General features: G+C 38.0%; 3 protein-coding genes across 3 annotated transcripts in view; all 3 read right to left on the bottom strand.

Moving 5' to 3' along the window:
* LOC104425462 (probable LRR receptor-like serine/threonine-protein kinase At1g53420) overlaps positions 1 to 2,579 on the bottom strand; it is a 5,509-nt gene extending 2,930 nt beyond the window's left edge. The window contains exons 1-7 of the mRNA XM_039315572.1: positions 2,490 to 2,579; positions 2,323 to 2,394; positions 2,092 to 2,162; positions 1,930 to 2,001; positions 1,774 to 1,845; positions 1,622 to 1,690; positions 1,456 to 1,527 (exon numbers count right to left, since the gene is read on the bottom strand). Of these exons, the coding sequence (XP_039171506.1) occupies positions 1,456 to 1,527; positions 1,622 to 1,690; positions 1,774 to 1,845; positions 1,930 to 1,934 (218 nt within the window). The 5' untranslated portion in view covers positions 1,935 to 2,001; positions 2,092 to 2,162; positions 2,323 to 2,394; positions 2,490 to 2,579. The remainder of the gene's footprint in view (positions 1 to 1,455; positions 1,528 to 1,621; positions 1,691 to 1,773; positions 1,846 to 1,929; positions 2,002 to 2,091; positions 2,163 to 2,322; positions 2,395 to 2,489) is intronic.
* An 18,961-nt stretch (positions 2,580 to 21,540) lies between these two features.
* On the bottom strand, positions 21,541 to 34,339 carry LOC104448579 (probable leucine-rich repeat receptor-like serine/threonine-protein kinase At3g14840). The gene is made up of 19 exons (XM_039315576.1): positions 34,203 to 34,339; positions 33,971 to 34,042; positions 33,809 to 33,880; positions 33,654 to 33,725; positions 33,501 to 33,569; positions 33,335 to 33,406; positions 31,044 to 31,115; positions 29,889 to 29,954; positions 28,860 to 28,916; positions 28,699 to 28,731; positions 28,501 to 28,541; positions 27,573 to 27,946; positions 27,173 to 27,368; positions 26,369 to 26,503; positions 25,456 to 25,574; positions 25,124 to 25,334; positions 24,800 to 25,037; positions 23,258 to 23,408; positions 21,541 to 22,272 (listed from the first exon to the last, which is right to left on the bottom strand). The coding sequence occupies exons 1-19, from the start codon at positions 34,214 to 34,216 to the stop codon at positions 21,862 to 21,864; spliced, it is 2,475 nt and encodes an 824-aa protein (XP_039171510.1). The 5' UTR covers positions 34,217 to 34,339; the 3' UTR covers positions 21,541 to 21,861.
* Positions 34,340 to 67,121: 32,782 nt separating this feature from the next.
* LOC104451556 (probable leucine-rich repeat receptor-like serine/threonine-protein kinase At3g14840) overlaps positions 67,122 to 72,089 on the bottom strand; it is a 106,191-nt gene continuing 101,223 nt past the window's right edge. Inside the window, 6 exon segments of the mRNA XM_039315571.1 lie at positions 67,122 to 67,637; positions 68,710 to 68,860; positions 70,188 to 70,425; positions 70,511 to 70,721; positions 70,843 to 70,961; positions 71,871 to 72,032. Coding sequence (XP_039171505.1) covers positions 67,245 to 67,637; positions 68,710 to 68,860; positions 70,188 to 70,425; positions 70,511 to 70,721; positions 70,843 to 70,961; positions 71,871 to 72,032 — 1,274 coding nt within the window. The 3' untranslated portion in view covers positions 67,122 to 67,244.

The following is a 72,089-nucleotide window of genomic DNA, read 5'->3' as shown; positions in this document are numbered from 1 at the left end:
AAGGCATTTGGCCTGGGCACCAAGGCCTCGAGCCCACCTCGATGGACCAGGCCCAGGCGTTGATGACCTGGTCCTGAAAGCTGAGGACCAAGAACCAGGCATTGGGGTTCCTGTGTCCAAGCGAAGAGTTGCGGGTTAAAACGCTGATATCTAGTCATGTTTTGGAAAATGCGTTTCGACTTTTTCAAAAAAGGGAAATCATTTCTTGAATTTAGATGCAGATTTTTGGTTGACTACGAAAACATTTTTCATTGACTCATTTTCCTAAGCAAACCAAACGTTGGAAAATGTTTTCTACAAAACAAACGGAGCCATAACAGAATGGCAACAAGTTGCTTTTAAAAGTAGCATTTATAAAATCTTACAGAGTTGACCAGATGAACAAGAAGAATTGTCTTGTATAATTTGCATTTAAAGCCATGCTTTCGTTTCAACTATGAATGTTATGGCTGACAAATGTACAACAGTCAAGCATAAAACTCCAGTTAGATATATTGTAGGGCTCAGATTCGAGAATGTAAAACCACTGAAAGGAAAGTTTCCAGACAATCAACCACCAGAAGCCTCCATTTTGCATTAATGCTCTTAAAAAGTTAAGATAACAGATCAAAGCAAAAGTAAATTAGATGAAATGGGCACCACAACCAAGGTAAGAATTCTTTAGTTTCTATTCCTGGAAAAGTAAAAACAAAGAGAGTGTTAAAATATTTAAATAATAAATCATGCTTTCATCTAATAGCTTGAGCTTTTAGAACTGTTGACAATAGTTCCACAAATTCTCAGAGAGAGTAAAGGTCCATATACTTCCGCCCGAAACTGTATATTCTACAGCGGAGGCCACAATCACCAAGAATTTAAATGCCGCATCATTCACGATTCAGCAATATCAACAGAAAATATCAAAACACCATTGAAGCAGTAAGGGACCTTCAAGCCATCTTAAATTGGTTCTTTAACTACAACCAATAGTCAACCAAAACTAGTAGAAATTTCACTCCTTAATGGTAAAATTATTTGTTCAGCTTGGAATAGCAAAGGGAAAAGCCGTTTTCAACTCACAATGTTTTTAGGTTTGTCATTTTTGCTAGATAAGCAGGTAGCTCGCCCATGAGATTGCAGCTCCTCAGAATCCTATAAGAAAATAGCACTGATATTTATCACATTGCTAAGACGATTTGGCTCTTTTGCATTAAGTAAACTATCTGTGAAGGAACAGCGCTCTCACAGCGGAGGCCACAATCACCAAGAATTTAAATGCCGCATCATTCACGATTCAGCAATATCAACAGAAAATATCAAAACACCATTGAAGCAGTAAGGGACCTTCAAGCCATCTTAAATTGGTTCTTTAACTACAACCAATAGTCAACCAAAACTAGTAGAAATTTCACTCCTTAATGGTAAAATTATTTGTTCAGCTTGGAATAGCAAAAGGGAAAAGCCGTTTCAACTCACAATGTTTTTAGGTTTGTCATTTTTGCTAGATAAGCAGGTAGCTCGCCCATGAGATTGCAGCTCCTCAGAATCCTATAAGAAAATAGCACTGATATTTATCACATTGCTAAGACGATTTGGCTCTTTTGCATTAAGTAAACTATCTGTGAAGGAACAGCGCTCTCACAGTTTCACAATATTTCTACACCCAAGTTTTGGAACTGGGGACTCGGGTCCATCGAGGTCACTTAATCTCCTGCACATCAAAATCAAATAGGAGCTTTATTTGATTGATAACATCTCAAAGAAAGAGAGATCAGATCGAAATGCCAAACTTACAAGACGGACAATCTCTCTAAATCTGCGATCTCAGAGGGAATCGGCCCTTGCAATCCACTTCCCTCAATAACTCTGATGATAAAATTCATAGATGGAATTATCCTGGGGGATATCTTTATAGACCGACTTAAAAGGTGAAGAAGCATTAAGCCTTACAGCATTTCAAGACTTGTCAAGTTCTTAATAAATTTGGGTATCTTTCCTGTGAACTGATTATCACCAAGTTGCCTACAATGCATTAAACAACAAAATTCATATGAAGAAGAAAGAACAGAAATGTGTAAATACTAGCTGAGTTTGTGGATACTGGAAACTAACAGGTACTCCAAATCCGTTAAGTTAAAAATTGTTTGAGGCAGCTCCCCGTGAAATTATTTGATGTAAGGCACCTGAAACAAGAAAAACCCATGACAACACGTTGGTTAATAGAACCCGAATGCTGATCTCTCAACAGATCACGCCAATGGATAAAATTCACTCGCCAGAAACAAAATCATCAGCGAATAAAAACTCGATGCCTAACACAGAAATTTGCAACAAGAGACTCACAATCGATATAACATGGACAAGTTCCCGAGCTCTGGAGGAAGAGGTCCATAAAGCCAATTGCTCTCGACGTCTCTGAGCAGAATGAGAAAGTTAAAATCTTGAAACTATCAATCAAATTTAAAACAGCGAAGAGGCCAAACGCGAGCGTCGGGATGAGGGTCACTTACAAAACTTCTAGTGTGGATATGTTTCCCAGCTCCTTCGGGATTGGACCAGTCAATCGGTTTCCAAATATAGAACTGCACCCCGCGTTTCCCCAATCAATAGAAGATACACTCGAGAGAGAGAGGAGAGAGAGAGCATAGATGTAGTACATACATGTCGCAAATAGCCCCATTCTTTAGGAATTGTGCCGTTCAGGTAGTTCCGGGAGACATCACTGTTTATAGAGAGAGAGGATGAAGAAGAAGAAAAAGATCGAAAATGGAGAAAGGGGAAATGGAGAGAGAGAGAGTGCTTACAAGTAGTCGAGGTAAGGCAATCTGAACAGTTGGGGCGGGAGAGTGCCGTCTAGAGACTGCTCCTGAAAATATCTGTTTTTGCAACGACACGAAGGCTTTATTCTAGCTTTACTTAAAAACTCGGCATCAAAATGATGTTACCAAATGGGTATATTACATCTATTGATATAAATCTCAGCTGATTCTAAATGAAAAAAATTCTTCAAAAATTGCCTCAAAAAAAGAAGGTTTCTTTTAAAGCAAATGAATATATAATTAATGTGAAAAGCACGCATCACTCAAAGTACAGCCCTACCATGTATTATTAGTATGAATGACATACGTAATAAGGAAAGAGTAGCGTTAAAATTCTAAAATTAACCCTACAACTAAGGTCAAAGGGAAAATAACTCTCACTTTGATATTCAATCATGATCTTTGAGTTTAACACTTCCATTTATCATTAAAAATATAATTTATATAATTGAAAACTAAGCACATAACATGTGATTGTATTAATTAAAATTATGAAAAATTGTATAATCATACCGTGAACAATTCATATTATGTTCATAATTACTTCATGAGTAATTTTAATATGATAAATGATTTATGTATTATCACTACATTTCGACCAAACAATCATCTAATTTTTTTCAATGAAATACTAATATAGTGCAAAGAGATTCAATTCGGCAGCCAATTAATCTATAAAGAGATAAAATATTTGTATGTAATCATGTGATTAATATCAAAGTCTAGCTAGGAATCTATAATGGTAAAATTCATGAAATTGGGAGAAAGAGACATGCTAACGATGTGGGGAGCAGTGATGTTGTGGGCGTCGGTGAAATTTTTGCAGGTGATGATGTTGCCCCATTCACTCTCTACATCGCATGGGTCTGCACTGAAATTCCAATTCGATTTCCCTAACGTTTCTGTTATTTCTTTCAGCGCATCCACTGAAAGAGAAAAGAGCCGACAAGTCGTAGGAACAACAATATATCATGCAAAACAAGCACAAACGATGTCAGATTCACGTGTACTTGAGGTTAAATATATGTATGAAAAACAAGCACAAGCAAATAAAAAAAAAACTTGGTGTACATCAAAGCCCGAAAGGTAAAGGAACAGTACGATGAAAGCAATAAAAGATCGGTGGGTCTTTTTTTTTTCACCTTCATCTTTAGGCAAAAGAGGCAGGAGAGTGGCGGCAGCAGCTAAGTTAGTAGCACAGAGAAGGACAAGCACAGAGAAGAGATATCGAGCCAAGAGAATCATCATCATTTCAATCTTGAGCTCAACACGGAGAGAGAGAGAGAGAGAGAGAGAGAGAGAAATCTCCCACTCTTTAACTTGGAGTGTGTGAAAACAATACTTGGCTAAGCGAGGGAGCAAGAGAGAGATAATTGTTAATTAAGTGGTCTAATTTCATGCATTTATGTACGAAAAAAAGGGAGAGGGGACGAAGACTTTTTGCTTTTGTATGTTTGCATGTAAGAACGAGAGTGATGTCTGAGAAAGAGAGACAACCCCAAGTCTTCCTCGGATGTATAAATATTCATCCATAATTGAGTGAGCTCTGGTTCAACTTATCTTGCACAATAACTTTCTTGGACTACAAATTTCCTTCAAGAGAGAGAGAGAGAGAGAGAGAGAAAGAGAGAGAGGGAGAGAGTGGTCTTCACGAAAGAGGGAGAACAAACAAAGACTCTTTGCTCTTGTACGATTGCATGTGAGAGTGAGAGAGTGACGTTTGAAAGTGAGAGAGAGACGACCCCAAGTCTTATGTATGGATATTCATCTAGAATGGAATTGTCAAGCTTTTGTCCAAGTCTTCTATCTATTTATATTCATCCAGAATTGAGTGAGCTTTGGTTCGACTTTTCTTGCACAATACAAATTTTCCACAGAGAGAGAGAGAGAGAGAGAGAGATAAGGACTCTTTGCATTCATACTCTTACGCTAATGAGCTTCTTTGAATTTTTGATGTACCTCTTTTCTTTTTGTGATAGGAAACTTTCCACACGGACGTTTCGTCATGTTCACAAGAAATGTCAATCTTTCACATCTACATGATGCTTCCGTGAATGTCTTTACACATCGTGCTGTGAACGTATCAATACACGTGTTAATGCAGTTGAGTTGATTCGGACGCTAACGAGAGTAAGTGTGGGCTGGGTTGAAGATCTTCATTTAACCGGTGAATGTGTCAAATTTGGGAAAATTATCATTTTAGGTAGGCAGATTATGATTTTCAGCATATAATTAATATCAGTTGAAGCGTCCAATGTGAACCATCTTAAATTTTGAGACCCACGTCCTCCCTTAAGTCTAACCATGGAAACCCATGACCCACACGTATTTAATTTATCTATTCCTTTGCTTTCCAATTTGATTTACATGTTTCGGATCTTGATATTTTCTAACTCTATTTTGATCTTAAATGCACATGTCATCATCTAGTGAGAGGAACATAGATTAAAAGACAATGTGAATAGATAAGATCCACCACTTATTTTGTAAGAAACCATTTTTACGCTTTGCTAATTTCTTGACATTAACTCCTTTCCAATCTCTAAACCTTCCTATGTCCTATAAAAATTTCTGAACCACATTAATGCTTTTCCATAGCGATATTGGTCGTTAGTATTCATTTGAAAAACTATCCTTTCATGAGTCATGGAAAAATTACCTCTATAGCTTGCCACCAATTTTATCTTAAACTAAAATTTAAGTTCATTTTTCTTTTTATAGTGACACGCAATTATTAAATTGAACCCAACCGCAAGCAGCTGCGTTGGTTGAGAGTCTCTCTTTCATTGCTGAGGTCGAGAGTTCGAAACCCGCATTTGCTAATGCGTTGAAAGTGGGGGGCCATGGTGTTGGAGTCTTATGCTAGTCTCCTTCGAGGTATAGTTGTTGCTAAAGTTCGAAGCTGCCGTCAAGTGCAGTGGAGGACTTTGTGACCCCCGATTAGCGTAAGCGAAAAGAGGCTCAAGTGGATCCACAGTTACCAAAAAAAAATTATTAAATTGATGATAGTTATAAAATTGACAAAAAAAAAAAAAAAAAGCTTCCCAAATATCACTATTTAAATAAAATTTCACTAACGATTGCATCTATAGTCATATATCAAACCTAAACCTAAGTGATTTAAGAAATATAGATAGATGGAAAAATAAGTCATCTTACCTTATAGTGATGGCCCGCCCATTGAACGCGGTCCGACTTGCATTCTCTGACCCACCCAAGTTGCAAAAGTTAAAATCAAACACCAACGGTCAATGTCAACTCCACAACGGCATTGACTTCACTTAGTTCCCAAAATTCATTGCTTTGCATTGCACAAAACCGAACCATTTTTACTAAATTTTTAATACAGACTTAAGAGAGAGAAAGAAGGAATGGCATGGCTTTGAATTGTCAGATTCTATTTATTAATTCGATAAGAAAGTGAAAAAGTAACTCCTAGAGGTAATGGTCCACCAAGATACAGGTGCTTGTCGGATTCCACTTAATGCACCCCTTCTTTTTTGTTCTTTTTCGTTTAATTACTTAGGGTGCGCAAGATAAAATTTCTACTTTTCTATTTCTCTGTTTCTCTGTTCTCCGGAATAGATTTGGAACAGAAATCCGTTTGGTAACGCAATTTGATTTTTCTATTTCTGGAACAGATTTCTATTCTAGAAATAGATTTGAAGAAAAAATCAGAAGTTAAAATTTTTAACTTCTCAATTTCTAAAATAGAAATTGAGAAATCAATTGAAATCAATTTTTGTTTTAGAAATTTTGTCATGCGCACCCTTAGGACACATGATTTGGTTTCCAATTTCAATGGAGGTCTACCGGTTAAGAAATCACAATTTACGAAGTTGCAGCAAATCTACTATTTTGCTTTGCTAGGTTGTAGTTGTAGTAGCAGCAACGAATCACCCGCCTTCAACGTGGACACTTCAATTTTTGTCGTGGGATGTTAATATCCACTTCGTCAATATTAACTCAACGGGAAAAGTGTTAAAAAAAAGTCTTAAATCTTTTGTATTTGTACTAATTTAGTCATAAACATTTTTTTGGTACCAATTTAGTCCTAATTTTTTTTTACTTTGTATTAATTCAGTCATTTTTGGCTAATTTTGATCGGATTTTGCTGACTGGGCGCCAACCGGCTAACATGGCACGATCAACGATGACATATACAACTTTTAATAATATTTTAATATTTTTTTTAAAAATTATTTTATTTTTCCTTTTCTTTTTCTTTTTTCCTTCTCATTCTCCTTCCTCCAGTCGATGAGCCTCGCTGGATCTGGCAAGGCCTTGGTCGCGAGGGTAGCCTCGCACTGGGCTGGCGAGGATCGAGCCTTGCTGACCATGGGCGAGCCTTGCCGCCCCATGCGAGGCCACCCTCACAGCCACTGGCTTCGCCGAGGTCTGGCGACCGACTGGAGGAAGGAGGAGGAGAAGGAAAAAATAAATTAAAAAAATCAAAATCAAAAAAATCAAAAAATTTAAATATTAGTAGAAGTTGTCCATGTCGATGCCGATCGTGCCATGTCAACCGATCAATGCCCAATCAGCAAAATTCGGCCAAATTTAGCCGAAAATGACTAAATTGGCACTAAGTAAAAAGATTTAAGACTAAATTGGCACAAAAAAAGGTTTATGACTAAATTAGCATAAATATAAAAGATTTATGACTTTTTTTAACACTTTTCCCTTCACTCGGCACCCACCTCTCGGATCTCAGGTGGAGCAAATTAACCCATTAAGCTTTCGGTTTCGGTTTCAACTTGTTTGATTCTTTTGACATTAACCTAAGATCGTTTTGGGCAATGACTCATAATATAGAACCATGGATAGAATGGAAGTAGTTTGCTGATGAGGTAGTAATCCACCATTTGCAAGAAACAATGATTGGACAAGCAAGTTTCCCTAGATAATTTTTTTTGCGGGTAGAAATACAAGTTTCTCTTCCATCATACCATCATCCACACTAAAGACAGAAAAAATTCGCATTTGCTAAGAGAAATTCTTGAGTAGCAACATGTAATAGGTTGAGCTCCTAAACAAAACACGTCCAGAGCAAGAACGTGCCACTTCGCACGTCTCTCCATTCAAACAAATGAAAAGCTTCCGTAATAGATTCCCTCCCTTACAGTGGCCACCATCCACATCGTTATTGTGTGAAGAGGAAAAACTTGCAACATCGTCTCTCTTTGAATAACAATATGGAAAGAGACAGCCCGAATACAAACACCAAACCACAAGCCATTGTCTTTAGGCTTTCCCCACTAATTAGTTCATAATACACAGTTAATGCACTGCATAACACTTGTTTTCTTTATATTATCTATACATTTAGTTTCAAACGTAAGCAAAAGAGAAACTTCAAAGAAAAATTTAAGAGTTTTGTCGCAGGGATTACCAAATAAAGCCCTAGTTCATTGAAGAACTAATATACTTAGAACACAACAAACCATTTCTTACTCTTTCTTCTGCCAGTAATCAGTATCTAGAAGTATTGGATAGAGATGATTAGCAGATGCAGACGAAGCGGTTCCAATCCATGGCCCATCAATGGACATACTCTTGGTGAGATTCTCAACAACTGAATGATCTTCGTCACCTTTAAAATGCTTCCTCATGGCCTCAATTTTCTCCTCAGTCATGATAATGCCCGCAGAGTCCAGCACTGGAACAGCAACCTTGCCTTCAAGCATGCTAACCACATATGACGTCAACGGCCGGAGTGCTGGAGTCGCATTAGTACACATCAGAGCTACCTTTATCAATGCCAGCACCTCCTCTCTGTCAAAGTGAGAATTGAGCCTCCTATCAACTAGATCTATCAAATTTCCTCTCTCGTTCAAAAAGCGTGCCTAGAAATAGAAATGAAAAGTGAAAATATTTCCCTCTCAAACTTCAGGTACTAATCAGCTACAAAATATGCTCTAAATACTAAAACATGAAGAAGTATATCATGTCCCTTGATTATTACGAGACAAATGCAGCTGATAAGCACCTGCTAGTTTTTCATCTTCGTTACAGGGTATTATAAATGGATAAAAGAATCGAATGACTCAAATACATATCAAACATGATTTCTTTACCGATTTTAAATAAAAGTTAGTAATACTAATGGTTAACCGGTTGCCAAAAAAGTTACCAACACCGCTTTAAAATTGCCAGCTCTTAATGACTTTTATCAGCACGAATTATTTGTGGGTATCATTACATGAAACGGTAGACTCGTCCTTCAATGTTCTTGATTATGCAACTCAGGTGACAATAAGATTTAATGAGGACTAATAATGATTGTTTTTGCTAATGAATGGCTTACTTAAAGCAAAACAAAATCTAACTTAAAGACTCAACTATATGAATGTGAAAAAAAGTTATACCTCAATCGAAAGTATACGGATATTTAGGTCAAGACATGGTCTTGAAAACTTTTGAATTTAACAGAAATTGAAAAGATTCAATTGTAGTGGAAGTACTTGTTTGACCCTAATGAAACTACATGGAGTATGAATGTGAGAGTGAGCTGAGAAGAAAAATTGCCAAAATTCAATTGAGAATGACAAGCATAGAGAAGAGATATCGAGCCGAGAAGAGAATCATCATCATTTCACTCTCAAGCTTGATGCATAGAGAGGGAGGGAGGGAGGGAGTGGTCTTCACGAGAGAGTGAGAACGGACAAAGATTCTTCGCTCTTGTATGTTTGCATGTGAGAGTGAGAGAGTGATGTCTGAAAGTGAGAGAGAGAGATAATCCCAAGTCTTCCTCGAATGTATGGATATTCATCTAGAATAGAATTGTTAAGCTTTTGTCCAAGTCTTCTATGTATTATACTCATTTGGAATTGAATGAGCTTTGGTTTGACTTTTCTTACACAATAACTTTCTTGGACTACAAATTTTCCACACAGAGAGAGAGAGAGAGAGAGAGAGAGAGAGAGAGAGAGAGAGAGAGAGAGAGAGAGAATGGAGAGAGAGAGAGAGAGAGAGAGAGAGAGAGAGAGAGAGAGAAAGTCTCTTTGCTCTTGTATGTTTGCATGTGAGAGTGAGAGAGTGATGTCTGAAAGTGAGAGAGAGACGACCCCAAGTCTTCATCGAATGTATGGATATTAATTGTTCTTGTATGTTTGCATGTGATGGATGATGTCTGAAAGTGAGAGAGTGATGTCTGAATGGAATCTTCCTCGAATGTATGGATATTAATCTAGAATGGAATTGTTAAGCTTTTGTCCAATTCTTCTATATATTTATATTCATCCGAAATTGAGTGAGCTTTGGTTCGACTTTTCTTGCACAATAACTTTCTCAGACTACAAATTTTCCTTCAAGAGAGAGAGAGAGAGAGAGAGAGAGAGAGAGAGAGAGGTCTTCATGAAAAAGGGAGAATGAACAAAGACTCTTTGCTCTTGTACGTTTGCATGTGAGAGTGAGAAAGTGATGTGTGAAAGTGAGAGAGAGACCACCCCAAGTCTTCCTCAATTGTCTCAATTGTAGGGATATTCATCTAGAATGGAGCTATTAAGCTTTTGTCCAACTTTTCTTGCGTAATAACCTTTTTCATATTGTCGGTTTATCCTATAAAAGTCTTTTAATTTATTTTTCCCTCTTTTCATATTGTTCTTCAATGACAATAGTCTTTTCCATTTCTCTAATTTCTGTTGATACTTAAATTTAGCCGTCGACTTAAATTTAAATTGCATAGAAAATTAGAAATTAATTTTTAACCTATAAACAAAGAAATTTTCATTAAATTACATGGAAGGTAGGAATTAAGATCATTTGCATTAATAGTGCTAAATTTTACTAATTTTATAAAAGAAATTTTTTTAAATTATTAATTAAAAAATTAAAAATTTAAAAAGAATTTGGTATAGAAAGGAAGCCGGGCCAGGCCGGCCTACTCCCCTCTCTCTCCTTCCTTGCAGCCCGGGCCGGGCCCATTCTCTTTATTTTTTTCCCCGGCCCAGGCCCCTCCTTACTCCCTCCTCCTTCTCCCTCGCTCACCCGCGCGAGACAGAGCACGCGAGGGACCGCCGTTCGTGCGAGGGACCGGCGACGCCGGAAGGGACCGCCGGCTAAAAGAGAAGAGCAGGCGGCGAAGTGACAAGGCTGCAGATCTGTCCAAAGCAGAGCACAGATCGGCGCCAGAGCAGGGAGGAGGAGAAGGGACCGCCGGTGTAGCCCAAGGACCGGCCGGCGCGCGAGAGACCGGAGGCTAATGGGCCTCCGCCGATTGGGCTCTTCCGCAGGTCGAGGGGGAGGCCTCTGGACGCTGACCGGGGAGTTCGGAGGGGTTCAGGACAGAAGGGACAAAAGAGAGGAAAAAAGGTCCGCGGTGAAAAATCGAGCGAGAAACTGAGAACGAGCGAGTGTCCTCCGGCGACGGACACACTCGAAACCCGGCCGACAACATACCGACGTCAGCCCCCTTCCCGAGCCGAACCCACGGTAGGTCTTGGTTCGAATCTTGTTTGTTCTTCTTTCGGGTGCGTCGAGTTCTGAGGATTTTGGCTCGGAGGCGCGCGGGGCGACCGGACATTGTCCGATCTATCGAGCTCGCCCTCATTCGCCGCCCCCTAGCCGATTAGGGAGCACCACCGACGGCCCCTTTTTTTTCCATCGTCGTTCTGTTTTTGTGCCCTGATTTGGGCTTGCCGGACCGGGCTACCGTTGTCCGGTTCGTGCGAGTTCCGATCCCGACTATGTTATGCTTTGTTGCTGTTAGGCCCTGGTTTGTCCCTTGCGGTTTGTCTGGGTCCCGTTTGAGCTTTCGCTTGTTGCTCAGACTGTGCACGCCACCTGCTTGATGAATGGCCTACGTTAGATGCTCCTTCGTGTTCTTTGTTGATGGCCGAGACTTGCTGATTTTCACGTTTGTACTGAGCGTAAATGAGTCGTCCCCATTGAAGTCGAGTTTTGCTGGTTTATTGCTTGCGGATTTTGGTCTGAGCTTGAGTTTAGGATATGTCGACCTTCTCCTCATTCCATGCCCACCACCTGCTCGACGGAATGCTTGAACCAAGCTTGTGTAAACCTGTCTCTGTGCTATGCATCGGAGCTGACCGCCATGTGTTTGTGATAATGCCTAAACGAAGCTGACTTCCTCGTTTGAGGAATTTTTTTTTTTTCCGAAATGCCTGGATGTTCTCTTTTTAGAAAAATCATAACATTCGCCCTTAGTTCACTCAGTTCGCATTCACTTTCCTGTGATTCGAGTTCACGACTGTACGTTTTTTTAAGTTTGAGGATCCAATATGTTAGCAAGTCCATGAGCGTTCTGGGCTTGTTTAATGTGGGGAGTTTGAGTGTGATTCAGCATTGACAATTTTGCTATGACCACATCTCAGATTTAGGTTATTATACAATTTATCGTTGGTGGAGTCCAAATTCCATTATTCTTAGAAACTTCATTACCTCATTCGGGGGTATGGCCGTGGAGACCCGATAATGTGAAGGCCAATGAAATACCCTTCAAGCCCTACAAATCAGTTAAGTCCAAATCTTCGGCCCTGACCCAATATTATTTGCCCGTTGTTGGTGGTATCATATATGTTAAATATAAATAATGGAAAGAGTTGTCCTATTAAAGTAGTTACAAAACAAAAATATCATATATGTCGAGCTTGGAATCTAATTTAGACAGACGAAATAAAAAAATCTTAGGATTTTTTTGGACAACAATTGAATTGCACGGTCGTGGAAATTGAAACATTTGGCACCATAGTCTATCCCATTAAGTAATGGGTGCTTGTACATTAGGGTATCTAAGTCTCTATTGATGTCGACAAGTGTTTCACCCATGCTCTTTCTTTAGTTGCTTATAAAAGCTCTTTAACCTGGTCCAAAGATAAGAACAATTAATTAATACCAGAACAATTAATATATGTAGATCAGACTTTCTTTGTTTTGGCTTCTAAAAGTCCATTCATTTTTAAACTCAAATATTTGATCATTATAGAAAAATAAATCAAAATTTCAAGTGCTTATAAATTTATTTTAGAAAAAAAAAGCCAAGTTATGTGCGTACCTAGAGATTTGAAGAAACTTTCAACTGTTTACATAGTCATCGTTGAAAAAGGCTGAAATTTTCCAATCACAGTGTGAGTCATGGAATCGTCGATGGAGCATGTTCTAAGTTTGATTGAATTTGGAACCGGAGTGTGAGGTTTTGTACTTTGACGCACTTTAACCAAACATGGCCTCTTTTATCTCCGTTCCATGTTATAAATCTAGACACCAACAGCAGAAAAATCACAGCACCTAAAACAGAAGTTTAGACTTAGACCAAATACTAATGGTTCCACGGGTGAAGTCATGCACGAGACTTAAGCAAAACATCATCTTCAATGCATGTTTAATCAGATTAATCTCGACTCATTGAGATTTATTTTAATATTTCAACCAACTCAATTATATTGGACCCACGATCTGAAACTTTGTTTTGGAGGCATCAAACACATCAACCCCCGGTCAAATAAATTAGCAGAAGTGGGACAGGGGAACTCTCTTCCATGACTTAAAATTTTTGGAGTCGGTCAAACCAACACAAGAAGGACGTGCAATGTGTCCATTCGTACTCCAGCCAGATAAACTAGCAGAAGCGGGAAAATCATTGATCTTCTATAGAAGTCTTGCTCACAGTCTGAAACATTGTTAACTTTTAATAATATTTTATCTTTTAAAATTTTTATTAACTTTTTTTTTAATTTTCATTCTTCCCGATTGGTTGTCACACCAACTAGAGGCTAAAGTCAGCAAGGCATTGACAAGGCCTTGCCATCATGGGCGAGGCCCTCGCTCGTATCTCGCAAGGGTGAGCTCGCCCTCGCTCGTATCCGGCAAGGGTGAGGTCTCGCCTAGCCATGGCGAGGGCAAGCTCGCTCGTGACGGCTAGGCCTCGCCGGTGGCGAGGTTTGGCCGGTTCGGCTAGAATAAGAAGGTTTAGGGCTAGAATAAGAAAAAGAAAGAAAAACAAAGAAAAAAGAAAATAAATTCGAAAAAATATATATTAAAAAATTGTCACATTAGTATCGATCCGAAATGGCTGGTGCTAATCAGCAATCATGTGAGTGCCAAAAACATCCAAATCACCAAATTTGGTCGGATGAATTGAATTTGCACAACTGCAAAAAAAAATTAGAATTGAATTGGCAAAAAATAAAGATTTAGAACTTAATTGGTAAAATTGCAATAGATTTAGAACTGCTTTGGTAATTTTCTGCCAAGATGGACTGTGACAGAATGATTGAAGATTGTTTCATGCAAAGCCACAGTTCAGTGTTGTAATTAATCGCGATTCACAACGACTGGTTGTGCGCTACAAGTGGAGCTCATAGTTCTGAATGCATTGAAGCCATCGCTTGCTTAAACCTAATCTGGTGTTGTTTGGCGGTTCTGCCGCATATTCTGGATATCATTAATTGAATGCTTTGCAAGTCACTGTTATCAGTCGGATGTCTTAACATTCCATCCTTCGTGCGGCCGTCATCAAAGGAAAATATCTCAACACTTTCGCGGGTTTTCCCTGCTTTGGTCGGACGCTTTCCCATCAAATGTGTCGTCGACATTATCCTGTTTCATCTCCCTCACAAAGAACCACAAAGGGGACAAAACTCCCAATATCTCTTTTCATTTACGTATCAAGTGCAACCACTCGGACAAGAGTCGATTTTCTCATATCCAAGCCCCAACTCTTTCACCATCTTCTTTGCCTCCTAATGAGAGGAAGGCAAAGATGTTCCTGTTGGAAAGGCTTCAATCGACATCTTCAGCAATTTCGTAAAAGGGTTTGCAGCAGACCAACCACTCGAAACTTTTAGTTGATACAAGAGCACAAACATGTTTTCAAAATTCCCATTCTTATTGAATTTTTTGGTTTTTCAAATTAAACATGTATTCAAGAAAAAAAAATCGAAAACTATTGAATACATTTGATAATAGTAGTAGATATTTAGTTTCATATTGTCTTAAGCAATAACCAAGTAAATTGAATTAATTACATATTAGCTTAATAAAAATATAAAATGAAAGACGATTAATTAAAGAAGGAATTTCTTATGGATCCATTGAAAAATGAACTTATTTTGTATAAAAAGAAAAAAATTGATAGATTTCCTGCTTTGTTAAATTAATAGTTCATCAACAATATGATCAAGAAAAAAATAATTCTTTAACCGATTAATCTCATTTTACAACAAAATTGAAAATATATTTTATTTTGAATATCATCGAAATGAATAATGTGTTTATTTGAGTAACAATAGATTCTTGTAAATTAATTTTCGGGACTTTTATGCGTTTACTTGAAAATCATTCGTGGTGGAAGAAAAATATTCATACATAATGTGTTTATTTGAGTAAAAGAAATTCCTGTAAATTAATTTTGAGACTTTCATGTGTTTACTTGAAAATCATTCGCGGTGAAAGAAAAATATTCATACATAATATAAGGAAAATGAATTTCTTAATCTAAAAAAGGGAAAACATTTTTTTTTCAAAAACGATTTTCATGGAAATCTTTTTCCCTTATTATGAAATTTTTTTTGAAACAAACATATTCGAAAATTAAAACTTTTTCCCGAACAAAATAGGTCCGAAGGTTGGATCTCCGAGAGTATCTCACATGAGAATCACACAAAACCTTGTGTCCATGTCAACATCATGTGTAAGCTGTTAAGAAAACATTCCCTAAAGTAATTTTGAAGTTTAACAAAACTTATCCATAGTAAAGAATTTTGATTCTGATGATAAGTATTTTTTAGGAGGAAAGTTTGATGGGATATCATCAAATGGTGTAAATCAGAATCAAAGTTGTGGCTTAATTATTTATTTCCTTATATGTTATGTCAAACAGCTAGGAATGAGACAATATACTCATGCCACAACTAGTGGTGATTGGTTGGATTTCCTGCCTTACATATAAGGAGTTCCAAGGGAAATTTTCCAAAATATCTCTTGAAGATTTGGATTTCCTGGAATGTTGTGCATGAGCAAAGCATTTTTTCCAAGTTGAAGCACTCAATTATGGAAACCCAAATTATTGTATGGAAAGCGAAATCTATGGGAAGCTTCATCCTTAGCAACTTGGAAGTAGATCTTCTAAGCAAGATTCATACCAAGTGGTAGATTGGTTGGATAATCCGCCTGAAGATATGTCCAACGGTCAGCTTGTATGGGGAAGAGTATAAAAGGAGGTCTTGAAGTTGAAAGGATAAACGTAACACGAGAGAATCGAAGCTTATAATTTCAAAGTCTAAAAGAGTGTTTTCCAATCAAATACATTTGTCTTTGTGAGCAACATTGTGTAATCATTTAGAGGTTGAGAATTTGTGAGGAGTTATCCACACGAGCTTTAGTGTTCATTGCTCAAATCATATAACCTCCGATTGGTTTTTAATAGTGGAATCCGACCAATAGGTTTATGATGTGGAAGAGTGACGTAAGCTTGCAAAAGTTGAATCATTATAATCTTTTATTGCAATTCTCTATCATTTACTCTCTTTATTTTAATTGTGATAGAAATGCACATCGGTAAGATTTGACCACCACACTCTCTGTCACTAGAAGTTGTATCTTCGTAATATTACTTTAATTTCTTTTAATTTCCGCAATATCACCTATTCATCCCCTTTAGATGATAGATCTAGCTATAACAATTGGTACCAGAGCATGGTTATTCTTTATTGAAGTGATTCATTACTTCTGAGTTAACAATCTTTCTAAGGCTAGCAATATTGCATCTGGACTTATGGAAGGATAGAGTTACACAAGGTCTCCGTACTTTAATGGAAAGGATTACAACATCTAGAAGAACAAGATAAAAGTATTCATCAGATCCAGGGATCCCTTAGAGTGAGACGTAGTTCTGAAAGGTGTAAGACCTCCGGCCTCTTCCTCAAAGGATACGGATAGCAAAAAGCCTGAAGTTGAAGCTATGTTTGAGGCAGAAATAACCAAAAGAGAAGTTTTATATGCTAAAGCAGTTTATTCTTATATTGTACCTTATCTCCCATGAAATATAACCGCATATCCTCGTGTGAGTCTGCTAAAGAAATTTGGGACAGGTTGCATGTGACGTATGAAGGAACTGATTAGGTTAAGAAGACAAAGGTAAACATCCTTTTCTAGCAATATGAAGCCTTCAAGATGAAACCTGAAGAAACTGTAATTGGCATCTTGTGTAGATTTACTGACATTATCAACGGGCTAGCGTATAAAGGGCAACCTATATCAAATCCTATGAAAGTGAACAAGATACCTTGAGGACTATCAAAAGAATGGAACAACATTAAGACGTCCATTCAAGAAAGTCAAAGGATATCATCTCTCTGTGGATGAACTCGTGGGAACTCTCCAATCTCATGAAGAAGAACGTCTGACCAATGAAAACACTAGAGGTAAGAAAGTAATAGCTTTAAAATTTAATCTTGACTTTGATGATTCAAATTTAGAAGATGACGAAGAAGACGATGAGGAAATTGCACTCATCGTGAAGAAGCTTCAAAAGATGGCCAGAAAAGGAAGGAAGTTCAAAGAAAAAAACCATTCAGATCATCTGAGCAAAAAAGAAACTTCAATGGAAGAGATGAAAACAAAAACGTGGTCTGTTTCAAGTGCAAAAAGCAAGGACGCATCAAACTTAATTGTCCCCTTTTGAAGAAAGAAAGAACAAGTACGAGAAAACAAAGAAAGCGTTGAAGGCCGAAACATGAAGTGACATTGAGTGTGAGGAAAGCGGCGAAGATTATGCTAACACTTGTCTGATGGCAAATTATGATTCTGAGGAAGAAATTGAGATACCAAAGAAGAAGAAATACAAGTGGTACTCAAATAGCAGATGCTCGAGACACATGATCGGTGACCCAAGTAAGTTCATTGAACTTACAAATTTTAATGATAGAAGCATATCTTTTGGAGGGAACAACAAAGGAAAGATTATTGGTAAAGGAACAATTGAGATTGGAAACGTGACCAGAAGGAAGAGATGTATCCTTGTCAAAGGACTCAATTATAATTTGATTAACATAAGAAGCAGTCTTTCACTGGAAGGAAACATGGAAATATATACTTACTGGATATACAAACTAATGACATTTACTGTCTTGTATCAATTGAAAATGAAAAAGGTCTTTGGCATAGGAAGCTTGGACACATCACTACAATGCAAATTTCGGAACTTTCTTCAAAGAGACTGGTACGAGGATTACCAGATCTAAATTTTGAAAGATCTGAAGTTTGCTTAGTGGGTGCCCTTGGTAAACAGGTAAGAAACTCCTTCAAACCCATTAATTATGTAACTAATAACTGTGCCTTGCAACTTCTCCATACAGACATCTTTGGACCAACAAAAACACAAACAATAATAGTTGATTATTATACAGGGTACACGTGAGTTTTCTTTCTTGCATACAAGCATGAATCAATTTCTCACTTTTCAAAATTTGTAAAAAGAATTCAAAATGAAAAAGGATATTCAATTCTTGCACCAAAATGGATCATGGAGAAAAATTCAAAAATCAAAATTTCATAAATTCTTGTGAATAAAATGGTTTTGAGCATCAATTTTCAACTCCCTATGCACCTTAACAAAACCATGGAGTAGAGAGGAAAAGTAGGTTCTTGCAAGAAATGGCAAGAACCCTTCTCATTGAAAGAAAAATTGCATCATACTTTTGGGTAAAAGTCGTTTCAACAACATGTTACATAGTCAATCGAGTTTTCCTCAGACCTTCATTAGTAAAAAAATCCCCCATGAGCTTTTCAAAGGTAGAAAACCAAATATTTCATATTTCTGAGTATTTGGTTGTAAATGTTTTATCTTGAGAAATGCTAATGATCGGCCTGACAAGTTAGATGAAAGATCAGACAAAAGAATCTTTTTGGGATACTCAACCACAAGCAAGGCGTTCAAAGTTTACAATAAAAGACCTTGCATAGTAGAAGAATCCATCGATGTAAAGTTTGATGAAAATCTTGAAATACTTGAAGATTCTAATCAAGGAGAACAACCGTCTGAAGTAGCTCAAGAACCAATAGAAAGAAAGGCATCAGATTCAAATAAATAGATTTAGCAATCTGAAAAGACTGAGAAGCCTGACAATGAGAAACCCCCAACATAAATGTAACATGAGAAAATTGAAGCCTGACAGTGAGAAACCCCCAACATAAACGTAAAATGAGAGAATTGTAACTTATAATTCCAAAGTCTGAAAGAGTATTTTCCAAACAAATACATTTGTCTCTAGAAGCAACATTGTGTAATCAGTTAAAGATTGAGAGTGTGTGAGGAGTATCCATATGAGCTTGAGTATTCGTTGCTCAAATCTTATAACCTCTGATTGGTTCTTATTAGTGGAATCCGACCAATAGGTTTTCAGTGGGAGAGTAGATGTAGACCTGCAAAAGCCGAACCACTAAAATCTTTTGTATGCAATTCTTTATCATTTACTCTCTTTATTTTAATTGTGATAGAATTGTATATCGGTAAGATCTAACCACTACACTCTCTGTCACCAAAAGTTGTGTCTTCGCAATTTTAGTTTAATTTCTTTTAATTTTTATAATATCACCTATTTACCCCTCCTCTAGGTGATAGATGTAGCCATAACATAAGACACGACATGAGAAAAATGTCGTCGTATGGCAAGATGTACGTACATTTAAAAAGCATCCCTATGGTGAGTGGTGATCATGATGGCATCCCTAGTATTGAGAAGTGAGGACTCCTTACTCAATTATCCCATAAAATATATCCATATTTACACTTTGCTGTGGTGCTTACTTTTTTATCAATACGTATTTTGATTTTTTTTTTTTAAACAAGGAAAACTTCAATGTTAACTTTCATTTATTTCTTTCCAAATTTTAAAGTACTTAATTTTAGCTAAAGAAATCGACATTTCAACTCTAAAATTGGCTAAAAGGCACGGCCCCTCAAACAAGATTCAAGTCAATCTCCATTGCCTTTTTTCTTTTTCTTTTTTTAATACTTTTGAAATTCGAATTAATGATTAGCAATGTTAAACGAAGAAAAATCAACTCATTAAAAGTAAAACCCAATTAGGTTATGGGTCTTGCCACTCAACACTTCGATGGTCAAAAATGCCTTTTTTTCTTTTTACTTTTTTTTTTAAAATTTGTATGATATAGACGAAAAAGGAACCCTTGCTCCATGATTTGGCAATTTGCTTTTGCTTTTGCACTTAAGGAGGAGAAATTTCTGCTTATTAGCTTTTTAGAAATTTCCATGTCCCATTTTTTCTTGAGATCGGAAACTTCCCCATGGATGGGATGATTCATCGTGTTCAAAGAAGATGTCAATCTTTCATGCCTACACGATACTTCCATGAATGTCTTTTCATATTCCAACTGCAAATATATCACTACATGCATTAACGTGATTAAGAATTGATTCGGACATAGATAAGAATACGTGTGATTCGGGTAGAGTATCTTCATCCAATTGTCGAATGAGTAAGATGTAGGAAAATTTATCACATTAGACAAGAAATATATGATTTTCAGCATATGAATACAAGACCAAGGGTCTAATGACCTGTCTTAAAATTTCAAGTTCACATCAGGCAAACAATAACCACATGTATGTAAAATCTCTACTCCTTTATAATATCCCAATTCAATTTAAATGTTTTTTAATCTTAGTATTTTTTAACTTTATTTGGATTTTGAAGGTACATGTCATCATCCAAAGGGGAGCCATTGAGGCTTGCTTCAATGGCCACCTTTCCTCTTGGGAATGGGGAGGTAGAGAATTCAAAACTCCCCTCCTTTGAATGGGGGTTTATGAGTTTATGGGATTTCCTCAGGCGGGCCCCTTAGGGGCCCGCAAAACTACTTGTAGATGAGCTCCAAAGTTTAGGAATATACATTGTGTACAAAAAGAAAAGAAAAGGGCAATGTGAATAGATGTGGTTTGCCATTTCTTTTGAAGAAAAATCATTCCTATTCCTATGCTTTGCCAATTTCTTGACATTAACTCCTTTCCACTTATATCAAGTCTATGTATTAATTTGATAAGAAAGGGTAAAAAAATAACTCCTAGAGGTCATGGTCCACTAAGATACAGGCACTTATCGGATTCTTCTTAATAAACACCTTCTTTTTTGTTCTTTTTCGGTTAGTTACTTAGGATACAGGATTTGGTTTCCATTTTCTGTGGAGGTCTGCTGGTACAGGAATCAGGATTTACAAAGTTGCAGCAGATCTGCTGTTTTGCTTTGCTCGGTTGTAGTTGTAGTGGCAGCAGCAAATCACCCGCCTCTGATGTGGAACACTTCAATTTTCATCGTGGGATGTCAACTTCATCAATATTCACTAGGTCCCCACCTCTCAAATCTTAGCATGAGCTGCTGAACCCATTGAGGTTTCGATTCCGGTTTCAACTTATTTGATTGTTTTGACATTAATCTAAGAACGTTTTGGGCATTGACTCATAATACAGAATCACTGATGGAATGGAATTAGTAAGCTGATGAGGTAGTCATCCACCGGGAAGAAATAGTAACTGGACATGCAAATTTCTCCAGATAATTTTTTTTGTGTAGACATGCAAGTATCACGTTTCTCTTTCCTCATTTCTCAAAGATGGGAAAGACGAAGTTGGCCGACCATCATCCATACTAAAGACAGAAAAAATTTGCGTTTGCTAAGAAATTTTTTTTGAGTAGCAACATATAACGGGTTTAGCTAGTGAAAAACATGTCCAGAGCAAGAACATGCCACTTCGCACATCTCGCCATTCAAACAAATGAAGAACTTCCATAATAGATTCCTCCCTTGCAGTGGCAACCATCTGCATCGTTATTGTGTGAAGAGAAAAAAAGTCGCAACATCGTCTCTGTTTGAATAACAATATGGAAAGAAACGGCTCAAATACAACCACCAAACCACAAACTATTGTCTTCAGGCTTTCCCTACTAATGAGTTCACAATACACAATTATGGCACTGCATAACAGTTGTTTTCTTTATATTATCTATACCTTCAGTTTCAAATGTAAGCGAAAGAGACTTCGGAGAGAAATTCAAGCGCTAAAGCCCTAGTTCTTTGGGGAACTATTTTACTTAGAACAAAACAAACCTTTCTTCTGTCGGTAATCAGTATCCAGAAATATTGGATAAAGATCATTAGCAGATGCGGACGAAGTGGTTCCGATCCATGGCCCATCAATGGACATACTCTTGGTGATATTCTCTCCAACTGCCTGATGTTTGTCACCTCTAAAATGCTTCCTCATGGCCTCAATTTTCTCCTCAGTCATGACAGCGCCTCCAAAGTCCAGCACCGGAACAGCAACCTTGCCTTCAAGCATTCTAACCACAGATGACATCGGCGGCCTGAGTGCTGGAGTCGCATTAGTACACATCAGAGCTACCTTTGTCAATACTAGCGCCTCCTCTTTGTCAAAGTGACAACCGAGCCTCTGATCAACTAAATCTATCAAATTTCCTCTCTCCTTCAAAACTCGTACCTTGAAACAGAAATGAAAAGTGAAAATATTTCCCTTTCAAGCTTCAGGTACTGATCAGTTGCAAAATATGCTCTAAATACTACAACAGAATGAAGTATATTATGTGTCTTGATTATTACGTGACAAATGCAGTTGATAAGCACCCACTAGTTTTTCATCTCAAATGAGTCAAATATGGATCAAACATGATTTCTTTACCAATTTTGATTAAAAGTCGGTAAACTCCAACATCACTTACTAATGGTTCACTGGTTGCCAAAAACTTACCAATACTGCTTTTAAAATCGCCAGCTTTTATTGAGTTTTATTAGCAAGAATTATTTGTCAGTGTCATTACATGAAATGTTTTACACCATCCATTGCCTTCTACTCTCAATTCTAGTCTAACAAGAAATACTTGATTATGCAACTCAGGTGACAATCAAATTTAACGGGGACTGATAACGATTGCTTACTCAAAGCAAAACAAAATCTAACTGAAGGACTCAAAATTATAAGAATGTGAAAAAAGTTATACCTCAATAGAAAGTATATGGATATTCTGGTCAAGACATGGTCTTGAATTTTTTTTTAATATAATTGTAATTGCCAAAATTGTGTAGTAGTCGAAGGACTTGTTTGGCACCAATGGAACTACAGGGAGTATGAACGTCAAGCATAAAACATAAAGACTAAAACTGAACTACCCCAAACTTCAAGGAATAGAATCTTCTTCAATCCAAAAAAAGAATCTACAGGAAAATTCAGTGTAGACCAACATAATAAGAAGAATTAGATTAATTTGAAATGACAAATTGCACTTAGCAGCACAACAATTCGTTAAGCAGGTTTCAATAGCTGGTAACTGTAACACTCATTTGCAACAATTAAAAGTGCATGTGAGGAATTACATACTATGCTCACGCTTCCTTAATCCATTTTCCACCGGCACAAGCAGAGATTTAAATATGGATACGATCATAATTGAAATGATAGAGTTGATTACCCAGTCAAGTAGATAAAAGCATTCCTCATTTTTTTCGGAACTACTGTTGCTCTGGCCACTAACAACTTCTAAGGCAACAATGCCAAAACTATAGATGTCAGCTTTGTCAGTGAGGTAACCATGCATCGCATACTCTGGTGCCATATATCCACTGCACAACAAGAAAAGAGCTTGTGTTTGCAACAAGGTAACTGCCTTAAATAGTGCATACTTAATATTCCTAAAATTCAGAAGAAAGAGAGATTCCTAAATATGACAATTCTAATAGAATTTACTGAGAATATTTCAAAAAAAGAAAAAAAGACCATTGTTGTTCTATATAATTATCAGGCTTCATATATGATTTCATAACTTGGAAAAGAGGCACTCCGACTGAAAAATGATTTGGAAACACGCTGAGCCAAGGTCTGTGAATACATGGGCAGCGACCATAGGAGGATTCGTAAAGCCAAGCCTAGGGGCAGAAAAGCTTCTTAGTTTTGTTGTCATCGTTGTTGCTGTACCAATAGAAAAACAGCCTTTCACTTCCTCGCTAGCTTTCTAACCCTTGCAACGCACGTGCTTGCTTTGTATATTTTGGTTTTATTTTGTTTGTAACTCACTTGAAAGTTCATCCTTCATGTTAATGTCATGTGAGACATATCTACTAAAATTGTGTTTTTCATACAAAGGAGTATATATAGATAATTCATATTGAAATTTTGACATATAGTAGTTAATGTTCATTAAATTGTTTTGCATTAAGTTGATTGTTATAGGGGAAATATATTAAAACACTTAATAATATGTGTCAATATGTGTTGTTAAAATGTATTGCATCACAATTGTATCATCATAGTTTCACAAACAAGCTTTTTGTCTAAGTGAACTCATTAGGTAGGGCACACTGAATTACTGTACGAAATATTTATCTTGAATTGTTCTTAATGTAGTAAATGGAGCACGTAGGATATTATCAATCAATCTACCGTAAGAGGATATAAACTTTCCAGAAATTGTATCAGATTATCTAAGTTTGTTGAGATAACGGAAATTAGTTAATGTTATAGTTCTTTTTTGTTGAATTAATGTTAGAGTTAGTACAAACTTACAGCTATATCCTTTTCCCTAATTAATCACATTCTTTTCATAAACAAGTTGACTTTTCACACATGTTAATGCAAAATTTTGAAACATGTGAACATGCTTATTTATGTTTTTCCGTGGGCATAAAATAGAAACGTGGGTGAATTAGCTCTATTGCCTATAATACTCAGTTATATTCAAATTAAAGATTACATGAGTCAATATCAGAGTAACATTATTAATGGTAGGTTATGTGACATACTTAACATTTTTTTGACATGAAGAGTGGTGGGACAGGCATAAAGTTTTGTAGTTAAGCCACATTTGTTGAGCTCCATTCTTTGGGATGATGTGAATCGATCACAAAGCTCCATTCAACTCACTTTTCTTAAATCAGACTATATGTTCCAACTCCATGGTTTTATGTTGTAACTGACTCCTAATTAGGTTAACAGGAACATAAAGCAAGAAACTTACTAAGTTCCAGCAATCTTGGTGCTAATATGTGTGTTGTCTTCCTCATCAAGCTTTGCCAAACCAAAATCCGATATTTTAGGGTTGAGATCCTTATCTAGTAAAATATTAGTAGCTTTAATGTCTCTATGCACAATCTTCAGCCTTGATTCTTCATGAAGATATGCCAAGCCCCTAGCAATACCCACACATATCTTGTGTCTTGTCCACCAATCCAACTTTAACTGAAATTCTTCAGGACCTTCAATTGTATCAAAAGACATCAAAACCACTTTATAGCCATGTCATCAACTGAAGTCAGTGAAGCACAATGTGATATCAAATTACCAAATAAAGCGCGAGCAAGACTGTTATTTTCCATGTACTCGTAAACCAGCAAAAGTTGATTTCCTTCAATGCAGCATCCATAGAGTTTCACCAGATGTGGATGCTGAAGAGCAGAAATCATCCCAATCTCAGTCAGGAACTCATGATTTCCTTGCTGTGATTTGGAAGAAAGCTGCTTCACTGCTATAGTGGTGCCATCTAACAGAAAACCCTGCAATTCAACTTTGGCATCAGATCTATGCTGTGAAAATTTTGTTACGTTGAATGCTGCTTTCTATAGATCTTTTCTGTTGGGAGTTGGGGGAATTTGGTTTGCCCATTTTCCAGCATACCTTGTAGACAGAACCAAAACCACCTTCTCCTATCTTGTTGGCAGCGTCAAAATTGTTTGTGGCGGCTTTAATCTGTCGCAAGGTAAATAAACCAATTTGCAATGCTAGACCCTTCAATTCTGCAACACGTTTTGGAATTTCTAAGAATTTGGAAAAGTCAATAGCTAAAGTATGTAATCCACTCTCTAACAAAGACGTATCAATTCCTCCTCAATATTCTAGGAAACCTTTTTGTGACCTTTTGGTCTGAGCAAGTTCAGTACAGAATAGCTTAGCATCTTGAAAATTACTTTCTGGGAAAGTATGGCATCAATTGGCAGTATGTAATTTTGAAAAGTAAAATGAGAATGTCCCCAGGGTATTTGGTAGTGAAGGAAAAGAAATATCTTACAGAAAACCCACTTGGAAACGTAGGGCATGGTTTGTATGTTTTAATTTCTCATACATGTGAAGTTCCGGCAGCTATTTTCGATGTCTTGAGATGTAGACTTAGTGTGTACACACACACACATCTAAGAAACAATCTACCATCTCTCCCTACAGCTATCTATTCCTTCAATTTTCGGATTTTAAATGAAAAATTAGTTCGTTGAGCAAACCAAATGGTTCTATGACACTTTGGCTGTATATCGCCTAATAATAATCTTTGGCTTTTTGCGTTGAATCGAATTCCCTATGGAATGCACAAATGTCACGCATCAACAGTTTTATGGGAATTGTAAATCTAGATGCAGCATTAATGATGCATTGTGATTACACCTTCCCCACCAGGAAATATAAATGATGCAATGAGATTATTCTCCCTCTCAACCAGAATACGATGGGGGAAAATGTATTCAGCGTTCATAACATTCTCATATTTCTTCACAGATACACGTGGACTAAATAGCAGAGATTCTAGGTAAGCAACTACCTTCTGCCATTTTATCTTTACGTCCAAGGCATCCTCTCCACCAAAGGATAACCAGGATAAGGAAAACTACAAAAACTATAGCAGCCAGAATCCCAGCCACTGTGCCAGCAGATTTGCTGGTTGGGGGATCAAAGCCTGCAGTGAAGAAAGAACAAACAAATATTTACCCAAAACTGTTCAGTTACATGGGGTAGATGTAAATGCAGAAAAATATCTGTAGCTTCTCATTGAACACAGAAAGAAATTGATGGAGAACACACTAATTGAGAATCAAAAGGACATAAAACCGCCCAGAGTACTCCACAGAAACTATCAGATAAATGAGCACGGGAAGATGTCATCTATGGAACATGTAATACAAAATACAAAAGGAAAAAGAAAAGGAAAAAAAAAAATCTACTCTTCATTCTCAAGGCTGTACTGTATAATACAGGCGAAATGGTTGTAATCCATAGTGGAAATGTGAACAAGGCTATCATTTCGTAGTCTAATGGAAGGATTAAAGATAAACAGAGAAAACATGCTCAGATAGAAAGAACACAAAGCAACCTATAACCAATTTTCGACTCTAAGAGTAATAATAGACCCTAGTCAGCTATTGTGCGTAATTGACCTGATCAATAGTGACATATGCCAATGGCCTGAATCCCAACAGTAGGCATTTGCAACCAAACCAAGTAACTGAATAGCCTATTGATGACTTCTGGTGCAAGACAAAGATATGGGTATTCTTTTCAACATGAATATGAGTAACTTTCTCAAGAGAGAAGCACCAAGTGAACATGGAAGCATCCATCTACATACCAGGATAGATGGAGATAGCAGATATAAGAGGACCATAGACTCCTCTGTCAGGTATAGCAGTGGTTCCTTTCCCAGCCCAGTAGAATCGTATCTCCAGAGTGCCCTTGGTCACATTGGCAGGAAAACTTTTTATGACCTCCTTTCCAACTCCACCTGCTTCAATCTTAATGTTGAAATCTTTCCACATCAATTTCCCCTGAAATAATGTTTCATCTGAATCAAGTTGAGTGTCTCCACACTAAACAAGGTGAAACTTTTAGTCTCCATGGAATGTACAAATTGTGAAAAAATCATGATTTGCAAGTACGAGATATTTGGATAAACTTCCCAACCATAACATATCGAACGCTTTATGTGCTTTACATATTAGAACCAGCACTACATAATGCCCTGAGTTTACCTGTATATAAATATTAAAAGCTCTCCTCCCAAGGCTTTGATAACTTTCGTCGTCTGTGAACATTATCTCCGCAAAATGAAGGGTTACATTGTAGGGCCCATCCATCAGACAAAAACCATAGTAAGTTAGAGAGATAGAAGAACGTCGTGCTTTCGTGTAAAGTTGGGTTTTACTCATGGACAGTCTGGATGTATTTTCAACTGTATAGCTATATCTAGCGGTATCGTAATCGGGGAAGTAACCAGTGCTACTGCACGCCCAGTAGTCCCTCCTGAAGAATCTTGAAGGTGTAGCCTCCCACGAATCATCTTCGTATGTGATGCCCCCTATGTTTGCTTCGCTCCCACCGCAATTTATGAAGAGGTTATACCGTTCTAGATGGAGTAAAAAAGCAGCCACAGAGAAAAATCAAGTTTTCTTCTTTTTGTTAATATGGAGTGGACTTTCCAGACACACTAAATAAGCTAGCATTCACTTATTGGAAAATTACATAGAAACTCCCCAGTTTATGAGCAACCCATTATTTCATGAAGGTGGGTGGCTTTTGAAGTTATTTGAGTAATTATGCATTAACCATCAAAGATTGACACAATAGCCAAGAGGAGAGTTGACAAGGAGATAAATTTGATGAGAGATTACACAGAGAGAAAGATGCAAATTAGGATATGATAATAATCATAGGATATGTTAGAATAATTTAAATATTAAATCACATCTTTATCTAACAATTTAAGCTTTTAAAACAGTTGACTATGATCTCATAAAATCTTGTATGGTGTTAGAGCTGGATGTCATGAGTTCAAATCTTTCAAGGGCCCATTTGTCTCCCCAATTAAATATGTCCACACTTCATCTAACAACTTTAACTTTTAGAACAATTAGTTGTGGTCCCACAAAATCTCATAGGATAGACAACATATCAACTTACTTTTTGTACAATGGGGACTCTGCAAACATAAGACAAGTCCACTTGTGGCAGAATATGAGGTTCTGAGCAAGTCAGCAAAGATTTTACTGTTATAATCATCATCATTCTAAATGAAGTTCAATGCTAAGCACATAAACAATAAAAATGCGGGTCCTTGGAAATCCAATTCTCTTGTTGAAAAGTTAATCCCAAACATACGCATTCTCAACCTCGGAGCTTGCGAACAAGTTGCTGTAGAGAAAAGACAAAATCAACATTCAGCAGAGCTATGGAAATATCATACACATACAGGATAAAAGTTACTCTTTAAGTACACATTTGAGGGGAGCCCTGGACTGACTGAAGGAAATAGGACATACACAGATCTTTCTTGACATTCTGAGCCTCCAGCAGTGAAGTTGTTGTATGATAAATCACTACACAGAGAAACAGTCAACCGTTTCCAAAATCTCATCAATTTGAAGAATACACTGAAAGTCATTCCATCAAATGATTTTTTTTTTCATACTTCCATCAAATGATAGGTATGTACAAAAATGCAGGCCAGTTGCAAAATATGGACAGGTAAGGGAAGATGAAAGGCAAAAACATCACAAGATGATGAAAGTGATATTTTATTCCTATTGAAAATATCCTATCTTAAAATATGAAAAGGAGAAACACTAATTGGAGTAAACTGAGACTTTAAAACTATTTATAGTGTATAAAAACATTTTTACCCGGAACAGTATAACAGTCATGATGTATAAGGCAAAGAGGTTAAAACAGAACTGTGATTCCAACTAGTGCTAAGTCTCATCTTCTAATAAGAAAATATCCACACCACCATTTATCTGTTTAAACTACCACATGAGAGCTTCATTCCTACGCCCATAAGATAATATCAACTTCTCCTAAGTACACTCATTTTGGTTGTAGAGTTTTTCAAATACACAAACCCATAAAAACATTGTTATCAGCAAGAAATAGCCCAAGTAACTAATCATATAGTGCGGGTGAAACATTAGACAAACTTTCAAAGATGATTAACGGGAAGTAAAAATTTTCCAAACGTAATCATTCCAAGAGGTCTGAGAGATCTCCAGCTGGGAAGGAACGGCTTTTTGTATAGGGGAAAATGGAGCTAACCAGGCACTTCCAAGAAAATCCACTTTATATTCTCTAATGCATATCATACAGTTCAGCCTCTTTTGTTACATATATTAATCCAATTAACAGATCCCAACGAGGAGAAAGGTACTGATGATGTTTCCATTTACCTCCAAAGGCTACTAACCATAAAGATGCAAGATGGGAATGAATAATTGCTTGGTTCAGAGCAAGATTAGCCAGATAGAGCTAGAAGCAAATTCATGATTAAACAAGATATTTTCTTCAGGCAAGCTTACACATTTTTTCCTTTCATCAGGATCCAATCAGGGACTGCTCCAGTCAACTGGTTTCCAGTCAGATAGCTAAACAAAATTATTTGATCGAGTCAGTTCCTCATGTACTCTATGCACTCAAACTGAAATTTTTTTAAGAGTTATACCTCGACAACACATTATTTAGCAGATTAAAATCATTTATTTACTACTGGTGTGGAAAAAAATCAGTTTAAGTCATGATAACAATATAGAGCTTTTAAACTTTGTCTGCAGGTGTTGCCAAACAGAGAGCTGAATGAAAGATCAAGGAAATCAATGACAGAGGCAAACCCTGATCCTTGCGAAACTTGGAGTGCAAGGAGAAAGATTACCATAACACTAGTACACAAAGCTGAACTAGTGAAGGATACTTCCAAACTAGGTTATCAACTATTTCCTTGCGATAATGTTTTTGTCCTTCTAAGACATAAGATAAATAGTTAAGGAAGATGTGCTATTGTCAAGCTGTCAATCGTCAGGCAGGAAGATGAGACGATGCCCAAAATGTAAAACAGTCCAAGAAGCTTAGGACTACAGTTTCCCATCATTTTCAAAACTAGGGACAAGATACCAAGGTCTTCTGCAGACCTTCTACATAGCACTTAAGAACTGCACTCACCAAATTTCTAGGGCCATTGTTGTGGAAAGAACCAAGTAGAGAGCCTAAGGACTTTTGCTATCTTTAATCTCCTATACATCATAAAATAGGCACACAAGACATGCATTGAGTACGGACACATACAACTGTCAAATACTTAGGTATCACTGATTCATTTAACTCTTCCAGCGTAGACAAGTAACTATTTGAAACTTGTGAAACATGCTCTTTAAGCAACAGAAATATCAACGATCTACGCCTGCTCCATGACTAGAGTCCCACCAAAATAATTACTTGACAATAATCATAAATTCATAACCCAATTCATTATAAAATTTGGATGGTGAAATAATAAGCATTCACGACATGAGGACTTTGAGAGTTATAAAATGGATATGTTATCACAGTCTAAGTTCTATTGATAGCTCAACTACTTTATGGTAAAAGTTGCCTATAGCTTCACCACTAGAACAACTTAAGATTTTAGATTCTTCCACAAAATACGAAAAGAAGCCTATGTCCAGCATTGAAGTACTTACATATATCCTATGTTTTCCAGGCTGCGGTAGGATTCAGGGATTTTGCCACTCAGATTGTTGAAGCTGAGGTCTCTGCAAAGCAATTTAATGTGAATATATATTGAGAAGATAGTTTTAACTGACTCCCATAGGACACTCTTTGAGCATACTTCAGAGGATTGTAGAAACACAGACAACATGAATGAACATAAAAAGTCCATTTCAGATGTTTAGACATGCAGGTCAACTGCCTAGTGCCTATGCTTTCAACTAGACATTCATTTCCAGAGGCATTCATCGCCTAAATCCATGTTTCAAGTTGGTCACATGCTGTAACTATACAAAACTTCTGTAAATCAAATTTACAAAATGGAAATTTCAATTTATATTACTAGAAATGCTATTCGGGCACTAAATTGAGTACATCCCGAGGAATGCAACATATTATAGTTCAAATTGGGAGATTCCACTAATCTAATAGGACCAAAAATAAAGCTAAACATAATTTGTTGAACACATCTCCTTCACAATATTTTATTTATGAATAGAGGGATGCCGACTCAATACTGGGGTGCTTAGAAAATGAAATAAGAGCTCGAGTGAATAAAAAATAAAGAATAAAATGAAGATTTCAAAAAACAGGAAAGGGAATAGAATATATGATAAGCCACAGCAGAACCACAGAAATTTGGTCATTCAAGAATATCAGAAAAACAAAGAATTAAAGCTCTGTTTGTTTTGCAGAAAATGTGACGTTTTTAGAAAATATTTTCCATGTTTGATATGGAAAATTTGATTTGATTTTCTAGGAAAAAATTACCAAAAAATTCGAAATTTAATTTTTTTTAAATTTTTTTTTCTTTAAACTTCTTCCTTGGCCAAGGTCACTAGCTACGGCAATGGCTAGCTACGGCAATGGGCCACGGGCGAGGGATGAGTTCACATGAGCTTCGCCAGAATCGGGTGAGCTTGTCCCTTGCCTTTGGTCAGTCATCGGTCATCATCCATGGCCGACAATAGACCAAGGAAGAAGGAAAAAGAAAAAGAAAGAAATGAAAGAAAAATGTATTAAATTTTTGATTTTATTTTTTTTTTTTTAATTTCATAAGAACCAACATTTCATTAGCCAAGGATCCGAATTTGAGTGCCAAGGACCTGCGCACAGCCTTTGAGAACTCAAACCTAAGTGCTGGGACTAGAGCTTGAGTGTCAAGGACCCGAACACTGCTTTTATGTACTCGGTCTTGAGTGCCAAGGCATTTGGCGTGGGCACCAAGGCCTTGAGCCCAACTCGATAGACTAGGCCCGGGTGTTGATGACCTGGTCCTGAAAGCCGAGGACCAAGAACCAGGCATTGGGGTTCCTGTGTCCAAGTGAAGAGTTGCGGGTTAAAGCGCCGATATCTAGTCATATTTTGGAAAATGTGTTTCGACTTTTTCAAAAATGGGAAATCATTTCCTGAATTTAGATGCAGATTTTTTGTTGACTATGAAAACATTTTCCATTGACTCATTTTCCTAAGCAAACCAAACGCCGGAAAATGTTTTCTACAAAACAAACGGAGCCATAACAGAATGGCTAAAAGTTGCTGTTAAAAGTAGCATTTATAAAATCTTACGGAGTTGACCGGATGAACAAGAAGAATTGTCTTCTATAAAGATGCATTTAAAGCCATGCTCTCGTTTGAACTATGAATGTTATGGCTGACAAGTGTACAAAAGTCAAGCTTAAAACTTCAGTTAGTTATTGTAGGGCTGAGATTCGAGAATGTAAACCACTAAAAGGAAAGTTTCCAGACAATCAACCACCAGAAGCCTCCATTTTGCATTAATGCTCTTAAAAAGTTAAGATAACATATCAAAGCAAAAGTAAATTAGATGAAATGGGCACCACAACCAAGGTAAGAATTCTTGTAGTTTCTATTCCTGGAAAAGTAAAAACAAAGAGAGTGTTAGAATATTTAAATAACAAATCACGCTTTCATCTTATAGCTTGAGCTTTTAGAACTGTTGACAATAGTTCCACAAATTCTCAGAGAGAGTAAAGGTCCATATACTTCTGCCCGAAACTGTATATTCTACAGCGGAGGCCACAATCACCAAGAATTTAAATGCCGCATCATTCACAGTTCAGCAATATCAACAAAAAATATCAAAACACCATTGAAGCAGTAAGGGACCTTCAAGCCATCTTAAATTGGTTCTTTAACTACAACCAATAGTCAACCAAAACTAGTAGAAATTTCACTCCTTAAGGGTAAAATTATTTGTTCAGCTTGGAATAGCAAAAGGGAAAAGCCGTTTTCAACTCACAATGTTTTTAGGTTTGTCATTTTTGCTAGATAAGCAGGTAGCTCGCCCATGAGATTGCAGCTCCTCAGAATCCTATAAGAAAATAGCACTGATATTTATCACATTGCTAAGACGATTTGGCTCTTTTGCATTAAGTAAACTATCTGTGAAGGAACAGCGCTCTCACAGTTTCACAATATTTCTACACCCAAGTTTTGGAACTGGGGACTCGGGTCCATCGAGGTCACTTAATCTCCTGCACATCAAAATCAAATAGGGAGCTTTATTTGATTGATAACATCTCAAAGAAAGAGAGATCAGATCGAAATGCCAAACTTACAAGACTGACAATCTCTCTAAAACTGCGATCTCAGAGGGAATCGGCCCTTGCAATCCACTTCCCTCAATAACTCTGATGATAAAATTCATAGATGGAATTATCCTGGGGATATCTTTATAGACCGACTTAAAAGGTGAAGAAGCATTAAGCCTTACAGCATTTCAAGACTTGTCAAGTTCTTAATAAATTTGGGTATCTTTTCTATGAACTGATTATCACCAAGTTGCCTACAATGCATTAAACAACAAAATTCATATGAAGAAGAAAGAACAGAAATGTGTAAATACTAGCTGAGTTTGTGGATACTGGAAACTAACAGGTACTCCAAATCCGTTAAGTTAAAAATTGTTTGAGGCAGCTCCCCCGTGAAATTATTTGATGTAAGGCACCTGAAACAAGAAAAACCCATGACAACACGTCGGTTAATAGAACCCGAATGCTGATCTCTCAACAGATCACGCCAATGGATAAAATTCCCTCGCCAGATACAAAATCTTCAGCGAATAAAAACTCGATGCCTAACACAGAAATTTGCAACAAGAGACTCACAATCGATATAGCATGGACAAGTTCCCGAGCTCTGGAGGAAGAGGTCCATAAAGCCAATTGCTCTCGACGTCTCTGAGCAGAATGAGAAAGTTAAAATCTTGAAACTATCAATCAAATTTAAAACAGCGAAGAGGCCAAACGCGAGCGTCGGGATGAGTGGTCACTTACAATTCCCAAAGTGTGGATATGTTCCCCAGCTCCTTCGGGATTGGACCAGTCAATCGGTTTCCGAGTAGAACACTACACTCACATCATCGCGTTTCCCCAAATCAATCAATAGAACATACACGAGAGAGAGAGAGAGAGAGAGAGAGAGAGAGAGAGCACATGTAGGACAACTTCGTAGAGCCCCATTCTCTAGGAGTTGTGCCGTTCAGGTAGTTGCGGGTGACATCACTGTTTATAGGGAGAGATGACGAAGAAGAAGAAGAAGATCAAAAAATGGAGATAGAGTGCTTACAACTCCTCAAGGTAAGGCAATCCGAACAGCCGAGGCGGAAGGGTGCCGGCAAGAGATTGCTCCTGAAAATATCTGTTTTCGCAACGACACGAAGGCTTATTCTATCTCTACTTAAAAACTCGGCATCAAAATGATGTTACCAAATGGCTATATCACATCTATTGCTATACATATAAATCTCAGCTGATTTTAAATGAAAAAAATTCATTAAAAATTGCCTAAAAAAAAGAAGGTTTTGTTTAAAGCAAATGAATATATAGTTAATGTGAAAAACATGCATCACTCAAAGCACAACTCTACTGTGCATTAGTATGAATGACATTTGTAATAAGGAGAGAATAATATTAAAATTCTGAAATTAACCATACAATTAAAGTCAGAGGGAATAAACTCTCATCACTTTGATATTCAATCATGATCTTTGAGTTTAACACTTCCATTTATCACTAAGAATATAATTTATATAATTAAATTCTAAGCACATAACATGTGATTGTATTAATTAAAATTATGAAAATTTATATAATCATACCGTGAACAATAAATATTATGTTCATAATTACTTCATGAGTAATTTTAATATGATAAATGATTTATGTATTATCACTACATTTCGACCAAACAATCATCTAAATTTTTTTCAATGAAATACTAATATAGTGCAAAGAGATTCAGTTCGGCAGCCAGTCGACCTATAAAGAGATAAAATATTTGTATGTAATCATGTGATTAATATCAAAGTCTAGCTAGGAATCTATGATGGTAAAATTCATGAAATTGGGAGAAAGAGACATGCTGACGATGTGGGGAGTAGTGATGTTGTGGGTGTCGGTGAAATTTTCGCAGGTGATGATGTTGCCCCATTCACTCTCTACATCGCATGGGTCTGCACTGAAATTCCAATTCGATTTCCCTAACGTCTCTGTTATTTCTTTCAGCGCATCCACTAAAAGAGAAAAGAGCCGACAAGTCGTAGGAATAGCAGTATATCATGCAAAACAAGCACAAACGATGTCAGATTCACGTGTGCTTGAGGTTGAATATATGTATGAAAAACAAGCACAAGCAAATAAAAAGAAACTTGGTGTACGTCAGAGCCCGAAAGGTAAAGGAACAGTATGATGAAAGCAATAAAAGATTGGTGGGTCTTTTTTTTTTTTCACCTTCATCTTTGGGCAAAAGAGGCAGGAGAGTGGTGGCGGCAGCTAAGTTAGTAGCGTAGCAGAGAAGGACAAGCACAGAGAAGAGATATGGAGCCAAGAGAATCATCATCATTTCAATCTTGAGCTCAACACGGAGAGAGAGAGAGAGAGAGAGAGAGAGAGAGAGAGAGAGAGAGAGAGATCTCCCACTCTTTAACTGGAGTGTGTGAAAACAATACTTGGCTAAGCGAGGGAGCAAGAGAGAGATAATTGTTAATTAAGCGGTCTAATTTCATGCATTTATGTACGAAAAAAAGGGAGAGGGGACAAAGACTTTTTGCTCTTGTATGTTTGCATGTAAGAACGAGAGTGATGTCTGAGAAAGAGAGACGACCCCAAGTCTTCCTCAAATGTATAAATATTCATCCATAATTGAGTGAGCTCTGGTTCAACTTTTCTTGCACAATAACTTTCTTGGACTACAAATTTTCCTGAGAGAGAGAGAGAGAGAGAGAGAGAGAGAGAGAGAGAGTCTTCACGAAAGAGGGAGAACAAACAAAGACTCTTTGCTCTTGTACGTTTGCATGTGAGAGTGAGAGAGTGATGTTTGAAAGTGAGAGAGAGACGACCCCAAGTCTTCCTCGAATGTATGGATAATCATCTAGAATGGAATTGTTAAGCTTTTGTCCAAGTCTTCTATATATTTATATTCATCCAAGATTGAGTGAGCTTTGGTTCGACTTTTCTTGCACAATAACTTTCTTGGACTACAAATTTTCCCCAGAGAGAGAGAGAGAGAGAGAGAGAGAGAGAGAGATAAGGACTCTTTGCATTCATACTCTTATGTAATGAGCTTCTTTGAATTTTTGATGTACCTCTTTTCTTTTAGTGATAGGAAACTTTCCACACAGACGTTTCGTCGTGTTCACAAGAAATGTCAATCTTTCACATCTACATGATGCTTCCGTGAATGTCTTTACACATCGCACTGTGAACGTATCAATACACATGTTAATGCAGTTGAGTTGATTCGGACGCTAACGAGAGTAAGTGCGGGCTGGGTTGAAGATCTTCATTTAATCGGTGAATGTGTCAAATTTGGGAAAATTATCATATTAGGTAGGCAGATTATGATTTTCAGCATATAATTAATATTAGTTGAAGCATCCAATGTGAACCATCTTAAATTTTAAGACCCATGTCCTCCCTTAAGTCTAATCATGGAAACCCATGACCCACACATATTTAATTTATCTATTCCTTTGTTTTCCAATTTGATTTACATGTTTCGGATCTTGATATTTTCTAACTCTATTTTGATCTTAAATGCACATGTCATCATCTAGTGAGAGGAACATAGATTAAAAGACAATGTGAATAGATGAGATCCACCACTTATTTTGTAGAAACCATTTTTACGCTTTGCCAATTTCTTGACATTAACTCCTTTCCAATCTCTAAACCCTCCTATGTCCTATAAAAATTTCTGAACCATTAATGCTTTTCCATAGCGATATTGGTCGTTAGTATTCATTTGAAAAACTATCCTTTCATGAGTCATGGAAAAATTACCTCTATAGCTTGCCACCAATTTTATCTTAAACTAAATTTAAGTTCATTTTTTTATAGTGACACGCAATTATTAAATTGAACCCAACCGCAGGCAGATGCGTTGGTTGAGAGTCTCTCCTTCATCACTGAGGTCGAGAGTTCGAAACTCGCGTTTGCTAATGCGTTGAAAGTGGGGGCCATGGTGTTGGGGTCCTATGCTAGTCTCCTCCAAGGTATAGTTGTTGCTAAAGTTTGAAGCTACCGTCAAGTGCAGTGGAGGACTTTGTGACCCCTGATTAATGTAAGCGAAAAGGGGCTCAAGCAGATCCACGGTTACCAAAAAAAAATTATTAAATTGATGATAGTTATGAAATTGACCAAAAAAAAAAAAGCTTCCCAAATATCACTATTTAAATAAAATTTCACTAACGATTGCATCTATAGTCATATATCAAACCTAAACCTAAGTGATTTAAGAAATATAGATAGATGGAAAAATAAGTCATCTTACCTTATAGTGATGGCCCGCTCATTGAATGCGGTCTGACTTGCATTCTCTGACCTAGTTGCAAAAGTTAAAATCAAACACCAACGGTCAATGTCAACTCCACAACGGCATTAACTTCACTTAGTTCCCAAAATTCATTGCTTTGCATTGCACAAAACCGAACCATTTTTACTAAATTTTTAATACATAGTTAAGAGAGAGAAGGAAGGAATGGCATGGCTTTGAATTGTCAGATTCTATTTATTAATTCGATAAGAAAGTGAAAAAGTAACTCCTAGAGGTAATGGTCCACCAAGATACAGGTGCTTGTCGGATTCCACTTAATGCACCCCTTCTTTTTTGTTCTTTTTCGTTTAGTTACTTAGGGTGGCGCATGATAAAATTTTTACTTCTCTATTTCTCTATTTCTCTGTTCCCCGAAGCAGGTTTGGAACATAAATCCGTTTGGTAACGCAATTTGATTTTTCTATTTATGGAACATATTTCTATTCTAGAAATAGATTTGAAGAAGAAATCAGAAGTTAAAAGTTTTAATTTCTCAATTTATGAAATAGAAATTAAGAAATCAAATTTTGGCCAGAAATCAATTTTTGTTCCAGAAATTTTGTCATGCGCACCTTTAGGACACATGATTTGGATTCCAATTTCAATGGAGGTCTGTTGGTTAAGAAATCTCGATTTACGAAGTTGCAGCAGATCTACTGTTTTGCTTTGCTGGGTTGTAGTTGTAGTAGCAGCAGCAAATCACCCGCCTTCAATGTGGACACTTCAATTTTTGTCGTGGGATGTTAATATCCACTTCGTCGATATTAACTTGACGGGAAAATTGTTAAAAAAAAAGTCTTAAATCTTTTGTATTTGTACTAATTTAGTCCTAAACCTTTTTTTGGTACTAATTTAGTCCTAATTTTTTTTTTACTTTGTGTTAATTCAGTCATTTCTGGCTAATTTTGATCGGATTTTGCTGACTGGGCATCGGCCGACTGACATGGCATGATCGACGATATACAACTTTTAATAATATTTTAATATTTTTGAATTTTTTTTTTATTTTATTTTTCTTTTTTTTTTTTTTCATTCTTCTCCTTCCTCTAGCCGGTGAGCCTCGTTGGATCTCGGCAAGGCCTTGGTTACGAGGGCAGCCTCGCACTAGGCCGGCGAGGATTGAGCCTTGCCGACCATGGGTGAGCCTTGCTGCCCCACGCGAGGCCACCCTCGCAGCCATTGGCCTCGCCGAGGTCTGGCGACCGATTGGAGGAAGGAGGAGGAGAAGGAAAAAATAAATTTAAAAAAATCAAAACCAAAAAAATAAAAATATTTAAATATTATTAGAAGTTGTCCATGTTGATACCGATCGTGCCATGTCAACCGATCAATGCCCAATTAGCAAAATTCGGCCAAATTTAGCCGAAAATGACTAAATTGGCACCAAGTAAAAACATTTAAGACTAAATTGGCACAAAAAAAAGCTTTATGACTAAATTAGCATAAATATAAAAGATTTATGACTTTTTAACACTTTTCCCTTCACTCGGCACCCACCTCTCGGATCTCGGGCGGAGCAAATTAACCCATTTAAGCTTTCGGTTTCGGTTTCAACTTGTTTGATTCTTTTGACATTAACCTAAGATTGTTTTGGGCAATGACTCATAATATAGAACCATGGATAGAATGGAAGTAGTCTGCTGATGAGGTAGTAATCCACCATTTGCAAGAAACAATGATTGGACAAGCAAGTTTCCCTAGATAATTTTTTTGCGGGTAGAAATACAAGTTTCTCTTCCATCATTTCTCAAAGATGGGAAAGATGAAATTGGCCGACCATCATCCACACTAAAGACAGAAAAAATTCGCATTTGCTAAGAGAAATTTTTGAGTAGCAAAATTTAATAGGTTGAGCTCCTAAACAAAACACGTCCAGAGCAAGAACGTGCCACTTCGCACGTCTCTCCATTCAAACAAATGAAAAGCTTCCGTAATAGATTCCCTCCCTTGCAGTGGCCACCATCCACATCGTTATTGTGTGAAGAGGAAAAACTTGCAACATCGTCTCTCTTTGAATAACAATATGGAAAGAGACAGCCCGAATACAAACACCAAACCACAAGCCATTGTCTTTAGGCTTTCCCCACTAATTAGTTCACAATACACAGTTAATGCACTGCATAACACTTGTTTTCTTTACATTATCTATACATTCAGTTTCAAACGTAAGCAAAAGAGAAAGTTCAAAGCAAAATTTAAGAGTTCCGTCGCAGGGATTACCAAATAAAGCCCTAGTTCATTGAAGAACTAACATACTTAGAACACAACAAACCATTTCTTGAGATAGCTAGTATAAGCACCTAGAGGGGGGTGAATAGGTGTAAAAACAATTTCTCGAGATATGTGAGCAATATTAGACAATAACAATGAAGCTCGCCTTTTTGTTATCACAAGTAATTATGATCAAAGTAAAACAGAGAGTAGGGAAGAGAATTTGAACACATAGTTTATAGTGGTTCGGCTTATTCCAAGCCTACGTCCACTTTTCCGCACTGACAGCCCACTGGCTGGATTTCACTATGAACAAAAGAGATTTTACAGCAATGTTCTCCCTTGATTCCACAGTGTAGAATATCTACCACACTTCCTCAAGGTTTCTCACGATTATAGACTCTCTTTTGAGTACAAGATTTCGCTCAGCAAATGAATTGACTAAGAACAAGGAGCTTCAGACTTTGGAATTCTTCTATTGCACACACACTCAAACAACTGGAACATCTTCCTTATATACTCATTTATGCCATCATACCCGTTGGCACTTACCAAAGGAATTCTTCCAATCTTCCCGTTGGACAAAATCAATTAGGCAGATCATCCGAGCTATTTAAGAAACATGTCGATAGCCCATCAATCCTGCTCGTCCATACAATCAGAATCTCGGTTTCCATAAGTAGAACCTTCCAAGTATACTTCGCCAATCATCGGATTTTTAATCAATCTTTGATTCGAATAAAGGAATCCGTTATGTCATATCCAGCCAAGAGATCTTCTCCAGTCGATAAAGTCAAATCCTTAATGAAACATTCTGTTCTGGATAAGCTTTCTTCGACGGTCTAGAAACTGTCAATGCAGATAGACTTTGAGTCTTGAGTCTGACAGTCCGGAGGTCTTCAGACTTTGAATAGTAGAGTCTGCAAATCTTCAGACTAGACTGAAGAAAACGTTTTGTCAGCTTCAAAACACTCCAGGAAGATTTCTCCAACAATCTCCCCATTTTTGATGGTGACAAAACTTTCCTGCATATTTGAATAACTTTGACCTGCAAAACATTACTCAAACAAATATGGATATCTTATAGAGATAAATGGCTTAATAATAACACTAGAATCTGCAACCACAGAAAATATGTTAGTCCTTCATGTGAGTAAAGCCATTCATAAGATATCAATATAGTACTTAATAATATAAACAGTCAAATCCAAATCCCAAATTCAAATCCCAAATTCAGTCCACATCCGCACACACACATGAAGTCAAGTCAAACATCAAAACAAACCAAAAGTTCAACAAATTTAAGTTCAAAGTTTTCAAATCTCACATCTCTCCCCCTTTTTGTCATCATAAAAAAGGTTGAGATGGGAATAGAATGGAGTCAAGTTTGCTTGGGAATGTGAACAAGCTGGAAATCTCCCATGGACTGGATGATGCCTTCTAGCTTTTTTAATTCTTCCTTCAGTTGATCCACCTCTCCACCTTTAGCATTGGCTTGAATCTGAAGAGTAAGGGCTTGGATCTGATCAGATAAGGAAACGGAAGAAACTTGTCCTGCATTCTTCAAGTTTTGAACTTCGCACTCCAAAGCATATATCTGACCTCGCATTTCCAAGAGAACATCAAGGATTCTGCGAAAATCTGCTGAGTTATCGATGCAACGTGACGCTTCGGCACGATCTGATGGAGTAAAGGCAGACGATGGTATATCAGCATAATCACGCAGATTTGGCAATGAAGCATCATGTCCCTCCTCAGGAAATTGAGAGGCATGGATGTCCTCTGGATCTGCTGGAGAGCGGCTGACTCCTTCACTGGTAACAGGATATGAGGACATTCCTCTTTTCTCACTATCTCCCCCTGTTTCCATGGCTTCAGGTGGAGAAGAGTGTTCCTCATGCTCTCCTTCCTCTTGATTTTCTCTTTCTTCTTCTTCTTCAAACCTTTCCTCCTCTGCTTCTCTTTCTTCATCTTCTCTCTCCTCTTCTTCCTTCTCCTCTGCTTCTTGCTCCTCTGCTTCTATCTCTTCTTCTTCTTTCTCCTGTCATTCTTTCTCCTCTGCTTCTTTCTCATGTCGTTCCATTGATTCTGGAATAGAACGACTCAGGTTCTTCAATGCCATAGAAGAAATGGTGATGTCATCATCATCATCTTCATCCTCAATGACGAGAGCTCTTCTCTTTTTGGATGGAGCAACCATGGGCTCCTTCCCTTTTCTTTTCGCTGCAGAAGAGACTTGATGAGTTTTGACAGGGGTTTTCTCCTTAAATTTCTCCAACGCCTTGTCGAGTTCTTTCAGATGCATTTTGGACACCATTTTCAGTCCTACCACCATTTTGTCACACGGTCGAACACAGAGAATTTGTGGAGGCTGAATATTCAAATGTCTGAATATCTTTGACACAAGACCTGGATAAGGAAGTTGGCCCTTGTCCTTCACCACTACTCTATACATGTGGAACAGAATAGTGTGAGGAAGAGAAAACTTTTCCCAAAGATTGATGGCGTACATCGCTTTGCCTCTCGAGTTTGAAACATCGGTCTTGGAAGTTGATTTCATGAGGCAATTGATCACAATCTTGTGAAGCGAATGTTGAACGCACGCATCCTTGAGTAGGAAATCCTTCCCTCCGTCCTTCATCTTTAACAAGTTCCAATGTGACATGAGCTATAGAGACACTGATGGGTTGATATCTCCCTCTCTCAACCCCAATCACATCCGCCAAAGACATATCCACATCCACCATAAAGTCCCGATCTCGGACATCAAAGAGATTCTATTCGCATCCAAGAAACTAAGATTTGAATAGAAATATGCAGTTAATTGAGCATAGGCTTCGTGGTGTCGAACGAACTGTTCAAGTTGAAGAAAACCGAACTTTTCCCTCAAATTGACATTCACAGCATCAAGGAAATCAAAATCCACACTCCTAGGGTTTATCACCCCACGCTTCAACAATTTGGAGTATAGATCCTTCTGTTCCTTCGATCTAAACAACTCTGTCCCTTTTCCTCGAATTTTCGCCGCAACACCTATTCTTGGTTGAAATTGGCTGTACAATTTGTCATCATCATTCCCATCTATCGGATTAAATCCCCCAACACGCGGATCACTTGGGATATTTGCAAGGGTTTTTCCTGCCAACCCCTTAGGAGCAATTCCCAAATGCTCCATTTTTCACAAAAAGATGTACTCATTCCCATATCCCTTGTCATTAAGAAACTCATCGATGTAATTCAATGGAGTACCAGTCCTCTTTAAAGCACGGAAAAGCTTATAAATAAAAGAGGGCATTTGAATTCTTACAGGATCTACGTCTTCAACGATTTCTTCCTCTTGTTGATGACCAGCACCCTGTGGACTAGATGGTGGAGAATGACGTTGCTGAGAATGTTGTGGGCTCTGCTGCTGACTTGGTGACTCCTCTTCCTCGGTGAGATCAAAGTGAGTAGGCCCCTCACTCATTCGCTGTGGTCCCCTGCTTGCGATCCTCGAAGACTTTCTTGAAGACGACATCTTTCTCAGTCTTTGAAAGATTCCTTGCTTGACTTTCCCAAGAAAGATGACAACTTTTTCGAAGATTAAACAAGGGAGGAAGACAGGAATGGAAGATCGATGCTTTTTAGGGTTTTGGAGTTAAGTGAAGAGGAATCGACTGTATATAGCTTAGTCGAAGAGAGGCATACCAAGCGTCGTAATGGAAAGTAAAAGATGCCCCTTTTAAAAATAACTGCCTTTTTAAAAAAAATAGATAACTGCCATTTTTAAAATATTAACTCCTTTTTGAAAAAGAAAAATTGCACTTTTCACGGAAATTGAAGATAGTATAAATCAATTATAAATAGATAAATGATCGTACCTTTCCAAGATTTAATATAAGAGAAAATAAAATAACTTACAGTCAAGAACCATGATTGTCTGAGTCTGAGAGTCTCTAGACTTTAACTTCTTCAAGCTTCAAGATGTTGAGTCTGGAACGGATGATTTCAAATTGATTTTTCTCCAAAGGCTTTGTAAATATATCCGCCAGTTGGTTCTTTGAGTCAACAAACTGAATCGAAACTTCTCCATTTTGAACATGATCTCTAATGAAGTGATGTCGAATCTCTATATACTTCGCTCTTGAGTGAAGGATTGGATTTTTGGTAAGATTGATTGCACTGGTGTTGTCACAGTTAATCTCCGTGCATGAATCTTCAATTCCAAAGTCTCTTAGCTGTTGTTTTATCCACAGAATTTGTGAACAACAACTTCCGAGAGCTACATACTCTGCTTCTGCTGTAGAAAGAGCTACTGTATTTTGCTTCCTTGAAAACCAAGACACTGTCCTGCTTCCAAGTAGTTGACAAGTACCCGAGGTGCTCTTTCTATCAACTCTGCATCTAGCTAGGTCTGCGTTTGAGTATCCAAGAAGAGTAAAGTCTTCTTCTTTAGGATACCAAAGACCAAAGTTTGAAGTTGATGCAATATATTTGATAATACGCTTTGCAGCACTTAGATGAGATTCTTTGGGGTCTGCTTGAAATCTTGCACAAATGCAAACACTAAACAAAATGTCAGGTCTAGAAGCAGTAAGATAAAGAAGTGAGCCAATAATACTCTTGTATAGTTTCTGATCAACTTTCTTTCCTCCTTCATCTTTGTCTATCTTCAAGGAACTTGACATTGGTATATCAGCCTTTTTGCAATTATCCAGTCAAACTTTTTAACAAGATCATTAGCATATTTTCTTGATGAATAAAAGTTCATTCCTTAAGTTGTTTCACTTGAAGCTCGAGAAAGAAGGTTAGTTCACCCATCATGCTCATTTCAAATTCATCCCGCATAGACTTAGAGAATTTCTTGCACAAACTTTCATTAGAGGATCCAAAAATAATATCATCAACATATATTTGAACAAGCGAGAAAACTTTTGCTTTCTCTTTTGATAAACAGAGTAGTGTCTACTTTACCTTTTACAAAGCCATTTTGAATTAAAAACTTACTCACTGTCGCACCAAGCTCGAGGTGCTTACTTTAAACCATACAAAGCTTTTTTCGTTTGAATATCGAATCGCTTCCTTGGGTCTTCAAACCCAGGTGGTTGTTCCACATAGACTTCCTCATGGATAAATCCATTCAGGAAAGTACTTTTGACGTCCATTTGTAATAACCCGAAATTCTTATAACAAGCAAAATCAAGTAATAATCGAATTGCTTCTAACCTTGCTACTGGTGTGTAAGTCTCGTCATAGTCTATCCCTTCTCTTGCGTATATCCCTTGGCCACAAGTCTTGCTTTGTTTCTTACAACTTTTCCTTTTTCGTTCATCTTGTTCCTGAAAACCCATTTAGCTCCAATAATAGATTTACCTTTTGGTTTAGGATTCAACTCCCAGACATCATTAATACTTGAATTGTCTGAGTTCTTCTTGCATAGCTTCAATCTAGCTTTCATCGATAAAGCTTCTTCTATGCTTTTTGGTTCTATTTCAAAATAAGAGCCACAAAGACTAGACTCTTCGCGCCTTTTGGATCTTGTGCGAATTCCTTCATTAATGTCGCCAATAATGAGATCTTTGGGATGACTGGACTTATGCTTCCAGTTACTAGTTGATTTGTCAGGTTGATGATCACTTCCTTCATTTGAATCTTCAATAACCATTTGTTGCCGGTCTTTCAGAGTCTGAGCTGCTTCTTGAGATTTAGACTTTGTAGAGTTTGGAGCAGGTTCAGATTCTTCAAGATGAGTCTGAATAGATTCATTTTGCATAGAATCCTAGAATTTGACATTCATTGATTCCTCCATAGATTGACTCTTCTTGTTATAGACTCGTAGGCTTTGCTTGAGGTAGAATATCCAAGGAAGATGCCTTCGTCGATTTTTCTTCAAACTTACCAACTCTATCATTTGCATTTTTCAATATAAAGCATTTGCATCCGAACACATGAAAATACGAAACAATAGGCTTCTTTCCTTTGAATAACTCATAGGGTTTTTTTTTTTTTCCAGAATAGGCATTAGAAAAACTCTATTGATAATATAACATGCTGTTGAAACTGCTTCAACCCAAAATCGTGAAGAGATGTTACTTTCAATTAAAAGAGTTCTAGCCATTTCTTGAAGCGATCTATTCTTTCTTTCCACAACTCCATTTTGCTCTGGAGTATATGGAGAGGAGAACACATGCTGAAAACCAGATTCATTACAGAATTTTGTAAAATCTTGATTTTCAAATTCACCTCCATGGTCTGTTCTTATACTCGAGATAACATACCCTTTTTCATTTTGAACCTTTTTAGCAAACTTTTCAAAGTAAGAGAAGGTTTCAGACTTACTTGCCAGGAAATATACCCAAGTAAATCGTGAGTAGTCATCCACAATTACTAGGCAATATTTCTTACCTCCAATGCTTTGAGTTTTGGTTGGGCCGAAGAGATCCATATGCAGAAGCTGCAGTACACGATTAGTGGAAACTTGATTTATTGGTTTAAAGGAATTTCTTACCTACTTTCCCAAAACGCATGGTGTACATAGATCAGACTTTTGGTATGATAAATTGGGTAGACCACGAACAAGCTTCTTTGCTGAAATTTTGGCTATCTGCTTCATATTGATGTGCCCAAGCTTTACGTGCCATAAGCTCGCTTCATCTTAAATTGAGATTAGACATTGCGATTCATCTAGTTTCACATCCAAGAGGTAGATATTTCCATGTCTTCGGCCCATGAATGACTGAGTAGAATCTTTACTGGTTCTTGAACATATTCCCTCTTGAAAGTTGATTTTGAAACCAAATATCACACAGTGACCGATGCGAGCGGATTGTAGTTGAGTCCTTCCACTAGGAAACATTGCTTATTGTGAGGTTTCCAATCTTTACATTCCAAATCCCACAATTCTTCCTTTGCTGTTTCCTCCAAATGAGACTTTTCCACCATTTACTTGAACGAGCTTTATGAAGCAATTTGAATCTCCTGTCATATGTCTTGAGCATCCACTATCTAGATACCATTTTACCTTCTTCTTGATAGTGACCTGCATTTAAAAAAGACTCAAGCTTTCTTTGGTACCCATATTTTCTTGGGTCCATTGGTGTTAGTATGATATGCGGTTTTTGCCCATATTTTCTTAACAGGTTTCCAAACCATAGGACATTCTTTCTCAAAATGATCTAAACTATTGCACTTAGAACATCTGAGAGCATTGCGACCCACTGGTTTTACAAAAACCTTTTTGAAATGATTTTTGTAAGCATCTCTTGAGGGTCTTTGCTTAATTCTTTCCTTCACTTTAGGAAACTCAATTAAAGGAATAGTTTCCATAGTCATTCCCAAACTAGATTTATTAAATAAGGTCTTTGAATAGAAAGAATTTTTTCCAGTTTCTCAGATCCTATCAAAAATCTTTTAGAAATATTTGAGATATCATTTTTCAAGAGTGCATTTTCTTTTGAAAGATTGTCTTCACTTTCTTTAAGAGAAGAAATATTCATGTCTAAACATTTCACCTTTTCTTTCAAAACATTTTCCTGTTGTTTCAAAGTGTAGAGTTTCTTTTTTGAGTTCGGAAATCCTTTTAAGAGAAGTCTTAAGACTAAAACACAGCTCATCAATGTATTTAGAAACTTTAACAGGGATTTTAAAGTTACTTACCTCAAATTCACTGTCTGAATCTGGGTCTATCTCGGAGTTTGAGTCTGAATCCGATTGTGCCATCAAACATATATTGGCATAATCATAATCACTTTCTTCACACTCTGTATCACTCCAGGTTTCTGCCTTAAGAGCCTTTCGATACTTTTCAGCTTTTCCTTTCTTCTTCCTCAGAAGAGGACAGTTGGGTATGATGTGTCCCTTTTTCTTACATTCAAAGCAGACTACATCTTTGTTTGATTCATCATCTTCAACGAGACTTAGTCTGTTGCTTTTGAAAACTCTGTTTCTTTGGATTGAATCTTCTTCCTTTTCTGTTGAGCTTTCTAAATCTTCTTATCATGAGAGCAAGCTCCTCATCATCCATATTGTCTTCAGAATCTGTAACATCAGAATCATCATTGGATTTTAATGCAATGGATTTCTTACCTTTAAGATCTTCGTCTTCATTGATTCGCTCCACTTCATAGACTGAAGAGTCCCAACCAACTCATCAACAGATAGTGGCATTATTCTTTGTGTCTCTTTTATTGAGGTCTTTATGTGATTCCAATCCTTGGAGAGTCCACGCAGTAGCTTGTTTACCTTCATGGGATCCGAAATTGGTTGACCTTGATTTTCAAGACCATTCACGATTTCTGTAAAACGACTAAACACATCAGTTATAGATTCTCCTGATTTCATTTTGAAGGCTTCGTATTGACCGAGGAGAATGTCGATTCTGGTCTCTTTCACTCGATCGGTTCCTTCGTAGGTAATATGTAATCTATCCCAGACTTCTTTCGCTGTAACACAAGAAGATATTCTGTTATATTCAGTAGGTGACAAAGTACAATATAAAGAATAAATTGCTTTTGCATCAAGAGCTTGTCTCTTGATTATCTCTTCCTGAGTCATTTCACTAGACTCAACAGCTTCTTTTCCTCTCTCTGAGATAGGTGCAGCTTTAGGAATGATTCCTTTTTCTACAACGTCCCATTCCAAAGGATCCTTTGATCTTAGGAATGCCTTCATCTTGTTTTTCCATATGTTGTAATCCTTTCCATCAAAGTAAGGCGGTCTAGTATTACTTTGCCCTTCTACTAGCCCTGGAGCTAACATACTAGCCATGGATATTTAACTCTGAAGTAAAACACTTCAAACAAAGTGAGTACACAGGCTCTGATACCAATTGCCATAGCTAGTATAAGCACCTAGAGGGGGGTGAATAGGTGTAAAAACAATTTCTCGAGATATGTGAGCAATATTAGACAATAACAATGAAGCTCGCCTTTTTGTTATCACAAGTAATTATGATCAAAGTAAAACAGAGAGTAGGGAAGAGAATTTGAACATAGAGTTTATAGTGGTTCGGCTTATTCCAAGCCTACGTCCACTCTTCCGCACTGACAGCCCACCGGCTGGATTTCACTATGAACAAAAGAGATTTTACAGCAATGTTCTCCATTGATTCCACAGTGTAGATATTCTACCACACTTTCTCAAGGTTTCTCATGAATATAGACTCTCTTTTGAGTACAAGATTTCGCTCAGCAAATGAATTGACTAAGAACAAGGAGCTTCAGACTTTGGAATTCTTTTATCGCACACACACTCAAACAACTGGAACATCTTCCTTATATACTCATTTATGCTATCATACCCGTTGGCACTTACCAAATGAATTCTTCCAATCTTCCTGTTGGATAGAATCAATTAGGAAGATCATCCGAGCTATTTAAGAAACATGTCGATAGCCCATCAATCCTGCTCGCCCATACAATCAGGATCTTGGTTTCCATAAGTAGAACCTTCCAAGTATACTTCGCCAATCATCGGATCTTTAATCAATCTTTGGTTCGAATAAAGGAATCCGTTATGTCATATCCAGCCAAGAGATCTTCTCCAGTCGATAAAGTCAAATCCTTAATGAAACATCCGGTTCTGGATAAGCCTTCTTCGACGGTCTAGAAACTGTCAACGCAGATAGACTTTGAGTCTTGAGTCTGACAGTCCGGAGGTCTTCAGACTTTGAATAATAGAGTCTGCAAATCTTCAGACTAGACTGAGGGAAACGTTTTGTCAGCTTCAAAACACTCCAGGAAGATTTCTCCAACATTTCTTACTCTCTCTTCTGCCAGTAATCAGTATCTAGAAGTATTGGATAGAGATCATTAACAGATGCAGACGAAGCGGTTCCAATCCACAGCCCATCAATGGACATACTCTTGGTGAGATTCTCACCAACTGAATGATCTTCGTCACCTTTAAAATGCTTCCTCATGGCCTCAATTTTCTCCTCGTCATGATAATGCCCTCGAGTCCAAAGATCGAACAACAACCTTGCCTTCAACCATGCTAACCACAGATGACGTCAGCGGCCGGAGTGCTGGAGTCGCATTAGTACACATCAGAGCTACCTTTCTCAATGCCAGCACCTCCTCTTTGTCAAAGTGAGAATTGAGCCTCCTATCAACTAGATCTATCAAATTTCCTCTCTCGTTCAAAAGCGTGCCTAGAAATAGAAATGAAAAGTGAAAATATTTCCCTCTCAAGCTTCAAGTATTGATCAGCTACAAAATATGCTCTAAATACTAAAACATGAAGAAGTATATTATGTCCCTTGATTATTACGAGACAAATGCAGCTGATAAGCACCTGCTAGTTTTTCATCTTCGTTACAGGGTATTATAAATGGATAAAAGAATCGAATGACTCAAATACATATCAAACATGATTTCTTTACCGATTTTAAATAAAAGTTAGTAATACTAATGGTTAACCGGTTGCCAAAAAAATTACCAACACCGCTTTAAAATTGCTAGCTCGTAATGACTTTTATCAGCACAAATTATTTGTGGGTATCATTACATGAAACGGTAGACTCGTCGTTCAATGTTCTTGATTATGCAACTTAGGTGACAATTAGATTTAACAAGGACTAATAATGATTGTTTTTGCTAATGACTGGCTTACTTAAAGTAAAACAAAATCTAACTTAAGGACTCAACTATATGAATGTGAAAAAAAGTTATACCTCAATCGAAAGTATACGGATATTCAGGTCAAGACATGGTCTTGAAAACTTTTGAATTTAACAGAAATTGAAAAGATTCAATTGTAGTGGAAGTACTTGTTTGACCCTAATGAAACTACAGGGAGTATGAATGTGAGAGTGAGCTGAGAAGAAAAATTGCCAAAATTCAATTGAGAATGACAAGCATAGAGAAGAGATATCGAGCCGAGAAGAGAATCATCATCATTTCACTCTCAAGCTTGATGCATAGAGAGAGAGGGAGGGAGGGAGGGAGGGAGTGGTCTTCACGAGAGAGTGAGAACGGACAAAGATTCTTCGCTCTTGTATGTTTGCATGTGAGAGTGAGAGAGTGATATCTGAAAGTGAGAGAGAGACAATCCCAAGTCTTCCTCAAATGTATGGATATTCATCTAGAATAGAATTGTTAAGCTTTTGTCCAAGTCTTCTATGTATTTATATTCATTCGAAATTGAGTTAGCTTTGGTTTGACTTTTCTTACACAATAACTTTCTTGGATTACAAATTTTCCATAGGGAGAGAGAGAGAGAGAGAGAGAGAGAGAGAGAGAGAGAGAGAGAGAGAGAGAGAGAGAGAGAGAGAGAGGGAGAACGGACAAAGTCTCTTTGCTCTTGTATGTTTGCATGTGAGAGTGAGAGAGTGATGTTTGAAAGTGAGAGAGAGACGACCCCAAGTCTTCCTCGAATGAATGGATATTAATCTAGAATGGAATTGTTAAGCTTTTGTCCAAGTCTTCTATATATTTATATTCATCCGGAATTGAGTGAGCTTTGGTTTGACTTTTCTTGCACAATAACTTTCTCAGACTACAAATTTTCTAGAGAGAGAGAGAGAGAGAGTGGTCTTCATGAAAAAGGGAGAACGGACAAAGACTCCTTGCTCTTGTACGTTTGCATGTGAGAGTGAGAGAGTGATGTGTGAAAGTGAGAGAGAGACAACCCCAAGTCTTCCTCAATTGTCTTAATTGTAGGGATATTCATCTAGAATGGAGCTGTTAAGCTTTTGTCCAACTCTTCTTGCATAATAACCTTTTTCATATTGTCGGTTTATCCAATAAAAGTCTTTTAATTTATTTTTCCCTCTTTTCATATCATTCTTCAATGACAATAGTCTTTTCCATTTCTCTAATTTTTGTTGATACTTAAATTTTAGCCGTCGACTTAAATTTAAGTTGCATAGAAAATTAGAAATAGCAAGTAGGCATTAAGATCATTTGCATTAATAGTGCTAAATTTTACTAATTTTATAAAAAGATTTTTTTAAATTATTAATTAAAAACTCAAAATTTTAAAAAGAATTTGATATAGAAAGGAAGCCGGGCCAGGCCGGCCTACTCCCCCTCTCTTCTCCTTCCTTGCAGCCTGGGGGGACCATCCTCTTTATTTTTTTCCCCGGCCCAGCCCCTCCTTACTCCCTCTTTCTCCCTCGCTCACCCGCTTGAGATGGAGCACGCGAGGACCGCCGTTCGTGCGAGGGACTGCGACGCGAAAGGGACCGCCGGCTAAAAGATAAGAGTAGGCGGCGAGTGACAAGGCTGCGATCTGTCCAAAGTAGAGCACGGATCGGCGCCGGAGCGGGGAGGAGGAGAAGGGACCGCCGGTGTAGCCCGAGGACCGGCAGGCACACGAGAGACCGGAGGCTAATGGGCCTCCGCCGATTGGACTCTTCCGCAGGTCGAGAGCCTATAAAAGGAGGCCTCGGACACTGACCCGGGAGTTCATAGGGGTTTCAGGATAGAAGAGAGAAAAGAGAGGAAAAAAAGGTCCGCGGTGAGAAATCGAGAGAGAAACAAAGAACGAGTGAGTGTCCTCCAACGACGGACACACTCGAAACCCGGCTGACAACCTACCGAGGTCGGGCCCCTTCCCGAGCCTAACCCACGGTAGATCTTGGTTCGAATTTTGTTTGTTCTTCTTTCGGGTGCGTCTTATTCCTGAGGATTTTTGGCTCGGAGGCGCTCGAGGCAACCAGGCATTGTCCGATCTATCGAGCTCGCTCTCATTCGCCGCCCCCTAGCCGGTTAGGGAGCACCATCGACGGCCCTTTTTTTTTCCTCGTCGTTCTGTTTTTGTGCCCTAATTTGGGCTTGTCGGACCGGGCTACCGTTGTCCGGTTCGTGCGAGTTCCGATCCTGACTATGTTATGCTTTGTTGCCGTTAGGCCCTGGTTTGTCCCTTCCGGTTTGTCTGGGTCCCGTTTGAGCTTTCGCTCGTTACTCAGACTGTGCACGCCACCTGCTCGATGAAAAGACTACGTTAGATGCTCGTTCGTGTTCTTCATTGATGGCCGAGACTTGCTGATTTTCAGGTTTGTACTGAGCGTAAATGAGTCGTCCCTATGCTGAAGTTGAGTTTTGCTGGATCATCGTTTGCAGATTTTGCTCTGAGCTTGAGTTTCGGATATGTCTACCTTCTCCTCACTCCATGGCCACCACCTGCTTGACGGAATGCTTGAACTGTTGTAGATATACGAGGATTGAACCTGAGATTGTGATCGGATCGAGAAGATTGTGATTGATATCAATCCAAGATTACGAGCGATTATAATTGACAAATTATATTAATCCGAAATTGGACTTGTTTTGATGTATCTTCAGTTATTTTTTCCACAGCTAGACATTCGTTGTACTATACAAATAGGAGCTTGTACAATGTAAAACATACGATTAAATATACAAAAACTAAAAGTTGTTTCCATCTTCTTGGCCTATTCCTCAAACTCTAACATGGTATCAGAGCCATAGTTTCCGACCTAGCTTTCGCAAATCACTCAAATTGCCTCCATTTTTTTTTATTATATGTTATTGCAAATTAAGCTGTGCAAACAAATCAGCATTCGGTAGGAATTTGTTTCTCACATCATGGCCAAGAATAAGAGCACAATTGACAGAGGAAACTCTTCAATGGAGGAAAATCCGAACTCATCACAGAACAAAGAATCGGATCAAATTGATCCCACCGAAGACCAGCTCAACATTCTGTCGAACCACCTCTTGCTCCAGTTCATGTTTCCGACCCAACCCAATGGGCTCCTATACAGTGGTTTCCTATTCAAGGTCCATGCACCATTGGGTCAAACCAGACATGTGCCCCATATGGCGCATCTGGAGAAGAAGGAAATGCCAACGCTGGGACGAGGTGGATTGGTCCAAGCCCAAGACCCAAACCCATTCTATAAGGACCAGGAGTGAATCCTTACCCGACTGCGGCACCCAACTTTGTGCCGTATCCTGTTCCGGCTAATGGTGGCCAACTAGAGCCTAGCAACCCACTCTATACATCTCCGGGGGACGGCCCCGAATTGAAACTCATCTCCTTACAGCTCAATGGACCCAAAAACTACAGTATCTAGGCTCAAGATCTCCGACGGGCGTTGATCACGAAAGATAAAGATGGGTTCCTTGACGGAACCATGCCTTTTTCGGCGGATGAACGCTCACGGCGACATTGGTGAAGATATAACCAGCTTGCATGGATGTGGATTAGTAATTGTTTGGCTCCCGAGGTGGCTATCAGGCTTCCACCAACTGAAGACTCAAAGACGATTTGGGATAACATCTGTGAGATGTATGGAAAGCTCGACTAGGCCAAAATCTTCTCCCTCACCCTAGCCATCTCGGAGCTGAAGCAAGGAAACTAGTCCGTGACAACGTGCTTCAATTGACTCTTGGCCTTGTGGAATGAATTGAAGGCTGTCGAAGAGCAGCTTGAGGGGCTGGAGGAAACACTTTGACAATATCGAGCGATACGAGAAAAGGAGAAAGCAACCCATTTTATACTAATATTAAATGAAAGCTACTCACATTTTAGGTGCCAAATCCTTGCGATGGAGCCGGTGCCTCTACTTGGGCGGATCTACCAATTGGTAGTCCAAGAAGTGAGCCAAAGGGCAGCCGTGACCGAGCATGCACGAACTGGAGAAGGGATCGCCCTTGCTGTTCTCGGGTTTAGACCATCTTCAACTGGCCTCTTCTCATCAGGGGTTGCCGATTTTGGATCTAGGCAACCACTGACCGGTGGCCTTCCTCTTATCCTAGGTTCAATCAAGAAGCATCTCGGTCTCCATGGAGAATGGGGCCGTCGTTTGACTGCTGCAACTCAAGGAGGAGAAGGAAGCCCTAATTCTTTTGGGATGGACTATTATGATGGACTTCAGAGATCCAATGGCTATTATTTAGCCATGGGTCATTTGAATCCAATGGCTCTCAACAAGCCATGATGGCACCTAATTTTAAGGCATCGCATGGCCCTCGCAATGCCACATCATCCTTAGAAGGAAATATTAAAGGAAAATGGAAATTATTCTGTGATTATTGCAAATGGCTACACCGTGTGGAAACTTGTTGGAAATTACATAGCAAACTTGGGGAGAAAGGAAAGAATGAATCATTAGCTAATCAAGTCACTGGGCACAATCGATCGATTACCCAAAATCAATATCAACAAATCATGAGAGCATTGAGACAGTTGGAAATTTCTGATAAAGGGGCAAGCTTTTCAGGTACTTCATATTGCCTCAACTCTATTTCTCATGATGTATGGATTATTGATTCAGGTGCTAGTGATCACATTATCTGTAATGAAAGTCTTTTGCTCATACCCATAAAAATCATTTCCCTATAACTATGAAGCTTCCAAATGGAAATACCATAAATGTCACGAAAATAAGGACGGTAAATCTTAGTCCTTTGATTACCCTTCGAAATGTCCTTTATATTCCTCAGTTTCAATTCAATCTTATCTCAGTATCAAAAGCTTGTGAGGACAATCCTTGTCGTATTCTTTTTAATTATGACACTTGTCTCTTTTAGGCCATTTCAATTAGCAAACTAATGAGTTAGGTAGTCTTTCACAAGGATTGTGTTTTTAGACTAGTTTTCCCAAAAATTTTGATTTATCGCAATTTTCCATGAATAAAGAATCTTCGTGTAATGTTGCTACCAATGATAAAATTATCATTTCCCACCAACGTTTGGGCCATAGCGCTTCTTTTCTGCATACCCAATGCAAAATTTATCCTCTTGCTAAACAATCACATGCTTATTTTACCATAAGCAAATCTCGAGCTACGGATATTTTTTCTTTAATTCATGCAGATATATGGGGTCCCTATCACACCTCACATCATGATGGGTCTCCATTCTTTCTTATCATTATAGATGATTATACTTATGCTATATGGATTTTCCTTATGCAGTCAAAGAGTCGAGCTCTTTCCCACCTAAAGAATTTTGTAGCCATATCAAAAAATCAATTTGGGAAACCTGTTCAATGTATTCGAACATACCGCCTAAAGCTGTCAGAAAAGTTATGCAAATAAACGGCACGAACCTTTGGAATTCTAAGTGGGTGAACACGTATTTCTCAAGGTATTACCGATGCAAGGCACTTCGAGATTTGGCAAGAAAGGGAAGCTAAATCCAAGGTACATTGGCCCCTTCAAGATTTATAGCAAATCGGAACTTTGGCCTATCGTCTCACGTTGCTGCCGAGACTTACTAAAGTACATGACATTTTTCACATGTCAATGCTAAGGAAATATGACCCTGATTCGACCCACGTGCTGAATTTCAAGAAAATAGACATGGACAACAAGGTGTCATATATGGAGAGGCTAATGTGGATAGTGAATCAAGCAAGTGTTACGGAATAAGATGATTCATTTAGTAAAAGTAGTTTGGCAACACCATGAGACAGATGGAGCCACAGGGGAAAGTGAAGAGATGATGATGCGTCAGCATCCCCACCTATTTGAGGAAGTGTTGTAATAGTTTAAATTTCGAGAACGAAATTTTTGCAAGAGAGGAAAAGTTGTGACATCCTGAAATTTGATCTATTTCGAAATATATGAAATGGTTATTTCATCAACGCGCCGATGATTATTTTACTTGGAATTGATCACTCATAAGTTAATTAATCCATTGGGTGATGCTGTAAAGGGTTAAAACGCGAAAGACTAGAGAATTTAATTAGTGATCGATCGCTTGACTAAAAGGATCAACGAGGGTCAATTCTACGCTGTCATAAGTCAATTAACGAATAGATATAAATCGATTTAACAAAAGAACGTAGTCGGTTTGCGAGTGGTTCCACACGATTACGATATTCACATTGAACGATGATAAACCGATTCCCTATTGACCTTGTACTCAGGGTACGTAATTAAACCCTTATGATTAAATGACAACCGAATGTTGTCCATGATTTGAAAAGGCATAAACGTGGATAGAAATATTATCGACCACAGTTCAACTGTGCAAAAACTCCTAAAAGCCATCCGATAGTTTAGGTCGTACTAATGACTTTAACTATGAAATTTAATTCAATTTAAGGTATCAAACTTTCTAAGATTTCGAGACTAACCCATTGGACGTGGCCCCATTGTTTGTCAAATTTATCGACAAGTTTAAAATTTTTGAAAAAGGGTTAATCGGATGAGAATTTGATGTCAGAAAGAGAAGTTGAGCCAAGCAAAGACCATTGGGCCTCACGCCCATGTGGATCGGCCAAGGAGACCCAAGTGAGGGCCAAATGAGCCACCAAGCTCATTTCAAGCCCAATTCAAGCAAACGAGCCCAAGGAAAGAATTGGAATGTTTGGGAAAAAATGTGTGAAATGTGCAAAATGCCTTTGCAATGGAAGGGAGGAGAGGAATTTGAGGAATTATGTTGGATTTGCTAATGATGGATTTTGGGAAAAGTCCTAAAAAGATCTATCTCTCTCTCTCTCCCCCTCTTCCCTCTCCCCTCACTCCTTCCCCTTTCGCTGAGCACTCCCCCTCCACCTTCTTTTTCACTTTTCATCTTCTTAATCTTCTTCTTCTCCCCATCTTTATTACCATCGCCATTCACCACTGACATCCCCCCATTTTTCACCGCCACTTTGGCCACCATGTTTTGCCTCTTGTCCACGCCTCGTTTATCGTTGCTTGCGACCTCAAGCTGCTCAACACTATCACCACGCCATCTCCATAACCGCCCCATTTATCGCCATTCGACCGCCACCATTGCACCATCCTTCGCCGCCATTGCTTGCCCATGTCTAACACGTCATTCGCTGTTGCCATTATTCCGTCAGTTCATCGCCACCACCGAACCCTTAAGCAAGGTGGTCATGAGTCTCAAAGTTCACCATGCCGCCGCCGCTGTTGATACCATAAGACCTGAGTTCTCGTCGCCGTCTTGACACCATTCCTGTGAACTCGCTGCTGCCAGAAACCATGAGTTAACTCTTGATCCTTGATTAGGGAGGTAATTGTGTTTAAAGTTAAGTTTAGTTTAGGGCTAATGGTAGTTAGTGGCCTATAATGATGGTTTAGCCTTAACTATGGTTAAGGATGGATTAGATTAAGGCTAATTGTATTTAGTCTTAGTTAAGGACGATTAGCTTAGTTGATCATGGTTAGGTTAATTAATCGCACTGTTAATTTTCATTAATCGTAGTTAGACTAATTAATTGCAATGTTAATTTTCATTAATCGTAGTTAGACTAATTAATGACGATGTCTTAATTAGTTATAATTAGTCTTAATTAATCTCGGTTAGTGTAATTAATTGTTGTTAGCTTAATTAATCACGATTAGCACTAAGTAATGACGAATTGGTCGTAAAAGTAGAATTTTATGCTTGATTTATTAGACGAGATTATGCATGATTCTAATTGTCTAAGCTTGTAATGCCATATGGTTGATTGGCCAAATCATGAGTTTTAAGTACTATTGTCAAAGAAGGTTTTATTGGCAAGAAAATGACAAATTTTGAGGTGTCATCATGACATCCCAGATTTTCAACATTGTTTTCTACTGAATAAAAATCGAGCATTTCATTGACGCGCCTATAGGGCTATTCTCAAAGCTGATCACTCTCGAGGTAATTAGACTATCTGGGGAAACCATTAAGGATTTTAAGGCAAATAGACTTGAGAATTCGACTAGAAATCGATTTCTCAACTGTGCTCATCTTTAGAGGCCAATATGGCACAATATAAAATTGATTCGAAATCAAAGATAGGCTGGTTTGACTAAGATGTGTGGCTAATCGTGGGTGACACTACTAAATTGGAAAATTCTTGTTGACCGGCACTAGATTGATTTTCATATTGTTTTGGGACCCCGTGTCCGTATTTGGGTCCTCGAGATTTTCACGACAACCGAGACTCGCCAATGAGTTGAGTGGGTTCATTGTGGCACGAAAAAAAATCGACCACGGGTCATTTGCACTAAAAATGCCTGAAAGTTACTTAGTAGTCTAGGTCACGCTAAAAACGTGCCAAGTTGAAATTAACTGTGAATTCAAGTCCAATTTCAGAAATCGAAGTTTCTGTCATGTCACAATAAATTTTAGGAGTGTCGACTCAGTTTCAAAAGATTTTTCTGACACCGGATACTTTTTTTCGAAAAAAAGTCGTCGCCGAGTCGTTTTTGTGCGAGAAAAAAAGTCGGTTATTGTTTTTTATGGAAAATTTGGGAAGCAAGGTGGATACAGAGATGATGAAAAATACAAAGATGATTGTTGATAGGTCAATTGATTTTATGGAGGCCAATTGAGATGGAATTGAAGTGGATCAAGCCAGCAATTGAAGACAATCCTTGAAAAATTCTAACTCTCCCCTCCCCCTAGCCAAAAGGACCAAAAGAGAAGTCATGGGGAGTGTAATTGTGACATCCCGATTTTCCAATTCTGGTTTCAATTAAATAAGTCGGGCATTTCATCTTCGCGCCTATAGCTCTCTTCTCTGAGTTGGCCACTCACGAGATAACTAGTCTATCAGGTGAAGCCGTTAAGGAATCTAAATGCAATAGACTTGAGAATTCGACCAGGAAACGATTGCTCGACCGTACTAATCTGCTAGGGTCATTACGGCACAGACCGATTAGAGACCGGAGATAGGTCGATTCAACATAACCATGTAATTCAGTGTGGGTGATTCCACCTAATTGCACAATTCTTGTTGATTGGCACTAGACCGATTTCTCTATCGTTTTGGTACCCTGTGTCCGTATTTGAAATCTTGAGATTTCTATGACAATCGAGAGTCGCCAATGTGTCGAAGATGCACTTTGTGGCTTGAAAATAATCAACCACAGGTCAATTGCACAGAAAATTCCTAAAAGATACCCGGTAGATTAGGACGCGCTAAAGTCGTGCCAGATTGAATTTAACCGTGAAATTGAACCCAATTACAGAAATTGGAAGTTTTGTCAAGTCACAATTCATTTTAGGAATGTCGACTCATCTCCAGAAGATTTTTCTACAAACCGAGATTTTTGGCAGAAAAGCAAAGTAATGCCGTTTTTGTTCGGGATTGTCAGAGGGCCGTTTTTAATCGAATCTTCGAGATGCAAGTTGGATCATTTGATGGGGAAATGTCATGAGAAGGCCGATGACACATGGGTTAATTTAATTGAGCTTCAATTAGATGGAATTGAGAGAGAATTGAATGGATTGAATGGGGAATGTCCAAAATTCGTAGCTCCCATGGCACACCACATTTTGCACCTATTGCCAAGCTTGTAGAGGAAGATTGGAGGAGAGAGAGTGGCTGAGGTCATGTGGTGTCATGGTGGGGGCAAAGCCAATGAGAAGATGGCAAGTGTTGAGCTCTAGAGAGCCCAATGAGACCCCCACTCTTCAGCAGCTTCTTCTCCCTTAATCCAAGGCTTTCTCCATTGTTGTTGAAGGAGAGAGCTCAGCAAAACCAGAGGAACCGAGTAGCACCAGCCCCTCCATCGTCGCACGCCGGGAGGCCATCGTTGGCCGTTTTCCTCCCCGTTTTCTTCTCATTCCGTTTCGCTCCAAACTGACCTTTCGCCAAAGATTCGAGTAAAAGTTAACTTCCCGGTTGAATTAGCAAACGAGCCACACATCGCTGCGAAGACGACATCCAGACCGTTCCGGAGCACCTCGCCACTCGTCGGACCATCTGGACTCGCCTGGTTTCGCCTGTTTCGCCCGTTTCACCCGTTTCGCGGTTTTCAACCATTTTCTCCCCATTTCTACCCTACCTCCAGCCATGCCAACCACCAGAAAGATCCCCTTGACCCCCGGGAGCCGCCGGTTGCCAACCACCCACTCGCTGGAGCTCCGATTGGCCTGTTTTCGCCGTTGAAGTTGCTAGTTTCTTCTCTGCAGTTCAGCCCAGATCGAAGCGAAGACAGCAAGAAGTTCCAGACTTCGAGGCCCGTTTTCAGTGTCTTCCCGGCCTCCGTTGGTGTCGCCGCTTTGGGGTTTATCGACCGCCTTGGTGTCGGGGTCGCCGTGAACTCATCGGCGCGCAAAACCGGTGAGTTTATCCTCTAATCCTTGCTTAGTGAGTTAATGACGCTTAAGGGGTGTTTAGATTAGTCTAATTAGGTTTAGGTGGTTAGATTAGATTATTTTAATGTAAATTAGATTAGTTGTATGATTAGCTTAATGGATGTTCAATTAGGGCTAATTGTATGATTTAATTAGTGTAATCTTGTTTAAGCCCTAATTAATTATTTTTAATTAATTAATTATTTCGAATTTATAAATATTATTTTATTAAATTATATTATTATAATATAATATTTAATTATTTAATTTTCGGAATTAAATTTAATTATTTAATAATTTCGAAAATTTTTCCAAGATGGCCTAGGTCATTAGAATTTCGCACCGATCATAGTAGTGTGGTCAGTTTGTGTTAACTGTGTGTGTAATTGAGGAATTGAGTGGAAATGATGATTGTGGTTAATAATTCCAATAATGTGGAATTAAGTGAAATTGGAGAAGTTTTGGTATTTAACTTGAAAATACCCGATGTCAGCTATTGGCATCGTAATTGGTTGGTAGGACCAGTTTGAATCTATTAATTGATTTGATTGAGGATTGGTTTGGGTTATTGTTGAATTGATAGCTTTGGCGAGCAGTTGTTAATATATGTATCAGCTTGGTCGAGCAAATATTATATATCTATACGCTACAGCTTCAGTGAGCTATCTATACGCTACAGCTTCAGTGAGCTATCTATACGCTACAGTTTCAGCGAGCTATCGTCTATATATTACAGCGTTGGAGAGCATTTGTCGTATTAACGACTAGTTTGATATACGGTATGGAAAGATAGATAATATGATTGAATTGAATCATTGTGAATGATCGGAATTGGTTGAATTATGAAATGTACTGATGTCCAGGAAGGAACTGAGGCGCGGTAAGTCCTCTATCCTATTTGTGTGGCTAGAGCGCCCTGATGCGTATTTTCTTCCTAATTGAGTTTTAGAGGGTAGGACTCGCTGAGACGTAGTCTTATCCCAGTCGTGGGATAATATTTCAGGTCCCTAGATGACGGTCGTGGAGGACCGGAAGTCCTGGAGTTCGGAAGGTGGAGGCTGAAGAATTGGCGAACGTGTCTGACAAGTTGGTCATAGGACAGTTCCCTTTTTGTTAAGCCGGTTCATTTTGTATTCAATCCATTGTTGTATATAAACCTATGTGTTTATAAGAAAGCTTGTTTGGTTGTGATTGATTGCCTGCTTTTCTATCCCAAGTTAGATGTTGTTAGGGGATTTGCTTCGCTTCGGCATGTGCAATAAAAATGAATGGGTCGGCAACGTGTCCTGGGAAGTCGCATTTGTATCGACTAGAGTGGGATGTTCGCGCTCTCGGAGGATCGGGGTGTGACAATAATGGTGGACCATTGTGAGCCAAGGGAATATACATGGACCAGAATGAAACTTGGGCAAGTTGCGGAAAATATCAAGCCAAGGGCCCCCACCTCTCCTTCATTCCTATCTCCTCTCTCTCTCTCACCACTCCACCTCCCATCTCTCTCTCCTCTTCCTTTGGCTTTGTGCAAAACCAGCATCATCGGAGAGGGAGCAGCCACGCCGGAAGCCGCCTCACGCCGCCGCGCCGTCACTGGTTCCACACGCCTCCGCTTGCGCGCACCACTCGCGACCTCGCCTCCTTCACACTGTCTAGCAACTGCTTCAGGTCTGTCACAGCTCACCCGGGGCTGTCTTTGGGCGTTTCTTCATCGATAAAGCCCCGCCAATGCCTGGTTTGGCTTATTCTAGCTTTCCTGAGCGATTCTCGCCTTAACTGAGCTATTTTCCACTCATTTCCAGCAGCGACCAGCAAGTTTGGAAGTGGGTATTTCAGCACCTTCTGAGCTTGTTTTGAGGTGTCTACGGGCCTCGGACCCTAGGCCCATTTTGGAGAAAAACGTCTCCCGCGACGTTCTCGATGTTTCAATCCAAACATATTGTTAAACAAGTGAATTTTACTTACTAATGCTTTCTTAGTTTGCTAATTATGCTTAATGATTGATTAGATATAATTAAGTGCAATTAGGTGGTTAGATTAGAATAGATTAGTGATTATTAGATAGTTGTGATGCATGTTAGACAATTGAATTGTGCAATTAGCAAGTAGAGATGTATTATTATTTATTGAATGCATCTCAGGATTTTTCCCGACCAGTCTCGAGCTTCAATTAGGCATTACGAGCCTAAATTGGATTTTTGGTATTTATTTATTAATTTTTAAATTAATTTAATTATTTAATTATTTTCAGGAAATTAGGTAGGGATAGTTGACGACCGGAATTTTATGATGATTGTCGTGGCGCAGTCCGTTTATTTAATTGAGCTCTATTTCATGCTGAATTGAATTATTTGTGAAAGTGAGAATTATTCTTTAATTGGATAATCATTGGTGATTAACTGAAAAATAACCGGGCATCGGTTGATAATGCCAAAAATATTTGAGTGGACTACAGAAAATGTGGGAGTTATGGAAATGAAAATATTATATTTTGGCTAAGGCTAACCGTGTCCCCACACACAGCTACTTTATCGAGAATGATAAAAAGATGGAATTGATTATATGATTGAAATGATATACTATATCAGCCTACGAACGATATGTCAGCTTAGCAGAGAGTAGTATACCGGTATACTATATCAGCCTACGGGTGATATGTCAGCTTAGCAGAGAGCAATATACCTTATTAGTTTTGATAGAATATGTTGGTATACTATATTGGCCTACGGGCGATATGACAGCTTAGCAGAGAGCAGTATACCTTATCAACTTAGATTGAGCACTGTCAATATACTATATCAGCCTAAGGGCGATATGGCAGCTTAGCAGAGAGCGGTATATTTGATCATCTCAGGAGCGAGCTATACTATCTATTTATTAGCTTAGCAGTGAGCAGTCCTGATATGAACAGACTTATAGATAGTATGAGATGTGCCGACCAAGAAAGGGTCAAGATAACATGTAATCGACTAGGTCGATTGATCATTGCTTTGATATGATATCGGGAAATGATTGATTGAATTGAAATGACCGATGAATGGTCCAATTGACATGAAATCGACTAGGTCGATTGATCGAGATATCGATCTGTGATGTGATTGCTTGGGTGCCTATTGAATTATGCTAATATGCAGGTGGAATCTGAGGCCAAGGTAAGTCCTCTGACCTGTGCGTGCATAGGTAGCCCGGTTAGCGTATTGGTTTACTAATCGAGTTTTAGGGGGTAGAACTTGCTAAGATGTGGTCTCAATGGTTATTGAATAACCATTTCAGGAATCTGATGAGGAGCTTGAGGGGGAGGAATCTGAAAAGGAGAACCCTGATGTGGAACCTGATAAGGAGGAAGATTTTGGAGAAGAAGATGACCACGAGAAGGATCCTGAGTACGATCCGTATGAGGACTAAGATCCCATCCTGTTTTGCAAATTTTGGATTTTGATCGGATGTATAGTAGATCAGACTTATGAATAGTATTGTATTATACTATATAGCCTCCTTTGTATAAAAGTGTGGTTATGTGTTTTCATGTTGTGAAAATTGTGGCCTACTTTTCTATCCTAATGTTTTATTGTCTGGAGATTCATAATTGCTTCCGCATGTGCTATTGAAAATGAAAGGGTCGGCGATACGTGTCATGTGATATCGCATTTTAAAATCGACTAAAGATAAAGGATGGGCACGTGACCGAGGATCGGGGAGTGACAGTCATGGTTAGACGTTGTGTTCTATGTGCTAAATGGAATGATGGGGTTTTGAAATGAAAGCATGCAAAGTTTGGTGAGTTGATTTTAAGTACGTCACCACATGCAATTATTTCATCGGAATTTTAAATGTAAAGATTTTCTAAGATTTGTTATTTGAGCACAAATTCTTTGCATTGGGCCAGTCGACAGCAAATAAAATTGGCTTGAATGCTAACGTGCTTGAGTAATCACCTCATTGAACCCGTCAACCAACAGGAGTTTGGAGATGATGCCTGGTGTTTATCAAATGTTGAGTCGCAGTTGAGGCCAGACCGATACTCCTTTATGATATGCCATCTAGGTAGGGGTTCTAGATGATACCATGCCCGATAGGGCAAGAAGATGTCCAGTCATGCCAGAAGACCGCAAACTCTTGTATTGGCCATAATCCGATGGGTCATAATAATAAGAACAAATGTAAATGATTGTATTACATTGCACCTAATTATGTAATAAAACTGTAAGGTACAATATGGGACGGGCCAAAATGGATTTTACCTTATTATCGAGACCCATGTGTCCACTTGGTGCATGGCAGTTGTGTGTTTTGATTATTGGCTATGCTTGATACATTGATATTAGCATATGTGATGTATTAATATGTAGAAGTACGCCTAGGCGAGGTAAGATTTTATGCTGTTGCATGCTTAGGTTGCCTTCAAGGCGAATTAACGTCTTAATCGAGATTTAGAAGGTTGACTTGCTAAGATTTATATCTCACCCTATTGTTATTTATTATTTCGAAGCATGTAGTATGGAGAACCTTCATGTTCAATTCGGGTCCCTCTGGAGACATGGGGTTGGCCTCGCGTTGGAGAAATTTAAATTAACCCTAAACTTTTGTTGGTTTTTGTAGAGGTTTGTAAATATAAAACTTGCTAGGATTGACAGTAAATAAATAAAGGTTAAACCCAAAAACCAACCGTTGATGTGACCCTGCAGGCTCCATAGTGGTGTTGACTCCACTTATTTCCATAATCCAATGCTCTGTATTGCATGAAAACGAATTAATTTTTACTAATAGAGAGTTAAAAAAAAGTTAATATTGCAGAAAACTTCAAATTGGATCACATGTGATAAATTTATTCAAAACTAATTTTTTTAATTACTAAAAACTCAAAACTAGTACAATTTTGACAAATTTACCCAAAACTAATTTTTTTGACCACTCAAAACCATAAACTGGTATGTTTGTAATGAACTTACCCTCTATCAGTTTTCGTTAAATTGGATCACTACCACAAAAAGCTCCAAACTGCAATTGGAAAGTAGAACCCCAAATTGGTGCACTCATCAACTATCACGTATTATTTAACTTAGCAATTTGACAGTAAAATGTAGTATAAACTAACTAATAGTAGATTTGTCACAAGTATACCAATTTCGAGTTTTCCGTAATATGAACCCTGAAACGAATTGACTCTATTTATTAAGTCAATAAGAAAGTTAAAAAAATAATAATAATAACTCCTGGTGGTTATGGTAGGCGCTTCTCGAATTCTACTTAATGCACACCTTCTTTGTTCTTTTTCGGTTAGTTACTTGGGATACAGAATTTGGTTTTCATTTTCGTTGGAAGTCTACTGGTTTAGGAATCAGGATTTACGAAGTTGCAGCAGATCTGCTGTTTTGCTTTGCCGGGTTGTAGTTGTAGTAGCAGCAGCGAATCACCCGCCTTTGATGCGGAACACTTCAATTTTCGTTGTGGGATGTCAACTTCATCAATGTTTACTCGGCCCCCACCTCTCAGATCTCAGGGTGAGCAGATGAACCCATTGAGGTTTCGGTTTCAACTTGTTTGATTCTTTTGACATTAACCTAGGATCGTTTAGGGCATTGACTCATAATTCAGATCCACTGATGGAATGGAAGAAGTCTGCTGATGTGGGTAGACATGCAAATATCAAGTCTCTCTTTCATCATTTCTCAAAGATGGGAAAGGTGAAGTTGGCCAACCATCATCCACACCAAAGACAGAAAAAATTCATGATGCTAAGAAAAATTCTTGAGTAGCAACATATAACAGATCGAGCTCAACAAAACACGTCTAGAGCAAGAATGTGCCACTTCGCACATCTCGCCATTCAAACAAATGAAGGAGTTCCATAATAGATCCCTCCCTTGCATTGGCAACCATCCCCATTATTAGTGTGAAGAGGAAAAAGTCCCTAACATCATCTCTGTTCGAATAACAATATGGAAATAAATGGCACGAATAAAAGAAACCACAAGCCACTGTCTTTAGGCTTTCCCCACTAATAAGTTCACAATACACAATTACTGTGCTGCATAGACTTGTTTTCTTTATATTATATATACCTTCAGTTTCAAACGTAAGCGAACCAGAAACTTAGGAGAGAAATTTAAGAGCTAAAGCCCCAGTTCTTTCGAGAACTAATTTACTTAGAACAAAACAAACCATTTCTTACTCTCTCTTCTGCCAATCAGTATCCAGAAGTATTGGATAGAGATCATTCGCGGATGCAGACGAAGCGGTTCCAGTCCATGGCCCATCAGGGGACATACTCTTGGTGATATTCTCACCAAGTGCCTGATGTTCGTCACCTCTAAAATGCTTCCTCATGGCGTCAATTTTCTCCTCAGTCATGATAGCGCCCTCGGAGTCCAGCACCGGAATGGCAACCTTGCCTTCAAGCATGCTAACCACAGACGACATCGGTGGCCTAAGTGCTGGAGTCGCATTAGTGCACATGAGAGCTACCTTTATCAATGGCAGCGCCTCCTCTTCGTCAAAGTGAGAACCGAGCCTCCGATCAACTAGATCAATCAAATTTCCTCTCTCCTTCAAAAAGCGTGCCTAGAAAAAGAAATGAAAAGTGAAGATATTTCCCTTTCCAGACTTCAAGTACTGACCAGTTGCAAAATATGTTCTAAATAATAAAACAGGAAGAAGGAAATATATTATGTCCCTTGATTATTATGCGACAAATGTAGTTGATAAGCACCTGTTAGTTTTTCATCTTCGTTATAAGGTATAAATGGATAAAAAGAATCGAATGAGTCAATACGGATCGAACATGATTTCTTTACTGATTTTTTTTTTTTTTTTTTTTTTTTTTTTTAAAGTTAGTGACTCCAACATCACTTAGTAATGGATAACAGGTTGCCAAAAAATCACCAACATTGCTTTAAATTCGCCAGCTCTTATTGAGTTTTATCGGCACAAATTATTTGCCAGTGTCGTTACATGAAATGGTAGACAAGTCCTTCAATGTTTTACACCATCCATTGCCTTCTACTATTCTAGTTTAACAAGAATACCTGATTATGCATCTCAGGCGGCAATCAGATTTAACGACGACTTACAATGATTGTTTTTTCTAATGATCTTTTACTCAAAGCAAAACAGAATCTAACTTAAGGACTCAATAATATGAATGTAAAAAAGTTATACCTCAATCGAAAGTATATGGAAATTCTGGTCTAGTCATGGTCTTGAAAACTTTTTAATTTACCCGTAATTGCCAAAATTCAATAGTAGTCGAAGGACTTGTTTGACGCTAATGAAACTACAGGGAGCATGAAGGTCAAGCATAAAAACTAAGACTGAACTACCCCAAATTTAAAGGAGCCCAAATTTCAAGGAATAGAATTTTTCTTCAATCCAAAAAAAAAGATTCTACATGAAAATTCAGTGTAGACCAACATAATAAGAAGAATTGAATTAATTTGCAATGACAAATTGCATTAACAGCATAACAATTCTTAAGCAGGTTTCAATAGCTGGTAACTTGAAAACTCCTTTGCAACCATTAAAAGTGCATGTGAGGACTTCTATACTACGCTCACGCTTCCGTAATCCATTTTCCACTGGCACAAGCAGAGATAGATACAGATACGATCATAATTGAAATGATAGAGTTGATTACCCAATCGAGTATATAAAAGCATTCCTCATTTTTTTGGGAACCAGTGTTGCTCTAGCCACTAACAACTTCTAAGGCAACGATGCCAAAACTATAAATGTCAGCTTTGTTGGTGAGGTAACCATGCATTGCGTACTCAGGTGCCAAATATTCACTTCACAACAAGAAAAGAGCTTGTGTTTGCAACAAGGTAACTGACTTAAATAGCACATACTTAATATTCCTAAAATTCAAAAGAAAGAGACATTCCTAAATCTGATGCTATGGTCTAAAGAGTAGAGGAAAAAAACAAGTGCATCCTAAATTTTTCTGATAGAATATACTGAGAATATTTCAGGAAAAAAAAAGACCATTGTTGTTCTATATAGTTATCAGGCTACATAAATGACTTTATAACTTGGAAAAGAGGTATTCTGACCGAAAAATGATTTTGAAATTCAATTGAAAATGCATCATCTATGTTAATGTTATACGAGACATATTTACTAAAATTGTGTTTTTCATACACGGGAGGATATACAGATAATTTATATTGAAATTTTTAACTTACAGTAGTTGTTGTTCATTATATTGTTTTGCATTAAGTTGTTTGTCAATGGGGAAACATAATAAAAACAATTAAATTATGCGACAATATAGACTGTTAAAATGTATTGCATCATAATTGTATCGTAATAATTTCACAAGCTTTTTGTCTGAGTGAACGCATTAGGTAGGGCACATTGAATTACCGTACGAAATGTTTATCTTGAATTGTTCTTATTGCAGTAAATGGAGCACATGGGATATTATCAATCTTTAGGAGGATATGAACTTTCCGGAAATTGTATTAGATTATATAAGTTTGTTGAGATAATGGAAATTAGTTAATGTTATAGTTCTTTTTGTTAAATTAATGTTAGAGTTAGGAGAATGAACTTACAATTATCCTTTCCCTAATTAATCACATTCTTTTCACAAACAAGTTGACTTTTCACATTTGTTAATGCAAACGTTTGAAACATGTGAACATTATTTATGTTTTTTTCGTGTGTACACAATAGAAACGTGGGTGAATTAGCTCTATTACCTATAATACTAAGTTATATTCGAAGTAACATTTACATAAGTCATTATCAGATTATTTATGTTTTTTCGTGTGTACACAATAGAAACATGGGTGAAGTAGCTCTATTACCTATAATACTAAGTTATATTCGAAGTAACATTTACATAAGTCATTATCAGAGTGCCATTACTTAATGGTAGAGTATGTGAAATGACTGATATTTTTTCCTAATTAACGTGAAGTGGTGGGACACACATAAAGCTTTGTGTTTAAGCCAAATTTGTTAAGCACCATGCTTTGGGATGATGTGAATCCACCACAAAGCTCCATTCAACTCACTTTTCTCAAATCAGACTAAATGTTTCTATTCCATGCTTTTATGTTGTCACTGGCTCCTACTTAGGTTAACAGGAACAAAAGGCAAGAAACTTACTAAGTTCCAGCAATCTTGGTGCTAATATGCGTGTTGTCCTCCTCATCAAGCTTTGCTAAACCAAAATATGATATTTTAGCGTTGAGATCCTTATCCAGTAAAACATTGGTAGCTTTGATGTCTCTATGCACAATCTTTAGCCTTGATTCTTCATGAAGATATGCCAAGCCCCTGGCAATACCCACACATATCTTGTGCCTTGTCCACCAATCCAATTTTAACTGAAATTCTTCAGGACCTTCATTTGTATCAAAAAACATCAAAACTACTTTAATCCCGTGTCATCAGCTGAAGTCAATGAAGAAAGTGTGATATCAAATTACCAAATAAAGCACGAGCAAGACTGTTATTTTCCATGTACTCATAAACTAGCAAAAGTTGATTTCCTTCAACGCAGCATCCATAGAGTTTCACAAGATGCGGATGTTGAAGAGCAGAAATCATCCCAATCTCAGTCACAAACTCGCGATTTCCTTGCTTGGATTTGGATGAAAGCTGCTTCACTGCTATAGTTGTGCCATCTGACAAAAGACCCTGCAATTGAACTTTGGCATTAGATCCATGCTGTCAAGATTTGGTTACATTGAAGGCTGCTTTCTTCAAATATTTTCCCTTAGCAATTCGGGGAAGTTGGTTCAGTGATATTCCTATATACCTTGTACACAGAACCAAAACCACCTTCTCCAATCTTATTAGCAGCATCAAAATTGTTTGTGACAGCTTTAATCTGTCGCAAGGTAAATGAACCAATTTGCAATGCTAGAACCTTCAAATCTGCACAAGGTTTTGGATCTTTTAAGAATTTGGAGGAGTCAACAGCTAAAGTATGTAATCTACCATCTAACAAAGACGTGGCAATTCATTCTCAATGTACCAGAAAACCTCATAATGACTATTTGGTCTGAGCAAGTTCAGTACTGAATATCTTAGCATCTTGAATTTTTTTTTGTATATTCTTTGGCATTGGTCGGCAGTATGTACTTTGAAAAAAAAAAAAAGAATGTCTTCAGGGTATTTAGTAGTGGGGAAAGGAAAATCATAGAAAAAGCCGAATTTGGAAAGGTAAGGCAAGGTTTGTATGTTTTGATGTCTTGTATATAAAAAGTTACTGGTATTTATTTTTGATGTCTTCAAATTTCCAATGGAATGCACAAATGTCATGCAATATTTACTGGGGATTCATGTAATCTAGTTGCGTATTGATGATGCATCATGATTACCCTTCCCCCCACTAGAAAAGGTAAGAGGAAGGAGGAGGAGGAGGAGGAGGAGGAGGAGTGACGATGCACAAATGTCATGCAACAACAGTTCTACTGGGGATCCATGTAACCTTGTTGCAGTGTTAATGATGCATTGTGATTACCCTTCCCCATCACAAAAGGTAAGAAGAACAGTGGTGCACCAACGGTTTAACAGGACAACTGTGTGCAGAAGAAGAAGAAGAAGAAGAAGAAGAAGAAGAAGAAGAAGAAGAAGAAGAAGAAGAAGAAGAAGATGAGTGATGTGCCAACAGTTTGATAGGACAACTGTGTGATCTAGCTGATATATAAAAGGTGCAACATGACTACCCCCCTTCCCACCAGAATAGGGAACGGGGACAATGTATTCACAGTGCAAAACATTCTTGTATATCTTGACAGATATATGTGAACTAAATATCAAAGACTCCAGGGAAGCAACTACCTTGTGCCATTCCATCTTCACGTCCAAGACGTCCTCTCCACCAAAGGATAACCAGGATAAGAAAAACTACAAAAACTATAGTAGCCACAATCCCGACCACTGTGCCAGCAGATATGCTGGTTGAATCTGGTGAATTGGGCAATTCTAGTGAGGGATCAAAGTCTGCAGTGAAACTATCAGATTAATGAGCAAAGGAAGATATCTCCTTTGGAACATAAT

This window comes from Eucalyptus grandis, chromosome 6 (genome assembly GCF_016545825.1).
Source record: "Eucalyptus grandis isolate ANBG69807.140 chromosome 6, ASM1654582v1, whole genome shotgun sequence".
In the NCBI taxonomy this organism is placed as follows: Eukaryota; Viridiplantae; Streptophyta; class Magnoliopsida; order Myrtales; family Myrtaceae; genus Eucalyptus; species Eucalyptus grandis.
Note: the sequence above shows the minus strand (reverse complement) of the source record. Positions and strands in the feature narration are given on the sequence as shown.

Excerpts from the sequence above, each read along its gene's own strand:
- LOC104448579 (XM_039315576.1), bottom strand. Across the intron at positions 33,570-33,653 it reads TTAGAGAGATTGTCAGTCTT|GAGATTAAGTGACCTCGATG; the intron begins GTAAGTTTGGCA and ends TTTGATGTGCAG. Across the intron at positions 33,407-33,500 it reads TGTAGAAATATTGTGAAACT|GATTCTGAGGAGCTGCAATC; the intron begins GTGAGAGCGCTG and ends ATTTTCTTATAG.